The sequence below is a fragment of the Rhinichthys klamathensis genome, unplaced genomic scaffold (genome assembly GCF_029890125.1).
Source record: "Rhinichthys klamathensis goyatoka isolate OS25496 unplaced genomic scaffold, OSU_Roscu_1.1 h1tg000065l_1, whole genome shotgun sequence".
Taxonomy (NCBI): domain Eukaryota; kingdom Metazoa; phylum Chordata; class Actinopteri; order Cypriniformes; family Leuciscidae; genus Rhinichthys; species Rhinichthys klamathensis.
The window spans coordinates 1575462-1647550 of NW_026606608.1; the positions used below are offsets into that span (position 1 = coordinate 1575462).

The window sequence follows — 72089 nt, forward strand, 5'->3', positions numbered from 1 at the left end:
TGTCTTTATTCACCCGCATGAGCATAAGCACTTAAGTTTCACTATCTTCTCAATTTGACAATTTTTTTGAAGTCTGAGTGACAGGCATAAGGGATGATCAAACAGAATGCACTTTTGCTCTTATAAACAGGAGACGCGTATAATAGTATCCAACGGCAGAGCCACAGCGCTGATGAATAGAAAAGAAGGCTGGGTCTCGAGTGCGACACGTTGAAAAAGCTGCGAGACGTGGCTCAAGATGTTCACCTAGCGCACATTTACATAGAAAAAACTATAAAAGCTTACGGTCAACAGTGCTGAGTCATCAAGTCATCTCCATAAGAACTTTATGATTGGCCCAAAGCAGACTTCTTACGTCAGCGCGTTCTGACTCCGTACATGATCATACCAGTAATCTTCATTCTGCATTCACACAGAGCACAATACCGGTAATATACTGCTAATGTTACAACTTCCATTACTGGTAAGTCACCAGAACCAATTGACTGGTATTTTTGAAAAGGTCTTGTTCACACATGATCTCTAACCGGTAATTTACCAGTAAAGACTGTATGTGTGAAAGGGGCTAATGACACATCAAAAGTTTGGTGTCTAATTTGGCAAAGCGTTGCAGAGTTACAGCATCAGAATCGCGTCTGTTATAGAAGATGTAGACAGCGCATTCATTTTAAAAGAGGAACAGAGAACCGCGATCAAGGCATTTGCCGATCGGAAAGATGTTTTTGCCGTCCTTCCTACGGGATTCGACCTATCCAATTGAGTGCAGAGGCATTTTTTCCTGGTTGGGTTGAAACACCCCATAATCACAGCCCAATAAAGCAGAATAAGACTCACATTCTGACTAGACTGAGTATGACGACGTCAGGCTAATTTTGTTCATCTTCTGAACACAAATGAATATCTTTTTTGACGCTTCAAAAAGTCATTAAAGAGATTGTAAAACTAATCCATATGAATTGAGCGGTTTAGTCCAAATTTTCTGAAAAAACTCGATCGATTTTTTATGATGAACAGATTGAATTTAAGAATTATTTAAGCATTCTCAGATTTCATTAAAAATATCTTAATTTGCGTTTCGAAGATGAATGAAGGTCTTACGGGTTTGGAACAACATGAGGGTGAGTAATTGATGACATTTTTTGAGTTACTACTCCCAAAACTATATTAACACAACTATATTAACATGTCCTCACTTCCTCGCTCTGTCATCTCAACTTAGTTATTCCCGCTGGTATCTGTCCAGCAGTAGTAGGTATCTGAAGGTTAATCGTATAACTGTGTAAAACAGAGCAGAAATCAAAACATTTGAAATAGTACGCAACTCCAATGGCAAATGCAAGAACCTTGATAATTAAAAATACAGCCCATTTACAAGGTGTTGCTAAGATTTCATATAGAATTGAGTGAGATTTGATCTCATTAGTTCACAGAAGAAAGCTTTAGATTTGTCACAGCATGTTGCTTCAGTGCTTCCACTCATTCATACACAGACAACTCGCATTAGAAAATAACAACTTTGACCAGAGAGACCAAAGCACTGTATCCTGTTATCATAGAATAAGATGTCCAACTTTTACTGCAGTAGAGACAGACCTGTAACATACAGAGCCTGATATAACTTCAGGGTGAATCTGAAGCCAAAGCAAAATACATAATCATTTGAGATAATGCTGCTTTTAAAATACTGTTGGAATTAAAAGCTGTTAATGCTTTTAATAGAGAAACTGCATGAATATTTTTCCCAGTACACCAACTCAAAATAACCACAACTATTGATAATGCAAAGAGTTGTCCTGTTTTAACATCCGCGATTATTGACGTTGTCCCTAACTGTAGTCTGTATTCACTTCAGAGATTTTTCTTACAGTTCAGGAGCTTGCACCACTTTTCCATTCACCCTTTTCCCAGTCTCCTCCTTTACCAAAGCTGTCTTCCTGTGTATGTGGGAGGGGCGGATGGAACCTGTGAAAAAAAAAAAAAAAAAACCATTAAGAAGCAGGCATATTTACAGTCAAGACATTTACATTAGATGAGTGGTGTTCCATAAGTGGGAAAAACACCTCTCAATTAGTCAAGTCAAGTCACCTTCATTTATATAGCGCTTTTAACAATATAGATTGTTTCAAAGCAGCTTTACAGTGATAATAGGAAATTAAAGTAACGTAGATTGTTTGGCTTTACAGCAGCTCTAGAATAAAGTTATTGTCCAGCTAAAGTTAGTTTTGACCGATTCACTTCCGTTGCAAAGATCATTAGTTATTAACTTAGGGCCGCTAACATGACAACGTTCCAACAGAAAACCCTTAACGCGCTCCGGCTCATTTGCACAAAACAGTGCCTGGTGGCTCGAGAACGCAAACCTTGAAATAGGTTCCAAGGTGCAAGCCTCGGATTTATTTGAAAAAAAAGGTAATCTCGTGCAAACTTCAAAAACGCTGACAGCGTGCACATGTGTATTACGTTTTTAGTCTATAGGTATGCATGTTTGAATTTATATGTGCGCAGGCATTAGACAGAACACACAATCTGTCAGCACATGAAATGACTCCAATCCCTCTTGTGTGGATTTTCTCCCTTTGGAACGCCTTTTATGAAATTGTTTTCACAAGATAATAAATCTTGTTTAGATGGAGTGGTAAGATGTTTTGCTATAGGGACTTCTGTCTTTCTATGTTTTTGGAAAATGGTGGCTGCAGTGGTGGATGCTGCTGGTGGAGGCTCGGCTTGCCCCCGTACAAAACCTGCAATCTACAAAACGGATAATGGGAAGGTGATAGTGGAGGATGAACTGTTAAACTTTATTATGGTTAAAATGAAGACACTAAGCCATGATGAAATTGTTTTGTTGGCAACTAATAACTTTTCATCTGAGTGGATTGAGGAGTCCAAGCGGCTTTTGTTTGATGTGTGCCCGAATACCACGCTACGCTGTATCGGACACAAAGGCCCACAAAAGGACGTGAATAATATCAAGGCCTGTCTGAAGGTTCTAAATGAGTGTGGTGAGAATATTCCGCGTTTGTTTCACATCACTTGGATGAACTGCCACCTGTCGGGTTTAGCAATATGGATGCCTCGCCGTTGCTTAGCCGAGTGGAGCAGCTGAGCCAAGAAGTCTCTGGCCTGAGGAGGGCATTGGAAATACAGGCAGAAGTAAGTGGGAATTTGGGGGCAATTGTTGCGACCAGGTATCACCGAGTGACAGCGGTGGAGACGCAACGCACATCGGACTTCGACCCTGGGACTGCTGGCATCGCACGAGAGGGGGTGCTGGGGCTAGCAGGCCCTGATCGACAGGAGGCGGCAACAATGTCTCCCGCTGGGAAGTTTCGTCTCCTGGGTCTGGACACCGAAATCGCCAGCACCTCACGTGAGGGGATTAAGGGGCTGGTGGGCTCCGCTCAACAACAGGAGCTCCTGGTTGTAGCAGTAACATCGCCAAGATCACAACTAAAGTCCTCACAGTGGAGCGTTGTTGTGAAAGGAGGTCGCAAAAAGTCGGGGTCCCTTAAAAGTATTTGTGCCACGGAAACCCCACAACAAGCAAGGTCACTTTAAACATGAGCAGAGGAATGTGGGAATAATCGGTACAAAAGAGCAACATTGGAGTGGTGAAAACAAAGCTGGTGAATGTGTTTGCCACTAGGTTTTCTCCCACTCTGGATGCAGACACGGTACGTGGATACTTATCTGAATCGAGACGGCCTGCAGCAGGTACGGCTTATTTCACATCACCGCTGAATGTAACAATGTTGCTGATATGTATGATCCAAAACTTTGGCCTGACGGGACTTATGTTCGCCACTATTATGAGGCCCGTGGCCCCAAGGTCTTTGGTAATGAGCGGGGGGGTGAACTGGATTGCCATGGTACACCTGCAGCTCCACACAGGAGCCAGTCTGCATAGTAGCTGCTATGTAATGAATTAATCTATATGAACATCTGTGTCGTGTCTTATAATGCACGTGGACTGCGTGTTGGCCACAGTGAAACTGATAAATCACGCCTGTGTTATTGTGGACAAATTGATGGAGAGATGTGACATTTTGTGTGTCCAGGAGACGTTTCTGGCTAAACAAGACCAGGAAGGACTAAATACTATGCATAAAGGCTTTCAGGGGGCGGGTGAATTAACAACTGACCTAAGTGCTAAAGTTGTCAGAGGGAGAATTCCAGGGGGGGTAGCCACGATGTGAAATAAAAAATATGACCAGTTGGTTAATGTTATAAGATTGGAAGTTGACTGGGCTATTGGGATTGAGCTGTGTTGTAATGATAAGAAGATAATTTTGAATGTCTATACGCCATATGAGTGCATACAAAATGAGGAGGAGTACATCAGTAGATTGGCATTTATCATGTCTTTTTTCAGGACAATTCTTCTACCTGTATCTATGTTTTAGGTGACGTGAATGCTGATGTAACTGATGCCAACTCTTCATTCGGTAATCATTTAATGCAGTTTTGTACAGACAGTGGATTGATTTTATCTAGTAAGGTACTATTGCCAAATGATAGTTATACTTATATCAGCGAGGCCTGGCACTCTACTTCCAGGCTAGACCACTGTCTCTGTACAGTGGATGCCCATGACTCCATCGATATGATGAAGATTGATTATGATCTGGCAACTACGGACCATATACCCTTTCTCATGGTGTTGAACACGGACAATTTACCGGTGTTGTTGCCTGTGGATAATGGCAATGATGTAGGGAAAATAAATTGGTCAAAATGTTCTAAGAAAAATATCAATAATTATGTCTATCATTCTGATGCTTTTCTGGGTAATATAAAGGTCCCAAAAGATGCCTTATTTTGTCGGGATATGAACTGTAAGAATGTACAGCACTGTAAGGATTTATGTTCCCTGTATGAAGCTATTGTGGAGTCTCTCTGTATTTCGAGCTGGCCTCTATATAAACCTAGGACAAAAGTGTGCAATGCTAAGCCAGGTTGGAAGGATCATGTAGAAGAGCTTGTGATTAAGTGATATTTATGATCTACATACAGTAGTAAAGTGATAAGTCCGAGGATGGCAACTGTTGCGCTGGGCCGCACTGCAGTGGGAGAAAAAAGTTGGAGTCCATTTTAACAGCATTGAACATGAAGTGCAGGGGAATGCAGGAGCACCAGGGGTTCCAGACTAGATGAGTTCCAGACTAGATGAGTTCCAGACTAGATGAGTTCCAGACAAGGTGAGTTCCAGACTAGATGAGATCCAGAATAGATGAGTTCCAGACTAGATGAGTTCCAGAATAGATGGGTTCCAGAATAGATGAGTTCCAGACTAGATGAGTTCCAGAATAGATGGGTTCCAGAATAGATGAGTTCCAGACTAGATGAGTTCCAGAATAGATGGGTTTCAGAATAGATGAGTTCCAGACTAGATGAGCTCCAGACAAGATGAGTTCCAGACAAGGTGAGTTCCAGACTAGATGAGTTCCAGTCCAAACTAGATAATTTCCAGACAAGATTTCCACACAGATGAAGGTTTCTTGGAAGTGGAAGTTCTGAAGTCTGTGCAGAAGGTCCTGACAATCTGAATTTCGTAGATGGAGGACCCTTGAAGAGAAGGTTTGCTTGCGGGTGCAACATACGTTTGTCGTTGTTGCTGTTTCCAAACTCCAAACTAGTTTCAGGACTTGGAACTCTTGCCAGTTCTTTATTTTTGTTTCAGTTAGCTTCTTTTTTTTCAGAATTCTCCTTTTGTCCCAGAGAAAACCTTTTAATCCTTCTGAGCAGGAGGTTAATTAAACCTCATAATTAAATACGAGAGAGAGCAAAGCAGTTCCTTTGTCTGGAGGTCTCTGTATCTGAAGTTTCCCAGTTTCTCACCATTTTTCTTCTTTGTTGAGTTTGTGTGTGCCGAAACAAGAGTGTGTAAAGTCTCAAGCTTCAACTTTTCTTCTCCATAATCCCTGGTAGAAAAAAGAGGTGTAAAGACAGCTACATCTATGTTCGCAGTCCTGTCTCAGTCTATAAAAAGAATGTGACGCACTCCTTTAACCCTTACCATGCAACTAGTCTCCAGAGAGCCACCACCGAGACTGATAAGCAGTGCCCAATACATTGTAACCCTCATAATCTCAAGCGGGTCCAGTGTAGCCATCGAGAGAGTTGGGAGAATTCCCAGGGGGGCGCTCATAAATTGGGCCGGTAGTAACACTTCAATATAAAGGCAGTTTCATACGGGATACGGGAAGTGCAAGTCTCTAGTTCATTTTCAATAAGAGAAATCAAATCGCAGGCAGGTTAAACGTTAAACACATGCACAGCTCTTCTTAGCAGTTACACATATTATTATATGGCATATGTAAATATTACTAGGGATGGCCCGATACCATTTTTTTTCAAACCGATACGAGTACGAGTATTTACATTTGTGTACTTGCCGATACCGAGTACCGATACCGATATTTCTACCGCAAAAGTAATAGGCTCCCAGAAAAGAAGACGACTATTTTAGAACACAGGTCAGAAGACTGTTTTTATTTTCTTCTCTGCTTGTTTTAACAAGTCTAAAAAAAAAAAAAAAAATTGTAAAATAATAAATGTATTAACACACAAACCACTGTTAATTTAACATAAAAGCAAGCAGGCTACTGCGTGCATGGGCATGACTGAATGCACGCAAAGTGCACACCCTTAATAAATCCTAAAAGCTGACAGTTCATCGCGATCTCACACATCTCTGTTATTATCAATGAAGCTGACTGCACAATCAATCTTTCATAATATCCACACTTTGTTTGTTATAATTAGAGGATTTGCCAGCATACAGAATTCAGCACTGAACAAAAAAGTCCGTTTTGAGCAGTGAGGGGAGTCTATCTTAAATGCTTCTGATTGGCCATTGCGTTCAAGAAATCAACACATATGTCTGTGATTGGCTACATCGCTCAACGCTGTAACCATGTTATGAATAGAAACTCTGGCCTGTAAATCGTTTCTATTTTGTTGTAGTTGTTCTTGTTGCTTTTCTGCAAGAGATGAATAAAAATCTATTAGTTTTTATGTTTTATTCATAGATATTTCTAGTTTGCGGGAGTCCCGCGAATCGTTTTATTCTCCCGCACCCGCACACACAGAGTGAGTGCATTATCGCCCGCGCGCACGCTCGGCCATCAGATCTATGATGCGTCTTCAGATGTTTAATTAGATTGCTGGTGTTAAACGATGTACTTTCTTTCCCTCCTCTCGACACCTTAGCTGAACATAACTCACAGTCTGCCTTGCTGTTGTCATCATCCCTTATCTTGAAATGAGCCCTAACCGCCGACATTATAGGCTACTTTCCTATGCCTCAGTTCACCTCGACAAAGCTCTCGCGGCGGCCAGTTTCGTTTTGCAAAATGTACGTGGTATCGGTGCGTGGTATCGGCGAATTTTTATGAGTACGAGTACGAGTATATGAGGACAGTATCGTCCCGATCCCCGATGCCAGTATCGGTATCGGGCCATCCCTAAATATTACGCAAGCAGTAAGGCGAGATTCATGACTTCTTCCACCCCCTCCCTTTTCTCTCTATACACATGGAAAATGCATGGAAAATATTTTAAACTATCTGTCCATGTTTGTTTTTTTTATTAAAAAAGTAAATGTGAATTTTTTTTGCGAGGCATTCAGTCCTCCCTTCCAAATAGTTAAAAGCCATCAAGACAATATCAAGGTTTTAATACAGTGGTGTAAATTTTATAGATGAGCATAGTAGAATACAGGAATACAGGTGATGCCTGGAACTCATCTAGTCTGGAACTCCTGGTGCTCCTGGATTCCCCAACACTACATGTTCAATGCTGTTGAAATTGAATCCATCTCTTTTTTTCCCACTCCAAACACGGTGAGTAATGTCATCTACTCCTGATAGTTTTCACTTGCACTTCGTGTCACATGTATAGTATAATCTTCTCTATGAAGGTAAATCGGTAGCTAAACTCGAGAGCACGTAGATGTGAATTTGAGAACTTGTACAATAAATATTCGTACGTGTACGCGAACATTTACACTCACAGCTCCGATGTGAAAACCTGTAAAATAAAAATCTGAACTTGAACGCTGAGATTTGCACTCGCAGACTATAGTCACAAACCTGTATTCTGAATCTGAAGCTGCAGACAAGCAGTCACAAATGTGTAAAATGCCATTCACAGAAATACAACGACAGACACAAACTTGTAAAATATATTTGCACTTCTTCTAACATTCAAATTCGCAGTACAACCTCAAATTGGCACTTGCAACTTCTCAAATCTGTCACTGCAAGTTCAAATTTCGCGCCTTGACTTTTGCTACTCTTTTCGCGATATATGAGGTGCAAAACTGATTTGTGCACTTGCAACTCAGTGGCGGTGAGAGCAGAAGGGGGGCGGGAGCGGGGGTGTTCAAAGGAGCCGTTTTATTGGTTGGCGCCTAGCCAATGAAATGGGACTTCTATTGTACGCGATGATGTCACGAAACCCGGCTCCTCGTGGATGTTCTGAAACGCTAACATGGCTTAATGCATTACACTAATTTAAAAGACATAAATGATATTATCAAACTTAGCAAACACAATAATGCATACTACAAAAAAGCAGATGAGCACAGAATATGAACGCAACACGTTAACTTAAGACAGTGGTATTAAAAGACCAAACTCAGGAAACACCATAAATAAAGCATACAGAAAAGCAATTGAGCAGAATATGAACACAACTCGTTTAATTGTACGTTAAGCATTTTCCTCTCATAGAAAACCAAGAAAACGCTTAATGAGGCTTAATGGACCAACAGTTATAAAAATAAAAAATAAAACACAATTTGTTATTATTAATAAAACACAGGCAGCTGGTTTATTTCCACTGAACACAAATTTGCTTTCTTTCGTCATATTCTGTGCTCATCTGCTTTTCTGTAGTATGCATTATTAGTATGGTGTTAATATCACTAAGTTTGATAATATCATTTATGTCTTTTAAATTAGTGTAATGCATTAAGCCATGTTAGCGTTTCAGAACATCCACGAGGAGCCGGGTTTCGTGACATCATCGCGTACAATAGAAGTTCCATTTCATTGGCTAGGCGCCAACCAATAAAACGGCTCCTTCGAACACCCCCGCTCCCGCCCCCCTTCCGCTCTCACCGCCACTGAGTTGCAAGTGCACAAATCAGTTTTGCACCTCATATATCGCGAAAAGTGTAGCAAAAGTCAAGGCGCGAAATTTGAACTTGCAGTGACAGATTTGAGAAGTTGCAAGTGCCAATTTGAGGTTGTACTGCGAATTTGAATGTTAGAAGAAGTGCAAATATATTTTACAAGTTTGTGTCTGTCGTTGTATTTCTGTGAATGGCATTTTACACATTTGTGACTGCTTGTCTGCAGCTTCAGATTCAGAATACAGGTTTGTGACTATAGTCTGCGAGTGCAAATCTCAGCGTTCAAGTTCAGATTTTTATTTTACAGGTTTTCACATCGGAGCTGTGAGTGTAAATGTTCGCGTACACGTACGAATATTTATTGTACAAGTTCTCAAATTCACATCTACGTGCTCTCGAGTTTAGCTACTGATTTACCTTCATACTTCTCTGTCAGCGACAAATGCTGACAATGCAGGGAATTAGTCAGGCTGACTGCAGGAGAAGATTTTAGAACTAGAGACAATCATCCAAACTTTAATCGAGGATAGTAAGAGTGCAAGGCTTTAGATACTGCTTTGGATGCGACTAGCTTAGTGAACTCTGTACATTGTTCGGTTCCGGCTGTAGAACCCGTGCAGCAGGGCAATTGGGTGACCGTGAGACGCTGTAGTCACGGGACAAAACACCGCTCTTCCGTTCCGATTACAACATTAAACCGGTTCTCCCCACTCAGTGAAACACCCACTGAGAATCCTGCTGAATATGCCCTAGTTATTGATATGCCCTAGACTCGAAAGATACTAGAATCACTAATGTTGGCATTAGTGAAATTGCATTAGCATGGTTTAAATCATACTTATCTGACTGTTATCAGTTTGTAGTAGTAAACGAAGAGATGCGATATCGATCACAAGTTCAGTATGCTGTACCACAAGGCTCAGGTCTAGGACCGTTGCTGTTCACTCTGTACACGCTACCCTTGGGAGATATCATTATTCCTAATGATATCTCCCAAGGGAGATATCATATCATGGCATTAGTTTTCACTGTTATGCTGATGATACGCAGCTCTATATTTCTTCACGCCCTGACGAAACCTACCAATTCCAAAAATTTACGGAATGCATAGCTGATATAAAAAATTGGACTACTACTAATTTCCTACAAATTCATTCTGAATTTTTTTTATTTATTATTGAACCAAAAACCTTATTTGGGAATTGTTTAGTGACATTCTTTAAAAATAATGGCTCCTGTTTATTAAAAATTAAATTACAAAAAGGGATCAATCTTGATTCTTAGATATGGAGTAAAGATAAACTCAAAGTTAGATTGTTCCAGAGTCAAGGATGGAAAGCATGTTGTGATTGTATACAGACGTTGGTTTTTCTCTGCCAACATTTAAAATCCACTTCTTCATGTGCAAAGTATAGCCACGTATCAGCAAAACAAAATGCCGTTTCTGACAGGGCCTGTCTCAAGCTCGAGTCAGTCAGTAGCTTGTCTCACACTTGTCAGATGTAGTAAGGAATTTGGGAGTAAGGGTTCTCCAGGCCTATTTATAAAACATATAAAGTGAAATACTCACTGCTCCTCCGTTCAGTATCATGGTCATCTCAGTCGGTTGGTAGACGTTACTTCTGAAAGGCGCACTGGGTCTGGCCCCTGTGTTGCCATTATGATGACTGCCACTCCTCAAACCTACAAAAGTAAAGGATGGATGTTTGGATCTATATAATGCATATTAAGTGTTCTATTCATCTCTGGGCCTAGTTGTACCTGCAGTATTTTCATCAAACGCATATCCCTGGTTCTCCACAAACTGCCTGTGTGAAAGTGGGATGTCCTCATCAAGGCTGGCCTCTCTCATGCGTGAGGAATTCTGGGACGTGTCGAAATAGTCTGGAGCAGAAGGCTGAGCTGGTCCTCGAAGACATGCATGGGCTTCAGGAGCAGCGTGACACAGCAACAACAGCCAACCCTGAGCTACCAGCGCTACAGCTAACGCCGGATCATCCCAGTCTGGAGACTTCCCAAGCACTGTGTTTCCATACACGTAGAAACCAACCCAAGCCACCCACAAGAGAATGGACAGCAAGCAGGAGACCAGAAGCCACACAACATTACAGTGCCACGGTCGTGCCTTCCCACACAGCGCTAATGTTGTGGTTAACAGGGCTGCTAGCAGGAGCGCTAGCACATATGCACACGCAAGCGCAAAGTCCAGAGGCTGATACTGGCAAGCCGGGTTACCCTCCCGAATCACGGTTAGCAGGAGCCACTCTGCAGCAATAATACCCTGCACCGCCGCCAACCCTAATGCTAGTCCGACGAGGGCACAGCCGCCTGGGCTACGAGACTCGCGAGCTAGCCTGCGCAGCCTGACGCCCTGTGCCAACATGCAAGCAAAGCACAGAGAGAAGAACACCCCCCAGAGGGCACGGCGCACCAAACAAATGCTCTCGTTGTGCTCAATAAGGTACGCGAAGCTAAGCCCAAACAGCCCGATGATGCCGATCAGCAGGAGGAGAACAGGGCCAATGCCACTCCGCTTCGGGGCCTCGGTCACTGAGTGCAGGCGACACAGTAACACCAGCAGCAGTAAAACAGCAGCGAACACACCGGCCGCCGCCACCACCTCCACCACTACGCCCCACACGGCATCCAGGTCACACAGGAGAGTGTAGGGGCGCTGGAGACCAAACCCACAGCCAAACGGGACCGTCGGCTTCTCGTCCTGAGACCAACTCACATCCAGCCCGGTGAGCAGCAGGAACAGCACAGGGGAAAATGGCATCTGAGGAAGAAGAGAGAGAAAATGAGAATGACAGAGCAATTCTTAGTCCAATTTGTGTTTTTAAAACATGGCCTGACACATCCAGTGATAGCCCAAAAAATTTCTTGGACACCTAAATCCCACTTCCAGTGTGGATGTCACTGCATTCGATCGAATATTATCTGTAAACAAATGATGCTGCCTTCAAGTGGACCTGGAAACCTCTAACTTCATAAGCATTTGTTCTTATGAAGATGAGCATTAAATTCATGTTCTTATGACATAAAAGAAAAGCTTTCTATCATTGTTATTTTTATAAAATGACATTTTAAATCTTGTTTATATATTTTTATAATTATAAAATTGCTCTGATGCTTGAAATCAGAAAAAGAAAGGCATAAACAGATTACCCAACAAAGTATATTGATAACACAGCAATCAAATCAAGAAAAATAACACTTATCCCAAAGTCCTTGATCAAATAGTCCATGTGTGAGGAGTATTGTCCGGATTTATGAATTCTTAGTCCTTGCGCCCCAGAAATGAACCACAAATATCCAGCAAAAACGATAATAATCCTCCAAATGTGATGCACAGGCAAAAATACCAAAAACAACCCAAGTCTTCTCTTTAACCTCGATGGGTCATCAATCCATAAATGTCCCCCAAGGAGAAGGCTAAAAAAGCACCCATATCTTTGGTTCAAAACAGGTATATTTTCTTTCCTCTCCCCAAATGGCTTCCTCTTATAAGGTGCCCTCCTATCCATTTTGCCAAATACAGGATGTTTCTACACCAAACATAAAACTCCCACATACAAAAGACAAAACTTCAACTAGGGCCTGAAATCACTTAAATCATACCTTTACTTATTTTACAATGCTTTATCCACCTTCACATTTGTAAAACAAAGTATTACTAAAATAGTGTATTTTTCTTAGCCCTAATATAGAAGTGTCACATCATTATTAACTCATCCTTCCCTCGGGTCAGTTTGCGCCAACCCTGGGTTTTAGGCAACATGAACGTGGTTTGGCTTTTAGCAGTGTTCATCGCTGTGGCGAGCAGGACGAGGTCGAGGGACGTGAGAGTGGCGTGAGGCCGGTGGCGTGAGTGATAATGAGCGACACCTGTGAGACGCACCGTAACTCACGCTCCACAGCTAGCCTGGTCCGGGGCAGGGGATGCTCCAGGTAAGAGATCTCAAGCCGAACTTGGACCAATCAGCTGTGAGCAAAGGATGACGTCACTCTGCCTGTTTCTACTCCACATTAAAAGGTCACTACATAGCAAATGATTTCTAAAGACAAAATCATCTGGCTTTTAGTAACACTTATTTAGAATAATAATTTTGTATGATTTAGATATTTATGTAATTATTAATCGATCACACATACAATTTTAATTTATCAATTATTTGTACGGTCGGTTTAAAGGAATAAATATATAAAAGGTAATATAAATATGCTTTAGAATTAATAGATTTAGCTCAAAAGTTAAATTCTCTCTATACCTTTATCAACTGTATAAATGAACTTCACAACTTTTACTTGCACTGATATAGCAAGACTTTTTGTTGTCCTCTTTCATAGACAGCTATTTTGTTCTTGCTGTGTAAATCTGTTTAAATTCCTAATATTTGTTTAAATCTCGTAATTTTCTGCAGAAGAGAGATGTGAATCTCAGTTTCACTCGTTCTCAGCATGTGATAGGCTGTTCGCTGCTGATGTCACACCTAATCTCCTAAACTCAGTATAAAGCCTGAGTTGACAGAGAAAGGTGATGATCAGCATCATGGTACCAACAATGCCGGGTTGGATAGATTTGGTTTTGTCAGCTCTAAACTAATCCTGTAACCCGGAGTTTGTTCAACTACCATCATGGTACAGGCCCCAGGACTATAGTTGCACTTGAACCACGAATACACACACACAAAAAACCCGCAATTTGACCCCATAGGAATGAGTGAAAGCGAGGAATGCTTCAGTACACATAGAAAAACCTAAAAATGCTAAAACTTTACTAAAAAAAGATTTTATGTCTAGATGTGTATCTGAATGCATACTGAAGAAAAACGGACTTTAGGACCCACAGGAACAGCTCATATAGAGCTATAAGGCCATCTAGAGTCATGAAATATCATGTTTAATTATTTATTTTCCACAAGAGGTCGCCAAAGACTCCCAATGTAAGATATTTTGAGCTGAATTAAAAGGGTTATGCATTAAATTGTGAGTTATTTTGAATTTAAGTTGAAAGAATGTGAGGAATGTGCTTAAATGACTATTTATTTATTGGTCAAATCTAGTAATTTAAAGGTACAATATGTAGGATTTTTGCAGTAAAATATCCAAAAACCTCTAGGCCAATGTTATATATTTTGTTTAGTTGATTACTTACAATATCCCCAATGTTTCCAACTATTTGTAAATTGTGAGAAAATTGCGATTTTAACCAAGGAAACGGGACGTGTCAGCAGGGGTGGGGAGTCGCCAGTCAATGGCGGCATATCAGCGTTACCCTTGGTTACCGCTCGTACTGCCATAGTAACGATGGCGACAGACGTGGACAACTGGGTTATACTTAGCAGGACGCTCACGCTGTTGTTGTTTTGTTCAAACATTTTGGACCATGGCAAGCAGACTTTGAGACAAAAAGTGGACTAAAACGAAGATCAACATCTTTCGAGATGCCGAGAGCTCCACGTCCGCGACTAACTTCGACTTGACAGAGACGTGAGTGTTGCATGTACTTTATTAGACAGGTGAGCAAATGTACATAAAGCTAATCAATGTTATTTAGTTCAATATGATGAAATGTTAGAATATGATCTGTATGTTATTCTAATGTTGATCTAGCTTACTACCTAGCTTTAGTGTGATATTGTAACTATTAGAGCGAGTAAAACAGCGCTGTGTTACCTCAAGTTTCATTCGTCTAATAAACTGACCTGTGGGTAACTTATTAATTCAGCACTTGCGTGTAGTTCGGTAGAATGAAATGTCCTTATTCCTTTATATCCGCGGGACTCGCGTTGCGTGTGGCGCTGATATCTGTCTCTCATTAGCAATCACGCCCTGCTTCACACCACAGTCATGTTAAAAACATCACTGTATTCACTCATCCATAAAAGATCCATCAGCTTGACGACAAGATCCATAATTCCACTTGATGCTTTGCGTCATCGATATACGCCTTTGTTATTGTAAGAGATTAGCGAGCCCTGGTGGCCAAAAATTACATACTGTACGTTTAAAGGTAAATGAAAATAAAAAATAAAAAAATAAAAATCTCCAAAAAACATTTGCATTAAAAATATAAAAAATATTATCAAAATGAAATAAAATAAGCTTTGTGGACAAAAAAAAAAACAGGCCTCTCTGTGAGGGCCTGTTTGGCATCCAGCTTGACTGTAGTTATTTGTATAAATGAAAGCTCTAAACAAATGTAATATTTATTTTTCCTCACAGTTTTTGCTGATGCATTGTATCCAATTTGTCATAATTCACAATGTAATGTTTTTTGGGTTTTTTTACAACTGAAAATGATTCTGAAATGTTTTTCATAATAGTTCTGGATTATATGGACTCATTATTTGGTTATTGTTTAGTATTTTGTATATTTCCTTCACACAGAGATCATCATGTATAAATCGCTTTGACGTTGTGAATAAAAAAGGCTTTCTCTACAGGGACCCTCGTGTGCTCATGCCTTCACCTGATATCGTAATGCGGTGACATTCAAACGGGTGTGACACAATTGTCCAAGCACTTTTTGTGGCCACTGTATGTGCAAGTAGTTTAACCCTCTGGGGACCAAGGTGTTTTGGGGTCCTTGAGATGTTTTGACATGCCCTGACATTTGTGCTTTTTCAGTTGCTTATAAACATATTAATGGCACAGGTGTAATTACACTCTATTTAGCACAAACAGGGCTACCATAATATGTGAGCAACATGTATGTACATGTTTGTATTTTTGAGAGAATATTGTTTATGCATGGTTATTGAAAAAACTAAAAATGAAAGTTTCTGAAATAAAGCCACAAAACACATACTAAATATGTGTCCACAAGACTATTGACTAATGGAAGTTGTGGCCTAGAGTTTTTGCTTCAAAATGATCTGAAAATCATCCTTTCTAATCATTCACATAACACAATAGATTCTTTTAAATTGTGAAACACATTATTTTGTTAGCCAAGGCAATATGGGAAAGGGCGTGAACGGCCCAACCACATTGTGAATAATTAGGTGGTTGAGAAGACAAAGACCCGCATATTAATGAGCCTTTCATTCAGGTGTGTCACACAAGAAAGAATGCAAGGACAATACACACACACATACATATATATATATATATATATATATATATATATATATATATATATATATATATATATATATATATATATATATATATAAAATCAAAATATAAATGAAAGTCAAAAGCATATTTTTAGTCATACCTGGAAACAAATCCTGTTCAAATAGGTTATATGGGCCATTCTACAGAATTGGTTCAAAGTTAGAGTTGGAAACATCTAGAAAAGAAAATAGTATTTTTCCATAAATGTCTTAGTAGGCCAATACATTTTATCATACATATTTCAAAGTTAAGGATTCATTATTTTGATATAGCTTGCATTGGAACAAACACTATTCTTAATTGATTAGTTTATTGACAAAACATACTATATATTTAACATATGAGCAGAAACTGCTAACAAAAGCTTATTTGAAGTCTATTTTAGAGTTAAAACTTTATAATCTATCCGAAACTAGTCACACACACACACACACACACACACAGAAACATGATTCAAATTTAAACAGTAGGCTATTTTTGCGTTTACAGACACTAAACATTATTATATATCGCGATTAGAACAAAGCACAAAAATAAAAACACTGAGCCCAGCTCGCTCCTCGAAGTGAAAATAAACCAGCACTTGTTCTGAGGTAGGTAAATGTCCCAGGATTATTCCTCACAGCCGCGCAAGACGACAGTACATTAATCTGACTAAATATAGTGTGATTACCGAGTTGATATGTGGGCGTTTACACGTCTCAATGTGTTGCTTCAGATCATTAGCGTTTGAATAGCGCACGCTCTCCGTGGGCGTGTCACATTAGCAGAATAATGAGATGCGAGAACGATAATGAGAACGGCTGACACCTCTCTCTTTTTATATAGATTACATAAACAGAGAATATTTATTTTAGTTTTAAATTAGATAATTTAAAAGTACAAACTTAAATGATCATAAACATATATTGCTCATGTCTGGGTGAATAGTATTAGCTGAGTTTTGTTTAAGTTTAGTGACGTGCTCCAGAAAAAAAGTTCACGGACAAGGAGAGGCAGAACGCACACCCTGTTTATTTTCTTTATTTTACAAAAGCACAATATTTTATTTCGATTGTAGGTGGGCACATAAAAAAGTAGACATTTAACAGTTTTTTTTAAATATGTTTCATAACTCTGTATGACCAGAAATGATGGAGTAGTTTAAGTCTATTTTTCTGCTATGTGAAAAAAATCTGCCAAAACGCACGGGTGCGTTCTTGGTCCCCAGAGGGTTAAGCAAATCGATCTCCATAAACAGCGTAGCATAAAGGGTTAATATTAAATAAAGCCAACAGCTTACCTTAGTATAAGATATATTCAGCGGCAGAACAGTTACCTTGAAAATGATGATCTATGGACCCTGTGGACAACAAAAGAAACCGTTTTAGTTCACACACTTCATATTACATACACACACACACACACAAAAACAAGCATCTCTAAACTAAATGTCTCTTAACACTTTGATAGGATTCAAACTTACAGGTAGAGCATTTATATGAGAAATGGAGTATAGTATTGACGTATTAATGCTATGGTTGTGTGAGACCGCTCAAACACTGATGAATTATAGTGCACTCATGATCAGTGCTTCATAACTCTTAATATACACGTGTAGCAGTGGGCAAAAGCAAAAAGCCTCATTTGAATAACTGATTTAAAAAAGCAGTCCTCTACAACTTAATATTACACTGTAAACAAACACCAACAGTGTCTTGAAGGTCGTCTGCATGCTTTCCAATGTTAATCAGCTCAGCCAGAGACTGTACGAGACGGATACGGTTATAGATACTCGAAGAGTATTAAATCAAATATGAATCTCTCATCTAAACACCATGTTGTGTATTGAGTCAAATAATGTAAAGTGGGCTTGTAAGAAACGTGTGAAACCTAACTGAGCCAAATAAGCCCATGATTGTTTCAATGTAAAAGCTTCAGATTTCTTAAACAGCTTTGATTCATTTTTAGCTGCTGATCAAACAGGCCAGATATGATTTACAGTTTTAAAATAACATTTTTCAGCACCCATTGAACAATAACTTAACATAACAGTCTAAACATTTGACCAGTCTGTGTCTTTATGGTGTCACAGTCCCTGAAGCTCTCTAGTTTCTGCTACTCCGCTCATCATCTGCCACTCCTCCTTCACTCTCTGGCTCAGTTTCTTCTTATCAAATACATATTTCTCTGTCAATGCATCGGGTTGGTACCCTTAAACCCTTAACTAACGGCCTTTACTTTCAGCAGACGTGCCTGACTGTGACTGGCATCAATACGTGGTTCACGATGGAGCTCTTGACATGACAGAGAATACAGAGAGTTATAAGAATATGAGGTAACACTTTACTTGAAGGGGTGTGCATAAGACTGACATGACACCTTCATAATCATGACATGATGACACATGTTTTATGCATGTTTATGACAACTGTCATTATTAAGTGTCATTCGCTCAATTATGAAATTTTTAATGCAAATATGATATTGTTTGAGATGTCTTTGTTATGTCAACTTGACATTACAAGACAACATAAATTGTCATAAACATGACATAGCAGATTAATTATCAGACTTAAGAAACCACTTAGCTTTATGGGTTAACATTACATAAAACCGTCAGGTGGTTGGTTTTGACATTGGCTGTCATGAGGCCATTATAACATTTTAATGACATTTTCAATGTGTACCACTGTAGTCGAGGTCAAGAAACATATTCATGACAGTTATAATGGCCTAATGACAGCCAATGTCAAAACCAGCCGCCTGACAGTTTAATGTAATGTTAATCCATAAAGCTAAGTGCTTTCCTAAATCTGATAATTAATCTGCTATGTCATGTTTATGACAATTTATGTTGTCTTGATAATGTCAAGTTGTCAAAGACACTGACAGGTTATGATGTATTGTTTTATGTCAAGTTGTCATGAGCGAATGACACTTAATGACAGTTGTCATAAACATGCATAAAACATGTGTCATCATGTCATGATTATGAAGGTGTCATGTCAGTCTTATGCACACCCCTTCAAGTAAAGTGTAACCTAATATTTTTTTATATAGCGCTTTATACACTACAGATCGTTTCAAAGCAGCTTTACAGAGATAACAGAAAATAATCCATCTCAGCTGTTGTTCATTCAGTTCTGTTGTAAAGATCATTCATTATTAAAATACTGAATCTACGCACATCTTTAATTTCATTACTGAAGCTTGAATTTGTTATCATACTTTATTGTATAGAATATTTTTTCTGTGGTCAGCTGATTACTTTTTTCAAAATTGTTTGTAATTGCAATGATGTCACTGAATGTTTTGTATTTATTGCCACGTTTGCTTGCCGGCTGGAGAGAGAGTTCGATCACATGCTTTGATTCAATGACACGTTTGAGGTTTTAAGGATCCAACAATTAATTTTTAATTTTGTCTTAATAATGCAAATTATCCAAATATGTGGAGCTAATGTTGTACTAGAGGCACTTTAAACGGTCCCTGTCATCTTAACCTACCAAATACACCGGTGGGCTTTTGCCAATATTAGCCTACCAGCCATTTATTACTGAGATGTCCAACTAATTTATTACAAAACAAAAATTACATTTACTTATACATTTATTTATTTATTTTATTATTGTATGCTCTACATTGTGTGTGGCAAAAAGGTGCATTATAGAGATCAACATGTTATAGTTTAAAGAAAGCATTGTAAGCTATACTGTACCATATAAGCTTGTTTGTCCACAGTTCAGATCATAAAGTTTGATTGACATATGATTAAATACATATATTTGACATTAAATGCCTATCCTCTGTCTGTATTTGCAACAACAAGAAGGAAATAATATTCACATAATAAAGTCAAATGGGAAATACTTTACAATATCGTCACGCATTAGTACATTTTTTAAATTAAAAAGTTCTATATGTTCAGATTAGTTGCAATATGAACTAACAACACACTATTGTGTTTGTATTTATTAGCATGAAACATGTTTTCTGGGAGTGAATCTGATGCTCTGCTGCCCAGAGACATTAAACACAGCAAAGCCTTGGTCAAAAGTCAAGGATTCAGTAATTAATAGTGCTTTTATATGTTTGTCAATGACCAGAAATCATTTTTTTTAATGATTTAATGATGATTTTAATCACACTCTCATCTTATGCACAATTTACTACTAAAACAATGACATTGCAATCAAAGTAGAATATATATATATATGTATATATATATATATATATATATATTTGTAGCAATTGTTGAGCTTTTTATTTTCTCCCCTAGAACCCTTGTACAGTAAAGCGTTCTTTGGCACCGGCCTCGTCTCAGACACTTCTATTGCTCTGCGTTTGTAATGAACTTTAAAACATTTATCTCTCTGATAACTAAAAGAGTTCAACCGCATTACAGAAATGTAATTATCAATTATGATCGTATGACTGTTATAATACCCAATGTATCACAGAGGCCGTCTCAGATTATACATTAGCTGCAAATAAATGAATAAATGTAATTAATCTTGCGTGCTTCCAATTTATTTAATTTTTTTAAGAAACAAATGCACCGTAAATCCTCCAGCAAAGTTCAAATGTTCACACTTGAGCTGTGTCTGAAATCGCACACTCACTGGAGGAGGCACTTGTGTCGAATAAGTTATTGCTTGACGGCCTGTAAAAGAGTCTGCTCTATATAGTATCAGTGTAATCCGGGTGTAGTTCATACATCATCTTGTCATGATCATGTGACCTACAGTTGCGTCGCTTCCCTGTCGTTCACAAACCCTCTCCCGCGGCCTCATGGGACAGTCAAGTGTCCATCACACACACACACACACTGCTCCAGGCTCACTCGTGAACACACACACACACACACACACTGCTCCAGGCTCACTCGTGAACACACACACACACTGCTCCAGGCTCACTCGTGAACACACACACACACACACTGCTCCAGGCTCACTCGTGAACACACACACACACACTGCTCCAGGCTCACTCGTGAACACACACACTGCTCCAGGCTCACTCGTGAACACACACACACACACACTGCTCCAGGCTCACTCGTGAACACACACACAAACACTGCTCCAGGCTCACTCGTGAACACACACACACACACACACACACACAGACACACGGTTCCAGGCTCACTCGTGAACACACACACACACACACACACACACACAGCGCTCCAGGCTCACTCGTGAACACACACACAAACACTGCTCCAGGCTCACTCGTGAACACACACACACACACACACACACTGTTCCAGGCTCACTCGTGAACACACACACACACACACACACACACACTGCTCCAGGCTCACTCGTGAACACACACACACACACACACACACACACACACTGCTCCAGGCTCACTCGTGAACACACACACACACTGCTCCAGGCTCACTCGTGAACACACACACACTGCTCCAGGCTCACTCGTGAACACACACACACTGCTCCAGGCTCACTCGTGAACACACACACACTGCTCCAGGCTCACTCGTGAACACACACACACACACACTGCTCCAGGCTCACTTGATTTTTCCATATGCAAAATCCACTTCAGTTCCTCATATGCCTCCGTACAGATCAGCTATCCAATCAGGTCAGCAAAACTGCAGAAATTATAAATAAAAGGGGGTACACCCTTTATTCGATCACATACTGACAGTGACTACACACACACTCTGACTTTGAAGACTGTTACACCCCGTCTAGGGGAAAAGGGGCAACATGAAAGAGTCAACAAAAGGCGAGGAATTGGAACAAAAGTTATATATTTTTTCATTTGGGACTTACGATTCAGGAGCTGACAAAGCCAAAATAACAAACAAAACAACCTTAAATTTAAACCTCTTTCCTAAACCCTAACCCAAAAGAAAAGAAAATGAAGATACAATCAATAAACCTATCTCCCTAACCAAAAACAGAGAAAACAGTTTACAATAAAGAAAATAATGGCGTCGAGCTCCCTACTTTCCCAAAAATCAATCAGTTGTCATGATTCTGCCCTCTTGTCATTTCATTTCTCTAGTCTTGAGGCAGGATCATGACAGACCCATGTTTTGTGTGCAAGCACATGGTCTTGTGTTTTGTGCCATGTGCTTGTGTTGTCTCGTTACGTTACCCCGCCCCCTTGTTATCCTTGTCTCGTCATTATTGTCTAGTCAGTTTCACCTGTCCTTGTCTAGTCAGCTTCACCTGTCTTTGTCTTTAGTGTCTCCCTATTTAATCCCCTTGTGTTTGCTGTCCTGTGTCGGTAGATTGTCAAACATTGTGAGTTATTCTCTGTGAGTATTTTGTCTGAAACCTGTTTATTGAGAATTGTGAGTTTGTTTCCTGTCAAGTCAGAGTCTTCGTTTGTCATCGTGTCTTAGTCTACCTCCAGTCCTGTTTTGCCCCATCGTGGGTTTTGTTTTCTGTTTTGTCATCATTAAACCCCTTTTGAGTTATTTGCTGTCTGCGCATGGGTTCGTTCCTCCATCCACATGACAGAATGTACCGACCAAAGAAGAACCCAGCAGACCGTTTGTCCTTCTCTGCCAAGCATCGTCCGGACCCCCTTGAAGAAGTCTGGTTGTCTTCCCCCCTCAACAAGAGAATGTCAGGACGTTCGTTTGAGGGAACCCGTCTGGTCAGGTTTCGTGGGACCCGTGGAGGCCGCAGTAGAGGCGGTGGTCGTGAGGAGTCATCGTCTTCACCTTCTGCTCAACTGCCGGTTATCCCTGAGGGTCTCCGGATAGGGGTCGCGATGTTTGGAAGCCCGGTTGACTCTTCCATGACTCCTAGAGCTCCGTCCACCCCTTTTGATCTTCGTGGAAAACGAGGAAGACGGCTGTCGTGGGAGTCGGTGTCAGAGTCCTCCTCCGCAGAGCCTGCTGTACCTGCGGTGGTTTCCGCTGAACTTCCCCAACCCATCTCAGCTTCTCGACCTAGGAGAAAGAGGAGGAAGAGGGGAGCCTCCCGTTCTTCGCCCGCTGCAGTCACAGAGCCCGCTGCAGTCACAGAGCCCGCTGCAGTCACAGAGCCCGCTGCAGTCACAGAGCCCGCTGCAGTCACAGAGCCCGCTGCAGTCACAGAGCCCGCTGCAGACACAGAGCCCGCTGCAGTCACAGAGCCCGCTGCAGTCACAGAGCCCGCTGCAGTCACAGAGCCCGCTGCAGTCACAGAGCCCGCTGCAGACACAGAGCCCGCTGCAGTCACAGAGCCCGCTGCAGTCACAGAGCCCGCTGCAGACACAGAGCCCGCTGCAGACACAGAGCCCGCTGCAGTCACAGAGCCCGCTGCAGTCACAGAGCCCGCTGCAGACACAGAGCCCGCTGCAGTCACAGAGCCCGCTGCAGTCACAGAGCCCGCTGCAGTCACAGAGCCCGCTGCAGTCACAGAGCCCGCTGCAGTCACAGAGCCCGCTGCAGACACAGAGCCCGCTGCAGTCACAGAGCCCGCTGCAGTCACAGAGCCCGCTGCAGACACAGAGCCCGCTGCAGTCACAGAGCCCGCTGCAGACACAGAGCCCGCTGCAGTCACAGAGCCCGCTGCAGTCACAGAGCCCGCTGCAGTCACAGAGCCCGCTGCAGTCACAGAGCCCGCTGCAGACACAGAGCCCGCTGCAGTCACAGAGCCCGCTGCAGTCACAGAGCCCGCTGCAGTCACAGAGCCCGCTGCAGTCACAGAGCCCGCTGCAGACACAGAGCCCGCTGCAGTCACAGAGCCCGCTGCAGTCACAGAGCCCGCTGCAGTCACAGAGCCCGCTGCAGTCACAGAGCCCGCTGCAGACACAGAGCCCGCTGCAGTCACAGAGCCCGCTGCAGTCACAGAGCCCGCTGCAGTCACAGAGCCCGCTGCAGTCACAGAGCCCGCTGCAGACACAGAGCCCGCTGCAGTCACAGAGCCCGCTGCAGTCACAGAGCCCGCTGCAGTCACAGAGCCCGCTGCAGTCACAGAGCCCGCTGCAGTCACAGAGCCCGCTGCAGTCACAGAGCCCGCTGCAGTCACAGAGCCCGCTGCAGTCACAGAGCCCGCTGCAGTCACAGAGCCCGCTGCAGTCACAGAGCCCGCTGCAGACACAGAGCCCGCTGCAGTCACAGAGCCCGCTGCAGTCACAGAGCCCGCTGCAGTCACAGAGCCCGCTGCAGACACAGAGCCCGCTGCAGTCACAGAGCCCGCTGCAGTCACAGAGCCCGCTGCAGTCACAGAGCCCGCTGCAGTCACAGAGCCCGCTGCAGTCACAGAGCCCGCTGCAGTCACAGAGCCCGCTGCAGACACAGAGCCCGCTGCAGACACAGAGCCCGCTGCAGTCACAGAGCCCGCTGCAGTCACAGAGCCCGCTGCAGTCACAGAGCCCGCTGCAGACACAGAGCCCGCTGCAGTCACAGAGCCCGCTGCAGTCACAGAGCCCGCTGCAGACACAGAGCCCGCTGCAGACACAGAGCCCGCTGCAGACACAGAGCCCGCTGCAGTCACAGAGCCCGCTGCAGTCACAGAGCCCGCTGCAGTCACAGAGCCCGCTGCAGTCACAGAGCCCGCTGCAGTCACAGAGCCCGCTGCAGTCACAGAGCCCGCTGCAGTCACAGAGCCCGCTGCAGACACAGAGCCCGCTGCAGACACAGAGCCCGCTGCAGACACAGAGCCCGCTGCAGTCACAGAGCCCGCTGCAGTCACAGAGCCCGCTGCAGTCACAGAGCCCGCTGCAGTCACAGAGCCCGCTGCAGTCACAGAGCCCGCTGCAGACACAGAGCCCGCTGCAGACACAGAGCCCGCTGCAGACACAGAGCCCGCTGCAGACACAGAGCCCGCTGCAGTCACAGAGCCCGCTGCAGTCACAGAGCCCGCTGCAGACACAGAGCCCGCTGCAGACACAGAGCCCGCTGCAGTCACAGAGCCCGCTGCAGTCACAGAGCCCGCTGCAGTCACAGAGCCCGCTGCAGACACAGAGCCCGCTGCAGTCACAGAGCCCGCTGCAGACACAGAGCCCGCTGCAGACACAGAGCCCGCTGCAGTCACAGAGCCCGCTGCAGTCACAGAGCCCGCTGCAGTCACAGAGCCCGCTGCAGTCACAGAGCCCGCTGCAGTCACAGAGCCCGCTGCAGTCACAGAGCCCGCTGCAGACAGCGCCTCTTCCGAGTCAGATTTGAGCGCTTCATCCGAGTCAGATTTCATGTGTGCCGAGTCTGATTCGGTGAGTTCAGTTCCCGCTCCACAGCCGTCTGCTACGTCCCCTGTTATGTGTCCTGTTCCTTTTCCCGCTGTTTCCCCAGTCAGAAGTCTTGTCTCGCCACCCTCAGCTTCCCCTGTCGTGATTCCCTCTCCGTCGTCCACTGTTCCTCCTGTCCCCGATCAACCCCGGACTGTCTCCTCCAAGACTCCTCATGTGTCCCGATCCAAACCTGCCCGGATTCCTCGACCTAAACCCTCGAACCGTAAACCTAAGACCCCCAGCCCTCCCACCCTCCCTGGTCTACCACCTATGAACTTTCTTGTTCCCCCGCCCCCCCCTCCCTTGTTTGTTATTTTTATTGATGCATCCCAACCCTATTATTGTATATTCTTGTATGCCGTTGCTTTTATTTGTCATGTTTTGTTGGTTTGTGTCTGTTTCCCAGTCTGTCATGTCTCATGTTTGATGTCCTATTTTGGAGCGTCTGGTAGCCGCTCCTTAAGGTGGGGGTTCTGTCATGATTCTGCCCTCTTGTCATTTCATTTCTCTAGTCTTGAGGCAGGATCATGACAGACCCATGTTTTGTGTGCAAGCACATGGTTTTGTGCCATGTGCTTGTGTTGTCTCGTTACGTTACCCCGCCCCCCTTGTTATCCTTGTCTCGTCATTATTGTCTAGTCAGCTTCACCTGTCTTTGTCTTTAGTGTCTCCCTATTTAATCCCCTTGTGTTTGCTGTCCTGTGTCGGTACATTGTCAAACATTGTGAGTTATTCTCTGTGAGTATTTTGTCTGAAACCTGTTTATTGAGAATTGTGAGTTTGTTTCCTGTCAAGTCAGAGTCTTCGTTTGTCATCGTGTCTTAGTCTACCTCCAGTCCTGTTTTGCCCCATCGTGGGTTTTGTTTTCTGTTTTGTCATCATTAAACCCCTTTTGAGTTATTTGCTGTCTGCGCATGGGTTCGTTCCTCCATCCACATGACATCAGTATTTACAATATATACAGCCAGGCAAACAAACTGAAAAGGGCAGTCCAAATCAGTGTCGGTAAACAGGCAAAGGGTCAAATATACCAATGAGGATATTCAGATACAAACAGCTTTCAAAACAAATAAACAAACAGTACTCACAGTCTCAATACTCTTAACAGTCTCAAATCACAAACTTTCTCTTTCAAATCAAACAAACAAAAAGGGTACTCAGTCTCAAAAACTCTTAACATTCAAATCACAAACTCTCTCTCTCTGCTCAAAACACAATATCTCCCGACTTCCTGTAAAGGAAGTGATGTCTCTTTTTAACACAAGCTGCACCAATCAGGATCGAGCAGCAATCATCGTGCAGGAACCAATCAGATGGGCGTTCCAATCATCCTGCAGGAACCAATCAGACGACGTTCCTAAACAGACATACTGAGAGACTGACAAAACAACAGAGATAGCAAAATACAAACCATAGGGTCGTAACAAAGACACTGTTGAAAATTGCCACTTGTTTTTTTTATTTGTGCACAGTTGAACTGCATTTTATATCTTCCATGCCACTGCGCTGTCTGGGAAAAGGGAAAGCTGATGTCATGTGTAATTGTGCAGTGATCGCCATGGTAACAGAATGAGCCAGAAAGCGGTGCGGGGGGGTGGGGGGGTTGCCCATCCGCTGCAAATCAACAGCACGTCCCAACCTCAACACACACTCGCAACACACACTCCATGTCTTTCTGTGACATCCGTGATGCTTCACTGTGAAACTTGTCATATTGTATTGTACAGCTCCACAATCCTTGTCCATGTGTGATATTCAACATCAAGAGGAACGCGCTTCAGTCCAATGAGATTTCAGTGTGCCTGTGAGGGTGTGTGTGTGTGTGTGTGTGTGTGCAATGTTGCAGAAATAGAAACAAAGTGACCAACAAATGTTCTGTCTTGTTATAACAAACTCAAGCCAATAACAAGTGTTTATAAATCAATATTAGCATCCCTTCCATGTTAATGCGTTATACAACATCACATTTGGCCAAGTGCTTGGTTAATATTTTTACAATGGTGCAACTGGGCACACACACACACACACACACACAACCTCATTAACCAAACTGAAGTATAATGGATGTCATGAGTACAGAAACAGAGAACACTGATTGGCTGTTCAGTGATTGACTGTTTCGACACGCCTCATGTTCACATTCACTGATCGGACACGTGTAACAACATCTGAACACTCGTCTCTCATGTGTGTGTGTGTGTGAAAGACATGCTTTTCTCTAGTTTGGAGACGGGGTGCGTGTGTGTGTGTGTGTGTGTGTGTGTGTGTGTGTGTGTGAAAGACATGCTTTTCTCTGGTTTGGAGACGGTGTGTGTGTGTGTGCAGTGAAAGACATGCTTTTTTCCTGGTTTAAGATGGTGTGTGTGTGTGTGTGTGTGTGTGTGCGCGCAGTGAAAGACATGCTTTCCCCTGGTTTGGAGACGGTATGTGTGTGTGTGTGCGTGCAGTGAAAGACATGCTTTTCTCTAGTTGGGAGACGGTGTGCGTGTGTGTGTGCAGTGAAAGACATGCTTTCCCCTGATTTGGAGACGGTGTGTGTGTGTGTGTGTGTGTGTGTGTGTGTGTGTGTGTGTGTGTGTGTGAAGTGAAAGACATGCTTACCCCTGGTTTGGAGACGGTGTGTGTGTGTGTGTGTGTGAAGTGAAAGACATGCTTACCCCTGGTTTGGAGACGGTGTGTGTGTGTGTGTGTGTGTGAAGTGAAAGACATGCTTTCCCCTGGTTTGGAGACTGTGTGTGTGTGTGTGTGTGTGTGTGAATGCAGTGAAAGACATGCTTTTCTCTTGTTTGGAGACTGTGTGTGTGTGTGTGTGAATGCAGTGAAAGACATGCTTTTCTCTAGTTTGGAGACGGTGTGTGTGTGTGTGTGTGTGTGTGCAGTGAAAGACATGCTTTCCCCTGGAGATCTGCTCCCACTCTTTTGTGCTCGCTCGCGACTCCTCTTACATAAGCAGATCCAGTCCGCACCAGTTCTGCTGATGAGCTGTGCTTCTGAACACAGCCAGGACTGGCATCTCAAACACAGGCTGAGCAGATCACACACACACTTTATCACATGAAGACATGCATGGGCAATCTGGAGGAGTTAAAGTCCCACTGTAGTCAACTGTATCCCTTAAAACTAGGGGTGTAACGATGCCCTTATGTCACGATTCAATACATATCACGATACCGAACTCATGATACCATATTATTGCGATACTCCAAGACATATGATAAAAGGCTAAAAATATTTACTTTTAAAAAATTACTTTTGATTAAAATGCTAAATTGTAAATGAACAGGCTTGATCTTGGTGCTGAAACCCAAAGCACAGGACAATAGAGACACCAGAATAACAATATTCATGATTCTGAAGCTGAAAAAATAATTATTTTAGATGAATATGCTTGCACTGTCACTAACTAGATATATTTAAAATATTGTCGGCCACTTTTTACTGGTAACATCAGACATTTGGCATTATCAGGACACAAATATTCCCCATTGCAGTATTATACATTATATTCAACATCATATAAAGTAGGTTTAATATACCGGTAGTGACACTTAAACTCTAAAAATTAAATTTTTTCTCACAGTAATTTTTATTTTGGGTGAATTATACACAATATTGTCACTATCCAGTATCCACGATACATATGGTTCCATTTTTGTATTGCGATATATTGTGACAAGATTGTTTTGTTACACCCCAACTTAAACTCATCTTTGATCACCAAAATGACATTTAAAAGTTTTTACCTGTGAACAAAATGTCTTCATGCCTTAAAAAAGCTTGAGTGTAACTCGACACCCTCGCCTCATTTATTATTCGCGGTTTATGAATATGCAAATGAGCCCCGCCTCCACTCACTCACAGCAGCTCAGAGACCCACTCGCTCAACTTTACTATAGTAAACGCTGCACAATGGCAAGTGCAAATGCTGGATTAATTCTGCCATATGTGATAATTTCGAGCTACAGGCAAAACAAGTGAAAAATTAAGATTTTGAAGTTTTCACAAAATCGTCTAGCGATCCCAATGCTCCAAATAGCAATTAAACATCTAAAATGATCTTTATTTGTACGTTTTCTGAGAGTTCATGAAAAATGATCTAAGTCGCGCTGACTGACAAGGCCGAAGCGTGCGCACAGAGACTTTCAGACACGCGTGATCCCGATTCACACACGTAGGCCTACACAGAAATACAGTATTTAAAAATATCTGTCTTGGCGATTATTCACGCAAACATTATCTGTTATTTCATATGTGAACGTTGCTGTTGCGGGGAAACATCTGATGTGTAACAGATCCGTGCGGTACAGTAGGTCTGAATATAGCCTTGGCTGTCTAATGGTAAACAAACAATTGTGGTGTCATGAAAAAAAAAAAAAAAGGTGAATATATATTTTTTCTATAAATATTTGTTTTTGGTTTGGTGTGTACCATATTTGGTGTTGTTACCAGGGATTTTAAGGGATGGTTGCTAGGTGATTTTGCTCAAAGTTGACGTTGCTGACTCATTCGACTTCAAACAGGTGAGGCTCAGTAATTTTTAGCGCGATTCAAACAAATCATACATCATGAAGTTTTTTTAATAGAGAATGTAAATATATCAATAATTTGCTCATTGCGACTCACTTTGCTAGTAATAATGTTTCGATCCAATCTGACTTGTAATGCTGCCCGAATCATACACTGTTCCTTCGTTGGCCAGAGGAAAACTGGCCCCCGACTGAGTCTGGTTTCTCCCAAGGTTTTTTTCTCCATTCTGTCACCTGATAGAGTTTTGGTTCCTTGCCACTGTTGCCTTGGCTTTTAGCTTGCTTAGTTGGGGACATTTAATATTCAACAATATTATTGATCTGCATTACTTAAGGTGGACGTTGATGCAATTTTCTTCTAGAAACAAACTTTGTTGTATTATTTTCATGTTATCACTGTGAAGCTGCTTTGATACAATCTGTATTGTGAAAAGCGCTATAAATAAAGGTGACTTGACTTGACTAGTACGGGTCACATATGTTTGAACCAGAAACTGATTCAGAAGAAGAGGAAAAGTTAATTATACAGGCTCGTATACAAGTCGATGTATCAGAATGATAATGCGTTTTTGTATCACTCTCTACAACGTCGGACACATAACGATAATTAATATGATCAGCCTTTTGCTTGACTGTTATCAAACCGCTAATAATGTGTTGCTCGTAATTTCCTACTACTTAATTCTGAAAAAACTGAGTTTCTGAGTTTCTAATGATTGGACGAAAAAACGTCCTCACGTAATAACCTAGAATACTGTCTAACACTTGATGGCTGCTCTGTCAAGTCTTCGTCGTCGGTTAGGAACCTGCGTGTGCTCTTTGATACCAATCTAGTGTTGTCACGGTACCAAAATTTCAGTATTCGGTACCAATACCAGTGAAAATCCACGGTTCTCGGTACCAATTTCGGTACCAAAGCTTAATTTAGATAAAATGTACATATTAAAGTGTATATCACGGTTACAAGATGGAAACTGTAGTATTAAAAACACTTTACAATAAGATTCTATTTGTTAGATAACATTAGATAAAATGACCTAACAATAAACCATAGTTATACTGTAGAAATTAATCTCCTTGGGGTTAATTTAAAAATGTACTAATACATTTTTAAAATCAAAAGTTTTATCTGTTAACATTATTTAATGCACAATGAATGAAGTGAACAAACATGAACAATCAAAGTGTTTGTATTAAATAACATTCACAAACATTAATTAATTTTGTAAAAACATATTGTTCACTCAATGTGTTGATGTTAGATAACACATTAAGTAATGTTAATGAATGGTATCTTATTGTAGTGTTACCAAACAGGAGATAAAACGTTTTATTTGACTTAACTGTTGCCTACTTTTATTTAATCCAAAACTGCCAAAAATGTCACTCTTGCCTGTCTTCAAAACTTGAGAACCCTGTAGCTGATTTCTAATGCAAGGGCTAGAAATCAATACATTCTTTGCTGATACTTCCTCATCATCACGGAGAGCGCAGTTTGCACCGCTTTCTCCTTCTTTCCACAAGCGCTCGCTCTCGCGTCTCCGCTATGGAACATTAAACAGTGACGCGCCTGGAAAAACAAGCTCGCACGTCGCTTCTATTATAAGCGCGCTTCCCGCGCGCCTACATTTGAAATTTGCACGCGCAAAAAACGTGCTATGTGAACGTGTGAACGGCCCTTTATGGCAACGTGACATTAGCCTAATTCAACATATTTCCATATGTGGCTCTTTCCTCCTTTCGTGTCAACAAGTGGATTCAGAGCCAACGCATTAGCAGCGCCGCCGGTCGCCATGTCTCAGTGTTTTTATGAAGAGGACGTAACTCTGCACCTTTCGGACAGCACATCAAGAACCGGATTAACTATGACTTGTATTTTTTTGAACACTGAACTCGGTACCTAGAAAAGCTGGTACCGTAACCGTAAATTTTTTTTAGTACCGACTTGGTACCGAAGTACCGAGTTTTTTGACAACACTATACCAATCAATCTTTCATTTGAAAGCCACGTGTCTAATATCTGTAAAACTGCATTCTTCCATCTTAAAAATATATCTAAATGACAAATGCTTAAATGATCATATGCTCTCAATGGCAAATGCGGATCAGTTAGTTAATGCGTTCATGACATCAAGGCTGCACGCTTAAACAAACTACAGCTAGTTCAAAACGCAGCAGCTCGAGTTCTTACCAGAACCAGGAAATATGACCATATTAGCCCGGTTCTGTCAACACTGCATTGGCTCCCTATTAAACATCGTATACATTTTAAAATATTGCTGATTACTTAAAGCACTAAATGGTTTAGCTCCCCAGTACTTGAGCGAGCTCTTAACGCATTATAATCCTTCACATCTATTGCGATCTCAAAACTCCAGCCAGTTGATAATACCTAGAATATCAAAATCGACTGCTGGCAGTAGATCCTTTTCCTATTTAGCACCTAAACTTTGGAACAGTCTTCCTACCATTATCCGGGAAGCAGGAAGTCAGTTTAAAGCTAGACTGAAACACATCTCTTCAACCTGGCATTCACATTATACATTATACATTCCTATTATTCAAATCACTTAAATGATTATTAGGCTGCATAGATTAGATCAGCCAGAACCGGGAACAATTTCTAAAACACCAGATGTACTCGTTACATCATAAGAAGAATAGCATCTACGCTAATGTTAGTCTTTCTGCTTATTCCGAGGTTTACTGTAATCAGCCGGATCCGGGCTGGATCCAGATCAGATGGAGGACCTGCGCCTGGACACGGCCACAACACATCCCTGAAGTGTCAGCAGAGTTTGTGTCTACTAGACTCTCCCCTGTGAAGGCCTCATTGACACGACTGCCATCGGCACTGATCCTCAACAAACCCGTCTCCATACCGGCGTGATGACTCTGATCTTAAACCAGATGAACTGGATAAATATTGTGAATGTTCTGATCCAATCTGACTTCAGACCTGTAATGCTGCCTGGATCATAATCATACACTGTTCGTTCGTTGGCCAGAGGAGAACTGAACGACTGAGCCTCTGGGTTCTCCCAAGGTTTTTTTTCTCCATTCTGTCACTGATGGAGTTTTGGTTCCTGCCACTGTCGCTTGTTCCACCTTTATTGCCATTGGCTTGGCTTGCTTAGTTGGGGACATTAAATTTAACATTTAATATTCAACAATAATATTGATCTGCCTGCATTGACACTATTATACAAGAACTGAACTGAGCTGGACGATGACATCACGGTTTACTCCAGAGCGGCTATTTATATATATATTTATATATATATATATTATATATATATACACACTCACCTAAAGGATCATTAGGAACACCTGTTCAATTTCTCATTAATGCAATTATCTAATCAACCAATCACATGGCAGTTGCTTCAATGCATTTAGGGGTGTGGTCCTGGTCAAGACAATCTCCTGAACTCCAAACTGAATGTCAGAATGGGAAAGAAAGGTGATTTGAGCAATTTTGAGCGTGGCATGGTTGTTGGTGCCAGACGGGACGGTCTGAGTATTTCACAATCTGCTCAGTTACTGGGATTTTCACGCACAACCATTTCTAGGGTTTACAAAAAATGGTGTGAAAAAAGAAAAACATCCAGTATGCGGCAGTCCTGTGGGAGAAAATGCCTTGTTGATGCTAGAGGTCAGAGGAGAATGGGCCGACTGATTTAAGCTGATAGAACAGCAACTTTGACTGAAATAACCACTCGTTACAACCGAGGTATGCAGAAAAGCATTTGTGAAGCCACAACACGCACAACCTTGAGGCGGATAGGCTACAACAGCAGAAGACCCCACCGGGTACCACTCATCTCCACTACAAATAGGAAAAAGAGGCTACAATTTGCAAGAGCTCACCAAAATTGGACAGTTGAAGACTGGAAAAATGTTGCCTGGTCTGATGAGTCTCGATTTCTGTTGAGACATTCAGATGGTAGAGTCAGAATTTGGCGTAAACAGACTGAGAACATGGATCCATCATGCCTTGTTACCACTGTGCAGGCTGGTGGTGGTGGTGTAATGGTGTGGGGGATGTTTTCTTGGCACACTTTAGGCCCCTTAGTGCCAATTGGGCATCGTTTAAATGCCACGGCCTACCTGAGCATTGTTTCTGACCATGTCCATCCCTTTATGGCCACCATGTACCCATCCTCTGATGGCTACTTCCAGCAGGATAATGCACCATGTCACAAAGCTCGAATCATTTCAAATTGGTTTCTTGAACATGACAATGAGTTCAATGTACTAAAATGGCCCCCACAGTCACCAGATCTCAACCCAATAGAGCATCTTTGGGATGTGGTGGAACGAGAGCTTCGTGCCCTGGATGTGCATCCCACAAATCTCCATCAACTGCAAGATGCTATCCTATCAATATGGGCCAACATTTCTATTTCAGCACCTTGTTGAATCAATGCCATGTAGAATTAAGGCAGTTCTGAAGGCGAAAGGGGGTCAAACACAGTATTAGTATGGTGTTCCTAATAATCCTTTAGGTGAGTGTATATATACAGGTCCTTCTCAAAAAATTAGCATATTGTGATAAAGTTCATTATTTTCCATAATGTAATGATAAAAATTAAACTTTCATATATTTTAGATTCATTGCACACCAACTGAAATATTTCAGGTCTTTTATTGTTTTAATACTGATGATTTTGGCATACAGCTCATGACAACCCAAAATTCCTGTCTAAAAAAATTAGCATATTTCATCCGACCAATTAAAGAAGTGTTTTTAATACAAAAAAAAAAAGTCAACCTTCAAATGATTATGTTCAGTTATGCACTCAATAGTCAATACTTGGTCAGGAATCCTTTTGCAGAAATGACTGCTTCAATGCGGCGTGGCATGGAGGCAATCAGCCTGTGGCACTGCTGAGGTGTTATGGAGGCCCAGGATGCTTCGATAGCGGCCTTAAGCTCATCCAGAGTGTTGGGTCTTGCATCTCTCAACTTTCTCTTCACAATATCCCACAGATTCTCTATGGGGTTCAGGTCAGGAGAGCTGGCAGGCCAATTGAGCACAGTAATACCATGGTCAGTAAACCATTTACCAGTGGTTTTGGCACTGTGAGCAGGTGCCAGGTTGTGCTGAAAAATGAAATCTTCATCTCCATAAAGCTTTTCAGCAGATGGAAGCATGAAGTGCTCCAAAATCTCCTGATAGCTAGCTGCATTTAGCCTGCCCTTGATAAAACACAGTGCACCAACACCAGCAGCTGACATGGCACCCCAGACCATCACTGACTGTGGGTACTTGACACTGGACTTCAGGCATTTTGGCATTTCCTTCTCCTCAGTCTTCCTCCAGACTCTGGCACCTTGATTTCCGAATGACATGCAAAACTGAGCAACAGTCCAGTGCTGCTTCTCTGTAGCCCAGGTCAGGCGCTTCTGCCGCTGTTTCTGGTTCAAAAGTGGCTTGACCTGGGGAATGCGGCACCTGTAGCCCATTTCCTGCACACGTCTGTGCACGGTGGCTCTGGATGTTTCTACTCCAGACTCAGTCCACTGCTTCCGCAGGTCCCCCAAGGTCTGGAATCGGTCCTTCTCCACAATCTTCCTCAGGGTCCAGTCACCTCTTCTCGTTGTGCAGCGTTTTTTGCCACACTTTTTCCTTCCCACAGACTTCCCACTGAGGTGCCTTGATACAGCACTCTGGGAACAGCCTATTTGTTCAGAAATTTCTTTCTGTCTTACCCTCTTGCTTGAGGGTGTCAATGATGGCCTTCTGGACAGCAGTCAGGTCGGCAGTCTTACCCATGATTGGGGTTTTGAGTAATTAAACAGGCTGGGAGTTTTTAAAAGCCTCAGGAATCTTTTGCAGGTGTTTATAGTTAATTAGTTGATTCAGATGATTAGGTTAATAGCTCGTTTAGAGACCCTTTTCATGATATGCTAATTTTTTGAGACAGGAATTTAGGGTTTTCATGAGCTGTATGCCAAAATCATCAGTATTAAAACAATAAAAGACCTGAAATATTTCAGTTGGTGTGAATCTAAAATATATGAAAGTTTACTTTTTATCATTACATTATGGAAAATAATGACCTTTATCACAATATGCAAATTTTTTGAGAAGGACCTGTATATAATTGAACTAAATTAATAACTTTTTTTAAAACAAAAATGAACCATCACTGAACTTACTTAAGTTGGACTGTGACACCATTTTCTTCTGGAAACAAACTTTGTTGCATTATTTTCCTGTTATCACTGTAAAGCTGCTTTGAAACACTCTGTATTGTAAAAAGCGTTATATAAATGTGTCTTGTCTTGCTAATGTTACACAAACGATGTTCCCGTTCACAGTCTCAGAACAGCTCAGAACAGCTCGGAACGTCAGTGGAGAAAGGAAAGGCATATAGTTCATCAAAAAATTGCAATATACACCATACACTCGCTATATTGCTAATGTACCCGATTTGTCATATCAACAGAAAAATATACCAGGAAACACCAGCGATTTCAAACCATGGTTTTGAGACAGACTTTTTACAGCAGTTTTAAGGAGAAAACACTCATTATTGGTGTTGGCTTATGAATTCGCTCATGGTTTGTCTTAAAGCGTATTAAAAACACCACATAGACATATAACATTAACAGCTGGATTTTCAACACAGGGGGACTAAGATATTCACTTACAATTAAATTGAATGTTCACATTACTTTCAGGCACAGTATTTCTCCATTATTAGCAAGAAAATGTCTTTGAACAAGAATGGCTCGCTTACCAAATCACTATTCATATTAAGTCTACAATTACAGCTATTGTTTATTTCTTTATTAAAACTGTTTGACCTAAGCCTTAACCCAGCGAAACATTACCCTGTCCAGTGGCTAAAAAGGGCTTCTTACATGTCTGGTGATGCACAAACTTTCCTGCATGCTCATAATGTGCTATTGCTCAACCCTGATTCTGGGTCAAATATTGTATGATTATTTTGCCCAGTCACAGCCTCGTTTCATCCAGACCAGTGGCAGATTTGCGTGTGGGAATGATGGGCTGCCTCCTGTGACCTGATTGGGTTTCTATCGCTCATTTGCATATCTAGTCAATGAGGTCACGTCACTCTGTGGCTCGATTAACCAACAGTAAGCATGTTCCCTTCCCTTATTCTAGGGCCCGTTCACACCACCAGCCACAAAGCAACATGATCCCGCTGATTGATTTCCAGCAAAAGTGGCCGCAGGTCGGCGACGTGACACTGTCGATAAAAGCGACTATTAATGGGCTGAAGTCAGTGCAAGTGCACATCACACTCAGAGAAGTGAACCCTATCAGTCAGTATCTGTTCAAACAAAGCTTTTCATATTAAATCAAGGATACTCAATACAAACAAACTGGGACTGGTTCAGGGAACCATGGGAAACAGCTGAGCACTGTTAACTTCATAACCCAAGTTTCCTCACACACCCGTCTGAACGGTCCCGTGAACACTTATTAGAGATCGCTGTCATGTTTCCACTGATCTAAATATACATGTATGACTGGTTTGCTCACTGCGATGTGAAGTGCCAACCGAAGGAGAAGCACTGGGAGAGTCCCAGCACCATAATGATGTTCCCAAAGCACAGACAGCGTTACCCAAGACTCAACTTGATCAGCTGCACAGAACTCGCTTCTTTAGGATATTTATGTAAATGAATTGCTACTTCAGGCGTCGTCTGTAATGTTTATGGTCTTTTCAAGCGATATAGAGATCATTAAAGGGATAGTTCACCCAAAATGTTAAATTCTCATAATTTACTCAGAGTCCATCCTAGGTGTATGTATATGACATTCTTACAGACGAATTCAATCGGAGTTATATTAAGTCGTGATTCAGTGATTATAGTTTATAAAGTTATGGCTTCACTTTAGAAGGCCTTTATTAGCTTTTATGATGGATGGATGTGCTCTTTTGGTACCATTTACTGCCATTATAAAGCTTGGAAGAGCCACGACATGTATTAAAGGGGTCATGAACTGGCTTTTTAAATTGTTTTATATTGTTGTCTGAGGTCAACTTATGACATTCGCTTGGTTTTTACATTCAAAAACATCAAAATGAATAAGTAATAGGCTATTTTCTACCCTAGTTTTGAGCCTAGCTCAAAAACGCTCGGTTTTTATGGGCGTCTCGCATTGAAGACTTGGAAGTAAACGCCCACTGCTGTGAGTGGATAACAGTTTTGCATATTATAATGAGTTTCGTGTAATGCGCGAATCGGTGGGCGGGGCTAAACCGGCCGTGTTGAAGTAGGCGTTGATCTTCTTCTGCGGGGGTGGTGTTTTATCCTCTTTGTCATCATAGTTCCCCACTTTGAAAAACGAGTCGTTTGCTGAGCCTGGTGTCAATAAAATCTTTTATTGGACTAACAAGGACGTTTTCAGTTCTGAAACTTACAGGATATTCTTATAATTTGATGACCTCTTAGATGTCAAAAGCTCAAGGAAAATTTGATTTCTCAGTTCATCACCCCTTTAATATAACTCCGATTGTATTCGTCTGAAAGAAGAAAGTCATACCTAGGACGACTTGAGCAAATCATGGGCTTAATTTTCATTTTTGGGTGAATATCCTTTAAGGTGGTTGTATCTACTGCAAACAGACGACACACGTAATCAATAAATGAATGCTCGTAATTATGCAAGGAAATATTAAACATGAACATACAACTGGGATTATTAGCAGAAACTGATTCAAATATTCAATTAATATTACAATACAAGCCTTTGTTGCTACATTGCACTGTTGTATTAAATTTATTTATTTATTTATAAATTAATTTAACCAACATAAAGTCGTTTTATTTTAACAGCTTCAAAATACAGTAAATGCTGTTAATGAAATGATAGTTGAATCATTTACAGTTACTGTACAACACAACGCAATCACTCCAGCACAGTGCTTCTGTTGTTCTGTATGCCATACAAAGCTCATATCTGCTTTCATTCACTCCAGAATGAGCATTATGAGATTTGTAATACATGTTATGGTCTCGTCCTTCCTCCAATCTGATGTTCGAATATAAACGTAACTTTTTAATAAGCAGGGGTAATGCATGAAAAAAAAGTTATTTGAATTTTGTATTTTATCATGTCATCACATTGTCCAGAAGATAATTTTTTTTTTTTTTTGGAAAAATTATATTTTATTCATATGTTCTGCTGTGTGTAGTGACACCAGGACTCAGTTGTTTAAAACATAAAAGACACAAACTTACATGTATAGGGTGTTTTTTTCCATTCATTTTTTAGGTTTCAGGAGGATTATTGGAACCAAACTTTGTATAAAGATGATTCTCAACTATGTTATGAAAGATATAATGGAATAAATTGATACACCATTTTACTTTCTGCAATATGTATATACACAGTACCTAATTTGCATAGTAATGTGTTCATGGGGAAACATGTCATGAAAAAAGAAGTGCAAAAATGGGAGTAATAATTGGCAACATTTTAATAATAATAATTTCTAATATTTCATAGGAATATTGATGTATAATTTCCCCTTGTGTCTCCAGAACGCCTGATGAACGCATGCAAGTGCTGGTGTCTCTACAGTGGATGACGTGTGTGAAATCAATACCCCGTTCTGTAACAGAAAGTCATATTTTAATTTGAAACCCCATAACGTTTTCCTGAGATGTTGATTTATAAAATACAATTTGAAAAGTATTCCGATTTAAATGATAATTACAATATATTATCATATTTTCATAAGACTGCTAAATTTGATCACTAAATTAATGTCAGTCATTTGCAAGCAGAAGTTGTTTAAACCTGTGGCGTCTGAACGAGCTCTTAAAGCGGTGACGTGTGTACGGTGTTGGAGAAACTCCCTCGACGTCCACTACAGAGGACACACGTCTATTCCTGGCTGCCAGGAGGTCACACAACCATTCACATGCTCAGGATGCTTGCATAGTACGAATATACAGGGAGACTTCAGACATACACACACAGACTCATAATGTAATGTTTCTCATCAAAACCAGACGATTTCACATTGATTAATATAATGTGTGGGAATACCAGTATGGCGGCGTCATATAGATCATTTTATATCATGCATTTTATCATGTTTATTTTTACTTTTTTAGATGTCAGCGACATGAAACGTCAGTGAACGTCATTCATAAACACTACAAGGCAAGTAAGTAATATGCACCTGTAAGTTTCTACAGTGAGAGTTAGTGCTGGGCGTTAAGACCAAAAACCTCTAAAAGGATTTTTTAAATTATGCTTTTATATACGTCTATAATTGTTTGTAATGTCATATCAGGTTTGCTTGGCTCACAAAAGTGAAAACATGGAGGCCTTTTCTAAAGTTACTGGATGGATGATCATGAAACATGAAATAATGCATATTTCAAACGAGATGTTTAGTGTGAGTTTAGAGTTAATTTGTTGTTGTTTTTGTGTAGACATGTTTATTTGTCATGTTTTTTTTTTACCCAGCGATGTATGGTATAGTGGTGTATGTGTATCTTATGGTCATGCATATGCATATTGTTTAACTTGTTCATATTTTGTGTACTGTATATAGAATGAATAAAAAAAAAAATGAAAAAAAAAAAGACAATATATGAAGCATGCAGAATGTAAACCATTTTTAAAATGCAGTAAAGACAGAAAATAGATATGCCAACAGCGTTAACATTGCTTCCTTTTATAAACAAAACATTTTCTTAGGACCTTACATGAAATCCATCCACCAAAATACATATATAGAAGCACTTGGGTAACAGCTGCATCATAGTGACATTTAGCATCACGAGTGTAGATGCTTTTAGCAATTATTATAGCTACAGCATGGAGATTTAAAACACATACAGTGTGCAGATGAAGAGCGATTCACTGCCCAGCACTAGCAGATTAGCAGATCAGTAACACTACGACACGCAACCAAATAAACCACAATTCATTCATAATAGTTTCAAAGACATAGCCTATTATGTTTTCTGGATTGCGCAAATAAGTTAAGAATAATAAACCAGTCTGCAAAAGATATTCCAGGCTTATTTTTGTATACATTTCTAAATGTTAAGATGTATTTTTAGATGTGCATGTCCGCTATAAATAAGTGTGAGTGTAGAGATGTTGTGTGTTGTAGTTGAAGGGGAATCAGTCAGAGCTGAACCACAGATGCATGTTTAATGTGATCGACTTCAGCTTTTAGAAAAGGCTCCATCGCCTGCGGAGGGAAGTTTCTAAGCTCAGGATGATGACAAATCTTCAGATGCACACTAGAAACATGGATGCTCAAATGAAATGCAGAGAGAGAGAGAGAGAGAGAGAGAGAGAGAGAGAGAGAGAGAGAGAGAGAGAGAGAGAGAGAGAGAGAGAGAGAGAGAGAGAGAGAGAGAGAGAGAGAGAGAGAGAGAGAGAGAGAGAGAAACACCCCAAAATCACACAAGCTCTTTCAGTGGTTAGGTATGAATGCTTTCCAGCTTCTGCTATTAGCTACAACATTAATATGTGACTAGTTTTTAATGCATGGACACATGCTAATTAATTTGGGTAATAATATTTAAAATGTTCAATCCTCTTCTCCTCCTGTATTTGCTTTAGATTTCAGATCCCATTTTCCTCATGTCACATAATCATGCATCAGCGCATTAAGCAATATGATAATACTGCCGTATAACTGCATAGCCTACACTAATTATTAATGCAGAGGAATAAAAAATAATCATTCTTACATTGATGTTATATGCCTGTCAGGGCAAATCATCTTCAATGTGATGATTATTTGTTCATATTTATTTATACAACCCTATTCCACAGAGGCATCTTATGAATCGTTATGTAATTTTTGCATAAATAAATCACATTAAAACGACCAATGAAACGTTAATGTTTGAACGATTTGATTTCATAAATAGATAAATAAATAAACACACACACACACACACACACACACACACACACACGATATAAGAAACAAAATAAGCAACGACATTTGATGACACCTGCCCGAAAACAGCTCTCGTGTATTTCAATAGCCTATATCTGATGTATATGATTACTATTATAGTATATTTGATCTGTACACGTACCTTCCTCGATAAAAGCGTCCGCTATGAGAGATGTTTGAATACGCGTGTGGGAAATGTCACATCTCGGCTCCTGCAGCTGATTCACACAGCGAAGGGTCGCACAATAACTCCTCTTCGAGCTCTTTAAAATGGCTATATCCCCTTTAGTCTTCAGTGTAGTCGGGCGATTAATAAACGAGGTCAAACATCAACATATAAAAGGCGCTGGAAATAAACACCGTGAGAAAACAAACGCGTATTCCCTTTCAGCCTCAAGCACTGAATTCATCAGTTGACACAGACAAACGAAAATGTCAGGCGTCCTCGTTCTTCATCACACCATCATCGCCTTCAACACACACACACAGATTCGTCGTGTTTCATCTGTTAGCCGCAAAAGCTTTCTTCTTCATCGGTTAATGTTTTAATGTGCTGCTGTTTCTTTCACTGCATCTGCTGCTTTCCCTCTGTCTTCACAATCACACGCGCGTTCTCAGCTGTTTGATTCAGTCAATCAGCGCAGGACAGGCCACGCCCCTCGCTGTCAGTCACGGAGAAGCCCCGCCCCTCACGGGCAGTCACGAACACAAGCCCCGCCCCGCGCTGTCATTCACGAACACAAGCCGCCATCCCTCACAAATATATTTACAAAGCTTTTATTTTTTTGGATTTTATGTTGTCTTTAAAAAGGTAGATACTTAGTGAATGCAGAGAGTATGTGGAGGTTTATGATTAATATGGAAGTAAAATAATAATAAAATAACAAAATAAAAAAAGCTTGTTGAAATGGACTTCTATTGGGGGGGGTGGGGATTATTGAATTTAATTTATTAATTAAATTCAATAATCCATATTGAGCTTTCTCTGTCACAAAGGAGATACAATTTGACACTGATTGGCATTTAGAGACATTCTGTACTCTATTGGAGTTAGACAACACATGTCAGGACCTACTCATTGTCGTAATCATACTCTAGATCTACAATTGTCACATGGAATCAATGTTGATGCCGTGGAAATTCTGCAGCAGAGCGATGACATCTCTCAAGGCTGCAAAGTCAACTCTGTGTTACAAATATGTTAGACCTATCACTTCTGCCACTAAAGATTGCTTTATTAATAATCTTCCTGATCAGTTTCATCATCTCAGCATCCCAGATAGCTTAGAAGAACTCAATATTGCGACAGAAACTTTTAACTCTCTCTTTTCCAGCACTTTAGACACAGTTGCTCCGTTGCGCTTAAAGAAGATTAAAGAAAATAGTCCAACGCCGTAGTACAACGAGCACACCCAGGCCCTTAAGAGAGCAGCCAGAAAAATGGAGCGCAACTGGAAGAAAACTAAACTAGAGGTTTTTCGCATTTCGTGGAGAGAGAGCACGATTGCGTACAGAAAAGCCTTAAAAGCTGCTAGATCTGCTTATTTTTTCGACTCTCTTAGAAGAAAACAAACACAACCCTTGGCATTTATTTGATACAGTGGCTAAATTGACAAGAAATAAAGCTTTTACTTCTGAAGTTTCCAAAGAGCAAAGCAGTAATGACTTTATGAACTTCTTTACTTACAAGATTGATAATATAGACTATGCAAGTACAAGAAATTATAACTATGCGAGCGTCTACTACAGTATCGCATCAGGCAGAGGTATTTTAGTGTTCCTGAGGAAAAATTCTATTCATTCATTGCTATAGGAGAGGAAGAATTGTCTAAACTCGTTAAATCATCTAAATCAACAATATGTATGTTAGACCCTATACCGACTAAGCTACTGAAAGAGATGCTTCCAGAGGTCATATATCCTCTTCTTAATATCATTAATTCATCTTTGTCATTAGGATACGTACAAAAACTTTTAAGCTGGCTATGATTAAACCACTTGTAAAAAAAACAACGCAACTTGATCGTACAGAATTAGTCAATTACAGGCCGATCTCGAATCTGCCTTTTTTGACATAGATATTAGAAAAAGCAGTATCCTCACAACTGCGTTCCTTTTTTAGAAAGAAATGATATCTGCGAGGATTTTCAGTCTGGATTTAGACCGTACCATAGTACCGAGACAGCTCTCATCAGAGTCACAAATGATTTGCTCTTATCATCCGATCGTGGTTGTATCTCGCTATTAGTGTTACTCGATCTTAGTGTTGCATTTGACACAATTGACCACAATATTCTTTTAAATAGACTCGAAAATTATGTTGGCATTAGTGGAATTGCATTAGCATGGTTTAAATCATACTTAACTGACCGTTATTAGTTTGTAGCAGTAAATGAAGAGATGTCTTATAGATCACAAGTTCAGTATGGCGTACCACAAGGCTCAGTACTAGGACCGCTGCTGTTCACTCTGCACATGCTACCATTAGGAGATATCATTAGGAAGCATGCCATTAGTTTTCACTGTTATGCTGATGATACGCAACTCTATATCTCTTCGCGCCCCGACAAAACTTGCCAATTCAAGAAATAACGGAATGTATAGTTGATATAACAGTTTGGATGACTAGTAATTTCCTATTTCTTAATAAAAAAAAAAGAAAGAAACAGAGTTCCTAATGATTGGACCAAAAACCTCTGCACGTACTGCTCAGCCTTCGTTGTCGGTTAGTCATCTTCATTTACATAGCTCTTTTAACAATGTAGATTGTTCCAAAGCTGCTTTACAGTGATAATAGGAAATTAGGAAGGTTTAATTAGGAAGGTTTAGTAACCTGGGTGTGCTCTTTGATACCAATCTTTGATTTGTGAAAGGGGCTAATGACACATCAAAAGTTTGATGTCAAATTTGGCAAAGCGTTGCAGAATTACAGGATCAGAATCAGCTTAGCACCATGCCATCAAATTCATTGATGTGTTCAAAATCAAATGCGAATCAAAAACCAATTTTATGATTTTTGGGCAAACCGTTCACATCGTTGAGGAGATATACCCTCGCATCCAGTTTGGCTATATATCTTCGTCGAATTCGTCCGTGCGTTATTCGAAAACGGTTGGGTTTATCAAAAAGCTTTTTGCCAGCATGGTCTGAAGATGATCTGAGCAAATTTTAGTGAAAATCGGATGTCAATATGCCAATCGAATCGACTTGAGCCACGGAATCAGAGGAAAAGGGAATCTTGTTTTTAGCCATTACAATTCAAAAGTTAAAGGAGAACTCCAGCGCAAAATGAACCTTTGGTCTAATAAAACATTGGTACCTATAGTCAACCGTTCTCTGAGATTTGTTTTCATGATAATCGAATGTAAAGAGTTTTATCTCTAAAAACTGTTTAGCGTATAACGCTAGTAATGGGGGCATTTAATAAGTAAAAAGAAATCGCCTAATCAAGCCACGAACGACGTGCTAAGTGAGCTGAACTGTATGAAGTTCAGTGAACTTCTGAACTGTATGAATGGCGTTCGTGGTTTGATTAGTCGAGACTGTTTTCCAAAGATGGCTCCTGTCTGTATACACGAAGTGGACTGTCTTTATCTTTATCTTCTTATTAAACGGTCTGTACACTTACAAAGTTCTCAATGCTTCGTTTTGCATGTAGGGACCCTCATTATGTTACTGTGTTCATGTGGGGCTATTTTGAGCCTTGTTAGTGGTATAAACTAGCGATTTCTTTTTACTTATTATATGCCCCCATTACTAGCGGTATACGCTAAACAGTTTTTAGAGATAAAACTCTTTACATTCGATTATCATGAAAACAAATCTCAGAGAACGGTTGACTAGGTACCAATGTTTTATTAGACCAAAGGTTCATTTTGCGCCGGAGTTCTCCTTTAAGGTTCAAAAGTGAAATTTTGGACAGTTGGTGGCGCTAGATAGACAAAGTTAGCAAACCCAAAAGTCCTGTGGTTAATGTTCAGACTCTCCTCTATCAGTGTGCCAAATTTCACAACTTTTTACCAAAAGGTTCAATGGGGAGCCATTGACTCAAGAGTGAAAGAAGTGTGAATCTGAAGCCAAAGCAAAATACATAATCATTTGAGATAATGCTGCTTTTAAAATACTGTTGGAATTAAAAGCTGTTAATGCTTTTAATAGAGAAACTGCACGAATATATTTCCCAGTACACCAACTCAAAATAACCACAACTATTGATAATGCAAAGAGTTGTCCTGTTTTAACATCCGCGATTATTGACGTTGTCCCTAACTGTAGTCTGTATTCACTTCAGAGATTTTTCTTACAGTTCAGGAGCTTGCACCACTTTTCCATTCACCCTTTTCCCAGTCTCCTCCTTTACCAAAGCTGTCTTCCTGTGTATGTGGGAGGGGCAGATGGAACCTGTGGAAAAATAAAAAAATAGCCATAAAGAAGCAGGCATATTTACAGTCAAGACATTTACATTAATAATAATAATAATAATTCATTACATTTATATAGCGCTTTTCTAGGCACTCAAAGCGCTTCACATGGAAGGGGGAATCTCCTCAACCACCACCAATGTGCAGCATCCACTTGGATGATGCGACGGCAGCCATAGTGCGCCAGAACGCCCACCACACACCAGCTTACTGGTGGAGAGGAGACAGAGTGATGAAGCCAATCAGTGTATATATATATGGGGATGATTAGGAGGCCATGATGGACAGAGGCCACTGGGCAAATTTGGCCAGGATGCCGGGGTTACACCCCTACTCTTTCGAAAGACATCCTGGGATTTTTAATGACCACAGAGAGTCAGGACCTCGGTTTAACGTCTCATCCGAAGGACGGAACATTAGATGAGTGGTGTTTCATAAGTGGGAAAAACACCTCTCGCGCATTAGACAGAACACACAATCTGTCAGCACCTGACATGACTCCGATCCCTCTGGTGTTGATTTTCTCCTCTTGGAACGCCTTTTATGAAATTGTTTTCACAAGATAATAAATCTTGTTTAGATGGAGTGGTAAGATGTTTTGTTTTCTAGGTTGTTCTAGCCTTTTTGAGTCAACACACTAAACACTGTGTTGTTCTGGGATTTACATACTTCCCTGTATTTCCACAGAGGATCTCATTGTGATCTCAGCAAGAGCGTGTCGACTCTTCTGACAGATCCTACACACTGGCCATCTGGTCTCTGCTTTGTCATTTCTCTGCTTATTCAGGTGCTGAGAATCAGAGAGTTCACCTCAAAAGTGTCTGTGAACGACTTCAAGTTTCGCCCCAGATCATGCTTTCTTCAGATCTCCTACATCAGAGAATGGTGAAGTAGCCAAGTCATTGTGATAATGCCAAGTAAAATCTATTCTTTGATAAAAAATAAAAATAAATTCAGAGAAATTATAGGTTGATATGAATAGTGTACACGCCCCTAACCCAGGGCCAGATCTACCATACGGGCAATCTGGGCACGTGATTTAAATGTGGGTACTTTTACTTAGTTTAACTTGAATAACTTTCAAATGAAAAAACTGTACTTTTACTTCGTTACGTCGGGCGACGTTACTCTCGTTATTTTATTTTAATGTAATTTGTTGTTGTTAAATGCGTAGTTTATACCAGGGGCGTCACTAGGATTCTCATTTTAGGGGGGCTAAGCCCCCAATATGATTTTTAAAAATATATATAAAAAAATTTAACACTTTAGTTTAGGATCTAAAGATCACTATTAACCATTTTCATTATGATGCAAAGGCACGGTTTTATAATAACTGTGGTCCCAAATGTGAGGTAGGGCAAATAGGGGGGTTCGGGGCCTCCCCGAGAAAATTTTGATTTCTCTGATCTACATGTGCATTTTAAGATGTTCTGAAGGCCAAAAAACTTGGATAGTGGACAGCTGATAATTTTTCTCTCCTCATCAGCATCACACTCTTTTTCTCTTTGTTTTTATCTTGCCCAGCTGAGCTTTGACTGATATAGGCTTTTCATTTTTGTCTGTCAATGAAGAAAGTAAACGTAGGGTCAACTGATAGGTTGATTTTGCCTATGAATCATTTTCTCAGACGCGTTTATTTCCTGAAAGCTACTAAAGGTAATTAAGTTTATTAAATGCATTCACAATATGTAGGCTACACATTTATTATTGATCTTATGCCTAATACAGGGCCGTAGACAGGGCTTTATAATCACAGAGGTCCTAAATTTGAGGTTGGTAGGGGGTTAAATGTTTTTATTTCTCTGATATGTGCATTTCAAGACGTTTGAAGACCAAAAAAAAAAGGATAAGAAATAGCTTTAAAACCATGTCAGTGGGCAGATTATTTGTCAATACCTGCTCTCTTCTCATCTCCATCACTCTTTCTTTTTTTCTCAGTCTCTTCCTCCCTTTCTCTTCCCCTCCTAAGCTGAGCTTTTTTAATTTACTATAGGCTACAATTTGTATTACATTCTCAGTATGTACACATTCATTATTAATCTTGTGCCTAACATGATGAAAACGGCTTTGTTAATGTTTCTTGTAAACTAACGTTAATTATTACATTACATGAGTCACGTTACATAGGCCTAATTTCAGTTCAGAATATCGACATTAGACAAAACTATATTAGTTTGCCTGATTATTTTTTTGTCATTCGTTTAACATTTATGACCTAAAAAAAGTAAAATATGAAATGTTAAGTTTAGCTACTTACATCTTATCTCGTACGCGTCGAGTCGGACTGTTAGGGCCCTTACATAGTCAACGCATCGGTACGCATACGCGTGCGCAAGGCTACACATCGCTACGCTTCGGCCGCCATTATGCGTCGATGCGTAGCCAAATGTGTCATCCTAGTTTTTGATACGCGACGCGCCGATGCACGCAATACTATGCGTTGTCGGTGGGGGCGACATTGCAAGTAATGTACATACAAAGGTATATTATTATGTTTACAGAAGAAGAAGATTTGAATACAATGGCGGGCGAAGAGGAAAAGTTATGCGAGCTTGTTCGTATTTGTTGCCGCCGATGTAAAATCAGCAATATGCACTCCTCTTCAGTTGCCATTTTGATCTGAATATTACGTGACTCGACTCTAGACTCTACTACCCCCTGCTGCGCGATCGGTGTATTGCATTTCACGCATTGCCGGTGACGCTTGTGTACTATGAAAAGGAGCGCGTAGCTCGCGTCGCTCGCGTTGCTCGCGTTGACTATGTAACGGCCCTTAAAATTCGCGCTCAGCAGCGTCTGTGAACATAAAGCCCGCCTACTTTGATTTGATTGGTCATCTCAAATATTCTGACATTGACGAGCTGTGACAGACCAATGAGGCTCAGATGAACACACAAATGAACACACACACACACACACACACCCTGTCCTCTGTTTCTGACGTGCTCTCTGCTCGCGCGCCGCTGCGGATTGAAGATGAAGAACGCGCTGAATCTGATTATAACAAGACTGAAGCGAACACGAATTTGTGTAGCCTACACTTAATCACACATTTTTAGGGGGGCTAGGCAGAAGTTTAGGGGGGCTGAAGCCCCCCTAAAAAGGGCCTAGCGACGCCCCTGGTTTATACCAAGCGCGCTGTATCTTTTTTTTTCTGGGCATGAACGATGCTCAATTCACAAATGAATCACTCTTTTGAGTCGATTCTGTTCAAAGACATAATCAAACAAGTTGGCAGATCTGTCTAAATCGGTTCGCGAATCAGTTTGAATGATTTGTTCAGTTTCCTGCATGCACTGAATCGTCTGAAGCGGTTTCACACTCATATCAGTCGTAACAGGAAGATTTAAAGGGTTAGTTCACCTAAAAATGAAAATTAAGTCATTAATTACTCACCCCCATGCTGTACCAACCCCGTAAGACCTTCGTTCAGCTTCGGAAACCAAATGATATTTATATAAGATATTTTTTATTAAATCTGAGAGGTGGATCACTGCTACATAGGCTGCCTAAGGGAATGACACTTGACGGCCCAGAAAGTCATTAAAGAAAATGTTTAAACAGGGTTCTCAAGTTTTATCAAAAGCTTGGAGTGAGATCACATGCGGTTAGGGGAGGAGCCTTAGGGGAGGAGCCCCAGTGGAGCCCCCCCCCCCCCCCATCCCCGCCCCCCAATTTTACCCATTGTTCATAATAAACCAGCACAAATTGAAATTATAACAATTGGTAAATCTGAAAAATGACAGTGCAATTCATCACATCAAATATACTCTTTAATGTTATATTTCAAAATTACACAAATATAACAAATTGCTCCAAACAGTTTGGAAAAACAAATCTTTTTGCATTTTTCCCTGACATCTTTGAAAAATACAAATGCAATGGCAATGATTAATGTATGTTTTGACAGGATATAAAATATTACCCAGAGCACTCTGCTTTAATACATGTAGCCTTAATGTAACTAGAAAGACTATTACAGTATAATATATAATTTAAAATAAAATGTAGAAATACATCTTCATTCCTTCCCATAGCCACTAACATTTCCCTTAGCCAAAGCTTCTGGCCTGGTTGCAAAGTAGTTGTAGAGTTTTTGACTGCATCAATAATAATGTATACGATGGGCTATATATTAAATGTTCTAGCCTAAAAATGTTAGACGAGCTTTCTTCCAACTTACCTTCTCCATCACGACCTATGATCACGACGTGTGTTCGCGCGATATTGTTGGTTACCTAGTAACGAACGTAGGCTACTGTGGCCGAGAATGTGTGTGCGTGTGTTCGCGCGATGTCGCGGTGGCCGAGAATGTTCCGTCAACTTCCGTGTGTTCGCGCATCTATGTTGCCTAGTAACGAACGCTATCTGGCCGAGATACGGACGCGCTGGCGGCAGGAAACTTCACTTTGTGTGCCTGCGCCTCGTATACGACGTTATATAAAACTTGCAGGACAACTTGGTTGCCATTGCCTTTTCAGCGTGAGAAATACATGGTGTGGCGTGTGAGCGTGTGAACTGGTTGAATTGCGTGTGTCTCACGGCCAATGCGTGAGACTTGAGAACCCTGGTTTGAATATTTCATGTGCCTACAGTGGCTCCACTATAAGTTTATCAAGTGACGAGACTACTTTTTGTGCGGAAAAACAAACAAAAATAACGCCTTTATTCGACTATTCCATTGCTTCCTTGTGGGCCTGAGACGAGAGTTCAAGAGATTTCCAGGACGCATGCGCGAGAACTGACGTTCTTCTTCTACTACACAGCGCGCGTCTTACAAGCAGAGGAAGACGCGCGCTGTACATAGTAGTAGAAGAAGAATGTCAGTTCTACTCAAGGAAATTCTACTCAAAGGGATTTCAGCCTTTCAGAATCGGGCGGCTAAATATCCAGCATCTCGGAGGAGTAATGAGGCTGGTGGCGGAAAGACACGCTCTCTCACCAATGAGGCACTGACCCGACACCTTTACAATGGTGAAACTGTTCCACGAGAGTGGATTATATATTCACCGTCCACCGGAGACATTTTTTGCTTTGTCTGTAAAGTGTTATCAACACACAGCAGCGCATTTGTGTTTGGGTTTAGCAACTGGAAACATCCAGAGAATAACGGAACATGAAATGAATGGTGAACACAGAAAATGCATGCTTTCACTTACACGTCGCAGTAAACATCTGAGAACTGTGGATGCTTCTCTTGGGAGACAAATTGAAGCAGAAGGACAGTACTGGAAGGATGTATTGAAGCGTATAGTTGCCGTCATTAAATTTCTGGGTAAAAGGGGGCTTCCTTTCCATGGAGATGATGAACAATTGGGATCCCCACATAATGGTAATTACCTGGGAATCCTCGAGCTGCTCGCACAATTTTATCCATTTTTAATGGAGCATTTACAGAAGTATGGTCAGAAAGGTCGTGGTAAGACTTCATATTTGTCATCAACTATCTGTGATGAATTTAAATCTTGTAAATCGATTTAAGCTTACAAGCAACGGCTTCCAAAAGGAGGGATATGGATTTAATGACCGCTGTGCACCTTTTGGAATCGCTGTACAATGTTGCATCACTAAGAGGGCAATTTACTGACTTTGAGACACCCGGAGGTGTTTGAGACTCACCGCGTGAGTAAAAGAAGAGCCTTTGATGATGAGACAGTGGACAATGAAGTGCTTCTCACGGGAAGTAAAAAGTTCCAAGTTGAGACGTTCAATCGATTATTGACAGTTTGCTGTCAGGACTGAACAAACGGCTGGATGCATACAGAGACATAAATAGTCGTTTTGGTGTCTTGTTTGACATGGACTGTGATGACACTGATCTCCGCAAACGGGCCAATGCTCTCTCATCTTCATATCCAACTGACATGGATTCTGCTTTAGCTGATGAGCTGATCCAGTTTAGGTCTTTTGTCAGCAGTGAGCAATATAAGACACCTGCAAACCTATTGCAGGTTGTGCTGAGGAATCAGACGCTATCAATATAGCGGAACTTCCGGGAGACTTGGGATGTCTGTGAAAGTTGCCCGACTCACTTAGTGACTGTTCTTTTTGCACCCTGGACTTAGCTGCGTTGTGTGACGGCATTTGTTGTATCTTCAGTCAATCACATTTCGTAATTACTGTTGTGTTTTCTGCTTTGGTGAGTTTAAGTGAACACTATATTGCCATATAAATATTCTCTTGAGCCATACACTGCCTTGGGATAATTTTATGCATTGTATGATTTTTGTGAACTAGTCATTCAGCTTTTGACCAATAGTGATTTGGCATGTCAAATCCCACACCTTGTGTGTGTATGTGTGTGTGGAGTGGGTCTGGTGGTGCGAAGGTCAGCTGCCTTTGCTGGTTGTCACTATATTTTTTATCGTGGTGTGGTTGACAGGTAAGGGAGGGGGCCCCTTGAGCTTCAGTGCCCAGGGGTCCCTGGGGGTACTAATCCGGCTCTGGCTACCTGCTGTGCACTGCATAACTTTTGCCAAGCCGAGAAGGACAATGCCAACAGCAGGTGGTTGGAAGAGGCTTGTGACCTCAATGCCATCTATCCTCAACCTAACCACTCAGTAAATATGGAGTGCAATGCTACTGGTAGCAATGCAAGAAAAGCTCTGACCAATTACATGTCCACCCACTTTCCCCTTCGAACAGGACACTTCCACTAAATGCAGCCTTTAAAAAGGTTTCAACAAAAACGTTAACAAGTGCAATAAAGTGAAGTTGCAGATACAATTTTGTTAAACTTAAACACTTCACTGAAGTGACATACAAATAAAAAGAAAGTGTCAAACTCTAAAACACATTACTTTGTTTACAACTAGCTTAAACAACTGTCTCTACACAACTAGACCGTCTTTGTTTTATTTAGCGCTGTCAAATAAATTAATCACATCTAACATAAGTTTGTTTATGTGATATATAAATATACATACGTGTGTATATATGCGTGTTTATCTAGACATATATACATAGAGTGGGGGAAATAAGTATTTGACCCCTTGCTGATTTTGCAGGTTTGCCCACTTACAAAGAATGCAACGATCTATAATTTTAATCATATGTACATTCTAACAGTGAAAGACAGAATCCCAAAGAAAATTCCAGAAAATCACATCATATGAATTTATTTAAATTGATAACCATCTGATGAGGAAAAACAAGTATTTGACCCCCTGGACAAACAGCATGTTAATATTTTGTAGAAAAGCCCTTATTGGCCAGCACAGATGTCAAACGCTTTTTATAGTTGGTGACAAGGTTTGTGCACATTTCGGCAGGGATGTTGGCCCACTCCTCCCTGCAGTCAGCCTCCAAATCTTTCAGGTTCCGAGGTTGTCGCCTGGCAACTCGAATTTTAAGCTCCCTCCAAAGATTTTCAATTGGATTCAGGTCTGGAGACTGGCTAGGCCACTCCAGAACCTTGATGTGCTTCTTCTTCAGCCACTCTTTTGTTGCTTTGGCGGTGTGCTTAGGGTCGTTGTCGTGCTGAAATACCCATCCTCGACCCATCTTCAGCTCTCTCACTGAGGGAAGGAGATGTTGGTCCAGAATTCCACGATTACATGGCCCCGTCCATCCTCCCCTCAATACGATGGATTTGTCCCGTCCCCTTGGCTGAAAAGCACCCCCAAAGCATGATGTTGCCACCACCATGCTTGACGGTGGGGATGGTGTTCTTTGGGTTGTACTCGGTGTTCTTTGCCCTCCAAACACGACGAGTTGAGTTGAGGCCAAAAAGTTCTATTTTGGTCTCATCTGACCACATCACCTTCTTCCAGGCCTCTTCTGAGTCGTCCAGGTGGTGAATGGCGAACTTCATGCGGGCCTGTACATGTTTCTTCTTGAGCAGGGGGACCTTGCATGCGCTGCAGGATTTCAATCCATGACGGCGTAGTGTGTTACCAACCGTTTCTTTTGTAACTGTGGTCCCAGCTGCCTTCAGTTGATTCATCAGTTCCCCCCTTGTGGTTTTGGGATGATTCCTCACCGTTCGCATGATCAGGGACACCCCACGAGGCGAGATCTTGTGTGGAGGCCCAGACCGAGGGAGGTTGGCGGTGGTGTGGTGCTTCTTCCATTTCCTGATAACTGCACCGACAGTTGATCTTTTCTCTCCAAGTTGCTTTCCGATTCTCTTGTAGCCCATCCCAGCCTTATGCAGATCAACAATCTTGTCCCTGATGTCCGTAGAAAGCTCTTTGGTCTTGCCCATGGTGGTGATGTTGGATGCTGGTTGTTTGGGTGTTGACAGGTGTCTTTTATACAGGTAACGAGGTGAGGCAGGTGTATTTGATGTAGATAATTGGTTGGGATTGGGGCTGTGTCTTAAAGAAAGACTAACTGGCTTGTAGGAGCCAGAATACTTGCTGTTTGGTAGGGGGTCATATACTTGTTTTTCCTCATCAGATGGTTATCAATTTTTATAAATTCATATGATGTGATTTTCTGGAATTTTCTTTGGGATTCTGTCTTTAACGACCGAAATGAACGAATTGACTCGGAAAAAGATTTGTTCATTTTGATGAACGAGTTCAAACAGGAGAGTTACACAGAACAGAGAAAGGCGAGCATGTGAGCTTATAAAACGTAAACGTTGTTATTTTTTTTTTTAAATGAGCGATCGTTTCGCTTGATAAGACCCTTATTCATCGTCTGGTGTCATTTAAAACCATTTGAACAGTTTCCACTGAAACTGTCTTTTGGACCTTGAACCGTTTGGCTACCATTGAAGTCCATTATATGGAGAAAAATCCTGGAATGTTTTCATCAAAAACCTTAATTTCTTTTCGACTGAAGAAAGAAAGACATGGACATCTTGGATGACATGGGGGTGAGTAAATTATCAGCAAAAGTTTTTTTTAAAGTGAACTAATCCTTTAAAAACAAAACAAGGATGTTCCCATATTTCAAAATGTGTTACTAAAATGTGCCTGTTGTTCGGTTACTAAATGCCATGGTTCTAGCAATGCCAAAGGTTATGGGTTTGATTGCTGGCAAACACCGGAATTAATAATGCAATAATAAAAGCATTAGTCGAGGCATAAACTCAAATCCATATAATGAAAGTCAGTTAAATGCACTGCAGTCAAGTTATTTTTTATCATAATGAAGGATTTGGCATGAAACTTAATTTTTTTTGCAGTGCTTGGTAGAGCATGGGCGCGATTGCCTTCAGCTGTCTCCTCTTCTCGGTGTACAGAGCTGCTCATTCCCGCTTCTTCAAAGTTGCTCATTTATAAAAATCATTATGAATAAAAGCTAACTCTATGACCAATTAGTGTACATGAAATGTTAGTGTGTACATCTCTGCATGTGTTACGCTGCGGTGAAATCAAAACTTACCAGACTCGTCTTTCGGGACGGTAGAAGCACTCGCATCAAAGGAATCTTCTTCTGGGAAGCCGACATCCACACCATGTGCTGTGAAGTTCACCAGTGGTCTTTCTCCAAGTAGTTCATCCATAATGGTATAGAATGGAAAATTAGCCGGGGATTCGCCACTTTTGTTGTTTTGGGATTTCGCCTTATAGTACACACTTTTAAGCCCTTTCCAGCTGGTTTTTATTTGCTCGACTGACCTGTTAAATCCGGCTTCTTTCATTTTTTCAAAAACCTGCTTGAACAAGTCATTATTGCGTGACTTACGACCGTCTAGTCTTTCAACAATTTTTTCTTCATTCAAAATATTCAGCAACAACGTGGTTTCTGCTACAGACCAATTTTGCTTACCGCACGCCATATTCCCGTCAACAACAACCGCGCGTCAGGCGTCTGTCATGAATTATGTGGCTGTTGTTCCTTTTTTGGCCATGTGAGGTCCTCAGTGTTTTTCTTTTGTTGTTTTATGCCTGCCACATGTTCTCATTATTGATTTATTAGTTTCACCTGAACCTTGTTAAGCTGCCTATTTAAAACCCTGTTGTCTTGAGTTCTTTGCTCAGTCTTGAGTTGACACCGTGCAGTCTTGTTTTGACTAAAACTGTCCGTGAGTTATTATTCAGAGTATTTTTCCCCTGTGATTGCTGTTTGTTACCAACCTGTGCATGCCTTTTTGGATTACAAATTTGCCTCCTGCTTCTGGATTATTCACTGATTCTGACTGAGATAGTGGACTTTGACCTTTGCCTGGATTGTACTTTTTGTTTTTGCCTGTTCCTAGTGATGGCCAAATGAAGCGTTTCGAAGCATTATTGCTTTCCGATACAATTGTGTCGAAAATGGTTCATTACTCGAAGCTTCATTCAGATAGAAATTGCAGCACCATCTCCTGGTGAAGTAAATGTAATGCAACAAAGCTGACAACCATAAAATGCCAGAAGGCTTATGTTAACGCCCCGTTTATGACGTGTTTACCGAGGCGATCAAAGCTGAAACAGTGTAGTGCTGTGAAACTCATTTATGTAGGTGAAGTTTCCAGACACTGATGAATTTCATGTGCTCACCTTGATAAAAAAACATTAAGCATGATGTGTGTGTGTGTGTGTGTAATTATTTCTTTGCCACTCTCCTCAACAATAAACTCAATCCACTCTCCTCAACAATAAACTCAATCCAATCTCCTCAACAATAACACCAATCCAAACACCGACTACTACAACCCACGGTGTTGCCATGGTTTGGCTTCACTTTTATAAGAAATACAGCCGCCAGGTTTCAAACCTGTCAACACTGGATTGGGCTGTCAAAGCAGTCAGGTGGTTCACTACAGGAGTGAAGCAGTGTGTTTGCTTCAGACGTCATTTTTACGTGACTAATGACGTAATGATACAAGCTCCGAAGCAGTGGTTCATTGCAAGGACCGTTCGAGTTTGAAGCAAGCTTCGGAGCGTCGGTGTCAGACGTAACATCACTACCTGTTCCTTGTTGGATACTTTTGCCCTGCTTTTCAAGTAAAGCCCTTGAACTGAGTTACTGTCTTTGCCTCTGCATTCTGAGTCGAATACACCACATTGTGGCACCGAGGTAGTGCTTCTCCCTGGTACGCAGGAGACCCCAGTCGAACATAACAGCGTCATTACGTCATTTCTGCGTCATTGCACATGCGCATTTCTATCAAATTTGGTTTTCAGTCCGATTAAGTGTTTACATGTTCTCTCGATCGGATTAGAATGAATAGAATCTCAAGAATGGCCTGTGATGGGGAGCTATCTGGATATGAAAGTGAGAAGGACGTGAGCCACGTTGCTCCTTATCGATGTCTCAACCACGGCATGGAAGCACAGAGGTCTGCGAGCGAATTGGGGCGAGTAACCTCATTTTATTGTATTCAGTACCCATTTTGACACACCGGGGATGGTTTCCCAGGCCTTGGCCCGAGTGACTAGGGGTTGAATAAAGTCTGGAGGCGGGCCGCCGGCCACCCATCTGTTTTGGTGAGAAAAATGCTCTTTTTGTGTTTTATTTGGGTCGCTGTTAAAACAGCATTTGTTTGCAGGGGTGCGTGAACTGTGACGAGCCCATTGTTTGCAACTTGAACATCTCTAACCGCCTGAACTAAAAAGGGGACTGGGAGAAGCATGTGAGCTTTCTTCGGGGTTGGTCCGCAGCGGGACTTAACCCCTTCCTTTTCCCTCCTGTCCTTGGACAAGGAAGGCTTCCGAGGCTGGCTCAGGGTCCAACACAACTTTGGTTCGGGGCCCCTGACGTTCCGGGAACGGGAGCGCTTAGCTGGCTGTGGGCGTCGATGGGTTTCAGCCGCTGGATGGGGCTGAGAAACTGGTGGCGCTGGCTTAGCTGGCTGAGGGGCCTTCTTGTGTCACTGCGCAGGTCCCTGAAGGCTTCGGGGAGCGATCCAGACTCGTCCATGGAGGAGTTTCGCCTGGAACACTTGGAGGACCGCCATAGTGTGTAAGGCAGATGCAGCCTGACCAGCGGAGGTATAGGCTCGGCCGGCGAGAGCTGAGGTAGTCCAACATGGTTTGGATAGGTGAGCCTCCAAGGGGGGCAGTTTCTCGTACCCCTTTTCCTCAGCGCCGTCAAGGGTTGAGAGCGTTGCGGAAGTTGAGGGTCGCAGACGGGCCGAGAAGGGGGCTTTAGTGAGTTGGTGAGTTCTTCGTGGACCTCTGGGAAAAACGGCGCTGGCCACTGGCGAGGGACCTGTTGGCGCCCCGGCAGAAAACACTCGTCGAGGCGGCTTCTGGTGGGCTCCTCGGGAGAGGACCAATCGAGGCCGAGCTCTTTGACTGCCCTGGTGAGGACGCGGAGAAGTTCAGCATCCAAACTCGCCCTGGCGCCACTTCCACTGGACTGGGAAGGGAGGACAATACGACAATACATTTTCTTGCCCGCCAAGGTCTAGCTCTGCGTGGCCATGGTAAATCTAAGGCAACTTCTGCAACGGAGTACAGAGGATGAAAATGTGCTTGAAGTCTGACTAAAGAAGCCCACCAACAATTATACCAGTGCTGAAATTCAAAATGAGATTTGAATTTCATGGCCAACTCCATTGTAAGGGTAATTGCAAATACTGTTCAGGGGTTGCCCAAGCTCCAGTACTCCATTATAATTGATGGAACCTAGGATTTGTCAGGAGTTGAACAAGAGGCCATATGTATCGGTTATGTGGATCATAATCTTGTCCCTCATGAAGACTTTATATGTCTATATGAGGTGTCTTCAACAACAGGAATGGATTTGGCTCAGGTGGCAACTGATATCATTCTGCGGTTAAACTTTCCCCAGTGTCCTGCCTTTAAGGGCAATCTTACGATGGAGCTGCAAACATGTCCGGCCAAAGCAAAGGAGTTCAGGCAGTGCTCCGAGAGAAGCAACCTCTTGCTCTGTATGTCCACTGCGGTCCTCATTGTGTCAATCTTGTGATTCAGACAGCCTGTGGCTCATCCCCTGTTGTGTCTGATGCACTGAATTTGGTCCACAAATTTGGCACTCCCTATCACCAGTCTGGAAAATACAAGACCGTTTTTAAAGAGATTGCCCAGTCTGAAGCAGGAAGTTTCAGAACTCTTAAGCCTCTCTGCCCTACACGATGGCTTCAGAGGATGGGGCCTGTCTAGGCAGTCATAGGACAGTACGAAGAGGTATTGCTTAGTTTGGAAGAAATGGCTGCATCTGGCTCCTCTGTCACCTGTACAACCACAAGAGGACTTCTGGAGCGACTTCAGAAGGGTCAGACTTTGCTTTGCTCTCAAAGAACTAGAGTGCCTCAACTGATCCCTACAGAGCAAGACTGGAAGTGTCACAGGGATGCTTGCAGCAGTTGACTGCGTGAAAAAACAAACAGTTAAGGCGATTTATGCAACGGCCTGTAACATGATCACTGAGCTTGGCACTGAGACCCTCCAGATGCCGCATATCCGGAGACCTCCTCAACGCTACACAGGAAATGCAGCAGTGTTCACACCAGCGTCCACCGAAGAGCACTATAGAGTGGAATACTTCAAAGTGTTAGATGCTGTTGATGTGCAGTTGACCATGCGCTTTGACCAGAGCAGCTTCACTACCCTTAACAAATTGGAAAGTGTGCTAGTCGAAGGAAAGGTGGAAGATGTTGTCAGTCTTATACCAGAAATTAACCACCACTCCCTGGAGGTACAGCTGGTAATGTTTAAACTTCAATATCCATCTAGCACCATCACTGATGCAGTAAACCTCTAATGCTTATGCACGACTGCTCTTTATAGATTTTAGCTCCACTTTGAATACGCTTTAGCCGCAGTTACTCCTGGGTAAGCTTGTAAAAAGTAATGTCAACCCTTTTATTATTAAGTGGCTCTTTTCTTTTTTAACCAATCGTACTCAATATGTAAAAGTAAATAATACACTCTCTAATGTTAAATCTATTAGTATTGGTGCGCCTCAAGATTGCGTATGCTCTCCCATTCTGTTTACTCTATATACAAATGACTGCTTTAGTATAAATAAGAATAACTATTTTATAAAATACTCTGATGACACCATGATATTGAATCTGTTAGGGAAAGATCATGATATATCAGCGTATCAGTCCGAAATTGAGAATTTTGTGTGGTGGTGTAATATAAATCATCTTATTGTAAATGCTTCAAAAACAAAGGGAATGATAGTGAGTCCAAAACGATTTGGTGATTACAGCCCAGTAATCATTCATGATAATATAATTGAGAAGGTGGATACCTATAAGTATCTAGGTGTGGTCATTGATTGTTAATTTACTTGGAAAGCCCACATTGATTGTCTTTGTTCAAAATTCCAGCAACGATTGTATTTTTTAAGAAGACTTAGGGTGTTTGGTGTAAATCAGAGAAGTATGCTATTATTCTATTATGCCGTTTTAGGTAGTCTTTTAAATTATGGGATGCAAGCATGGTATGGCAATCTTTCGGTCCAATTAAAATCACAGCTTGCACGTCTTGTTAAAACTGCAATGAAAGTTATGGGTGTAAGAGAGTACACATCACTTCAATAAATTTTTTAATCGTAGCAATGCATCCTGTATTTATTAATGTTAAATAGCAAGATGTAGTAATTGTTATTATTTTTTTCCCCTTCTTTCTTTCTTGTGTATGTCTGTTGTGTACTACTGCAGCTTTGAGTCCAAGTCAAATTTCCTGAAAAAGGACAATAAAGTATACTAACTTACTCAGAGTCTCAGAGCTATGCTGCCAGAAGTCCAAGTCTCTTTACTCAAGTAGAGCCTTACGAGACTTCTTCTTGAAGTGCCATGCTCTTCAGCTGAAGCCAAATAGTGTTTCAGAGCCTTAAGAAGGCTTAAAACATGGCTCCACCATGAGTCAATGTCATCTGAATATTGTGGCCGTCTGCCACATCCACCAAGACAAACTTGATCAAAGGAGAGATTTGCCAGCTCTTTATCTCTGCAAATGATAGTAGAAGGAATGTCTTTGGGGCCTTCATTTAGTTTTAAACCAATGCAATGACTTGCAAACACTTTTCAACCTAGGCTATATGTATTTGATTACAGTTTAAAGGGTCATGAAACCCCCCTCTTTACGCTCAAGTCTAGTTCACAATCTTTTTGAAAAATGCAACTTAAATGGGCGTGGATGGCTGTGAGAAGGGGTGTGGTAAGGCCATCACTGTCATCGCCAGTATCCCATGCATATCGACTGTCACTAAAAGCAGTGGTAAAACGTGAGGAAATGCTAGATTTTTTTTTATAGCTGGCAAAGTTAAAGTCTTATGAAATACGACACTTTATTATTGTCCTTTCAAAAGTAACTGAATGCCCTGCTATATTAGCCTAGTAAGCCTACAGTAATGCGTCATTGATGGGTCCAGACGCAGGTCCACCATCTGATCTGGATACGGCTGGGATCTGGCTGACTTCAGTAAACAGTTGAACTGACAGACTGTATCTGCTTCCCGGACAATGTTAGGAAGACTGTTCCAGAATTTTGGTGCTAAGTAGGAAAAGGATCTACCGCCAGCAGTCGATTTTGATATTCTAGGTATTATCAACTGGCCGGAGTTTTGAGATTGCAATAGATGTGAAGGACTATAATGCGTTAAGAGCTCGCTCAAGTACTGGGGAGCTAAACCATTTAGTGCTTTGTAGGTAGTCAGCCATATTTTAAAATTGATACGATGTTTAATAGGGAGCCAATGCAGTGTTGACAGAACCGGGCTAATATGGTCATACTTCCTGGTTCTGGTAAGAACTCAAGCTGCAACGTTTTGGACCAGCTGTAGTTTGTTTATTAAGCGTGAAGGGCAACCACCCAGTAGAGCATTACAATAATCTAGCCTTGATGTCATGAAGACATGAACTAACTGTTCTGCATTTGTCATTGAGAGCATTTGACGCAATTTAGATAAATTTTTAAGATGGAAAAATGCAGTTTTACAGATGATAGACATGTGACTTTCAAATGAAAAATTGGTATCAAAGAGCACACGCAGGTTCCTAACAGACGACGAAGACTTAACAGAGCAGCCATCAAGTGTTAGACAGTATTCTAGGTTATTACGTGTGGAAGTTTTTTGTCCAATAATTAGAATCTGTTTTTTTTTTTCAAAATTAAGTAGTAGGAAATGAATAGTCATTATTTTTTTTAAATCAGCTATGCATTCCGTTAATTTTGTGAATTGGTAAGTTTCGTCAGGGCGTGAAGAAATATAGAGCTGAGTATCATCAGCATAACAGTGAAAACTAATGCCATGCTTCCTAATGATATCTCCTAAGGGTAGCATGTACAGAGTGAACAGCAACAGTCCTAGTACTGAGTAACACTCAGTAAGTGTTTTGGAACTGACACTTATTGTTGAATCTAAAGTTTCTTTTTCATTAATAAATTACCTTAAGTACTCAACAGTCTCGGGTCTCTGATATTGTATTTTTTGCTTAATAATGCACCACACATTTTCAATCAGAGACAGACTGCAGACTCTTTTACTATGAAGCCACACTGTTGTAACGTGCAGAATGAATCTTGGCATTGTCTTGCTGAAATAAGCAGTGATGTCTCTTAAAAAGATGTTGCCTTGATAGCAGCATTATGACTCTTGCCAAACTTCTGAGAGATGCACGCATAGACGGATTTGCGCTCGTTTCATTTTTACTCTAACTCATTCACTTCACTCATTATTGCATAGAGATAAGGTATTTGATTAACACCACTAATTTACTACAGCGCCTTTTATTTGTTGATGTTTGACCTAGTTTATTAATCGCCCGACTACACTGAAGACTAAAGGGGTTATAGCCATTTTAAAGAGCTCGAAGTGTGTGAATCAGCTGCAGGAGCCGAGATGTGACATTTCCCACACGCGTATTCAAACATCTCTCATAGCGGACACTTTTATCGAGGAAGGTAAGTGTACAGATCAAATATACTATAATAATCATATACGTGTATGTCAGATATAGGCTATTGAAATACACGAGAGCTGTTTTCGGGCAGGTGTCATCAAATGTCGTTGCTTATTCAAACATTAAAGGGGCACTTGGCAACTATTTCAACTTAATAAAACCGTTTAGAAATCATTTGAATTGTTCAATAACCTGTTCTGGAGAGAATGGGGACTTTCCCTGCTCCCCCCAGCATCCCCAGGCGGAAAACCAACTTTGCAACATGGGGACTAACGTCCCGGTAAGTTGGAAATAGAAGTCTCGTGAGAAGCGAGAACGAGCGAGAAACACAAACTGCTTTATGGCAATTCGATATAATTCTATGATACTCTGTATGATGTATTACCCACTCAGTAGACACGATGTATTACCCACTCCACACGATAAAGTTGGCGGCTCCGATAATAACAAATGCACATAAGGTAGAAAGCGGGAGGAGGGTGAAATGCAGAGAGAGAGAGAGAAAAACACCCCCCAAAAAAAATCACACTTGCGTAAGTGTGATTTTTTTGGGGGTGTTTTTCTCTCTCTCTCTCTGCATTTCATTTGAGCATCCATGTTTCTAGTGTGCATCTGAAGATTTATCATCAGAAAAATATCCATATTTATAACTTTATGAACCATAATCACTGACAAGATGATTGACAGGTCAGTTTACTGTGACACAGAGCAACTGTTAAAGACGCAAATGTATGACGTGATAGTACTGTATGTCCCAAAGCTTGTCTACTCTTTTGCTACACACTCAAGGGTATCTATGTCTGGCTGAAAGAAGAAAGTCATATACACCTAGGATGGAGTCTGAGTAAATTATGGGATCATTTTAAATTTTGGGTGAACTAACCCTTTAATGATCTCTATATATTGCTTGAAAAGACCATAAACATTACAGACAACGCCTGAAGTAGCAATTCATTTACAAAAATATCCTGAAAAAACAAGTTCTGTGCAGCTGACCCGGTTGAGTCTTGGGTCCAGGCTTCGTCAGTCAGTCAGTCAGTCAGTCAGTAATGCTGTCTGTGGGTTGGGAACATCATTATGGTGCTGGAACTTCCTACAAACAGATCTACCTGTGGGGTCCTGAAGCGCCTCTAAATCAGCTGGACGACCTGGGGATGGAGTCGCCATTCTCCCGGTAGCACCCGCTGCCGTGAGAGCTCGTCGGCTGTCATAATGAAGTCTCAAGTCTTTGAGCTAGAGTCCAAGTCAAGTCTCAAGTCTTTGAGCTAGAGTCCAAGTCAAGTCTCAAGTCTCTGTATATTGGCGGACCACTCTTAGCTGGGACGTATTGGTTAACTTCTTTGACAAGCTATCCAACGCAGAGAAACTTGAATTGTACCTTTTTTAAATGGTGGATGAGACGGAATTCCAGCAGGTAGGTAAATAGGTTGGTAAGCAGAGCAAGGCAGGCAGCAGGCAGGTAAGTAGGTTGGTAGTAGCAGACAAAGCAATGGACTCCAGTAATCCAACAAACGATTGGTAGGTGATTGAGGAATGGTGGTTAAAAGGCACAACTTAATGTCAAAACTAATGTCCAAGTAGTGTTCAATAGTGATTTAATAGCGTTTCGATAGCGAAGTAAAGAACTGTATGCCTAAACGTTCCAACAGCTTCCTTGTTCTTTTTCTTGTGTTTGAAAAGGTGAGAGGCGGCCATCTTTATATTCAAACATTCTCACCAACTGTCAAAATAAAAGTCCCTAAAAAATAAAGGATCCTAAATCTAACAAAACATACCAGTGCTCCAATAGCACAACAATTTAGATTAAACTAAACTCAAAATAGCTCCTACATAGCCGGCCCCTTATAGCTATTGCAGAAGGCATGCTATAACTAACTAAATGTCATTTTTCAAGGAGCTATATATTATTTCCTTAAACTCATTATGCATTATTTACAAGAATAAATGGGTGCAAAGATTCAGTGTATGCATCTGTATGATAGTGTGTGCACGTGCGCAAGTTCGTTCAAGTCTCACTCAGCTTTAGAATGTTGGCCTTCTACTAGCAAGCAGATTTTACTGATAGGTCTTTCAAGCTGGCTTGTTTTAGTTTGAAGCCGTACGCTGCGGACCAAGCCTTTGGAATCAGGGAAGGCTTCAGTGACTCTAGCCAGCATCCATGATCCTCTTGGCGCTGTGCTATCGGCTACTAGCACAACGTCTCCTGGACAGAAGTTGCGTCTGACACGAGACCATTTTTGCCGAGTTTGCAGGAGAGGGAGGTACTCTCGGACCCAGCGTTTCCAAAATAAGTCGGCAATGTACTGGACCTGTCTCCAACGATGCCTGGTGTAAAGATCTTCTTTCACAAACAAACCTGGAGGTAAAACAGGCTGCACCTTAAGTTGCAATATATGATTAGGCGTTAATGGCTCCCTTTAATGATCGGCTGTCATAATGAAGTCTCAAGTCTTTGAGCTAGAGTCCAAGTCAAGTCTTAAGTCTTTGAGCTAGAGTCCAAGTCAAGTCTCAAGTCTCTGTATATTGTCGGCAATGTACACACTGTACACTGTACACACACATTCATTTGGGTTATCAGAAACAGTCGTGAGTGGACGGCTATTGAGAATCGCCTCAACCTCACACATTGCGTGTACCTCTGGCAATTCTTCATCCCATCCAAAGTTCTTGCATAACTCTTGCAAGATGTGTTTTGCCGAAAAGGTGAGAGGTGCGAGGAATCCAAGTGGGTCATATATAGAACTGACCATGGACAGAATCCCACGTCTGCTGCATGGACGCTCCTTTATGGTCACCTGGAATGTGAAAGTGTCTTCCTTGACATCCCATTGCACCCCGAGCGCTCTTTCAACTGGCAAATCTTCTATGTCAAGGTCGAGATTCTTTATGTCCTTGGCCTTCTCAGGCTCTGGAATGGAGACCAAGACAGCTCTGTTGTTACTAATCCAATTTAAAGCCTCCAGTTGCACAGAGTAATTTCAGCTCTTTACAAAGTCTATTGGCATGGCCCTCTGTGTCCACCGCTTTCAACAAATCATCCACATAGAAGTTGTTCTTGACTGTGCTAGTTGCATCAGCTGAGAAGCACCCCTTGTTATCCTCAGCTGTCCTCCTTAAAGCGTAACTTGCACAGCTAGCTGATGATGTCGCGCCAAAAAGATGTACGATCATCCTGTACTCTTTCAGTGGCTGACTAACGTCCCCATTCGGCCACCAAATAGGCCATAAGCTGAACTAGGAAAAAGTGGCTAGAAAATGATTTTCGTTCCCACACCTGGGCACTACTTTTTAAATAAATTTTTGCATAGACAATACCATTATCGACTTTATGTTAAAAGTTCTCCGCAAAATACCCTGCAGTTTTTTTTTTTTAATCCATAAATGTATATAATTGTCAATTTGAAAAAACGAAAATCTTATGCTTCTGATTTTGTTTGTAACTTTATTTATATACATTTTAGCAACACAAAATATCTCTCAAACTGACATTTATACATGTACCTAAACACTTGAGACAGATTTTGGTGCATTATATACTCAAGTGTGAATGTAGACCATGAAATATGGCACATTTGTAGAAAATATCCTTCAACTTCACGGATTGGAATTAAACATAAACATTATAAATTTAGCAAAACTGTGATGTTTTATACATCAACATTTTCAATAGGTACTGTGCAATTACAGAAAGATACAAATATAAGCACACTTTGGCCCAAGTTGGCTGAAATGACTCGAAATGCTACACTGTCCCCTTATTTTTGAATGCTGCCAAAAACAAAATACAATTCTACAACAGATTTTTTACAGCTCAAAATCACCTTAAATTATAACACAGCGGATATTTACTCATCGGTATCATCCCTATCACTATCAGAGGCGTCATCCCATGTCGGTCTTTCTTCTTTTTCCTGTGAAACATTTGCACAATTTTGGCACCGACATAAATCAGTACAAGACAGTCTTGCAGACATACAGGAACATCTTCCAGTCTCACATTTGCTATGCTTGCAACTGCAGTGGACCGCCTGCAACACACTTTCAGGGGCAGGATTTCTAGTCATCCAGGTCACTGTTAACTCACCATCCTCGAGGTGCCATCCATTGCCAACGGGTGAAGGGGCACACATTATACCTTTCAGAGAATGTCTCATTATGGCTGCTTGGTAGTTTGCCCTTTTGCAGTGTTGGTACAGTGCGTCACTTGTTGGGTTGACCCGGTTGAGTCTTGGGTCCAGGCTTCGTCAGTCAGTCAGTCAGTCAGTCAGTAATGCTGTCTGTGGGTTGGGAACATCATTATGGTGCTGGAACTTCCTACAAACAGATCTACCTGTGGGGTCCTGAAGCGCCTCTAAATCAGCTGGACGACCTGGGGATGGAGTCGCCATTCTCCCGGTAGCACCCGCTGCCGTGAGAGCTCGTCGGCTGTCATAATGAAGTCTCAAGTCTTTGAGCTAGAGTCCAAGTCAAGTCTCAAGTCTTTGAGCTAGAGTCCAAGTCAAGTCTCAAGTCTCTGTATATTGGCGGACCACTCTTAGCTGGGACGTATTGGTTAACTTCTTTGACAAGCTATCCAACGCAGAGAAACTTGAATTGTACCTTTTTTAAATGGTGGATGAGACGGAATTCCAGCAGGTAGGTAAATAGGTTGGTAAGCAGAGCAAGGCAGGCAGCAGGCAGGTAAGTAGGTTGGTAGTAGCAGACAAAGCAATGGACTCCAGTAATCCAACAAACGATTGGTAGGTGATTGAGGAATGGTGGTTAAAAGGCACAACTTAATGTCAAAACTAATGTCCAAGTAGTGTTCAATAGTGATTTAATAGCGTTTCGATAGCGAAGTAAAGAACTGTATGCCTAAACGTTCCAACAGCTTCCTTGTTCTTTTTCTTGTGTTTGAAAAGGTGAGAGGCGGCCATCTTTATATTCAAACATTCTCACCAACTGTCAAAATAAAAGTCCCTAAAAAATAAAGGATCCTAAATCTAACAAAACATACCAGTGCTCCAATAGCACAACAATTTAGATTAAACTAAACTCAAAATAGCTCCTACATAGCCGGCCCCTTATAGCTATTGCAGAAGGCATGCTATAACTAACTAAATGTCATTTTTCAAGGAGCTATATATTATTTCCTTAAACTCATTATGCATTATTTACAAGAATAAATGGGTGCAAAGATTCAGTGTATGCATCTGTATGATAGTGTGTGCACGTGCGCAAGTTCGTTCAAGTCTCACTCAGCTTTAGAATGTTGGCCTTCTACTAGCAAGCAGATTTTACTGATAGGTCTTTCAAGCTGGCTTGTTTTAGTTTGAAGCCGTACGCTGCGGACCAAGCCTTTGGAATCAGGGAAGGCTTCAGTGACTCTAGCCAGCATCCATGATCCTCTTGGCGCTGTGCTATCGGCTACTAGCACAACGTCTCCTGGACAGAAGTTGCGTCTGACACGAGACCATTTTTGCCGAGTTTGCAGGAGAGGGAGGTACTCTCGGACCCAGCGTTTCCAAAATAAGTCGGCAATGTACTGGACCTGTCTCCAACGATGCCTGGTGTAAAGATCTTCTTTCACAAACAAACCTGGAGGTAAAACAGGCTGCACCTTAAGTTGCAATATATGATTAGGCGTTAATGGCTCCCTTTAATGATCGGCTGTCATAATGAAGTCTCAAGTCTTTGAGCTAGAGTCCAAGTCAAGTCTTAAGTCTTTGAGCTAGAGTCCAAGTCAAGTCTCAAGTCTCTGTATATTGTCGGCAATGTACACACTGTACACTGTACACACACATTCATTTGGGTTATCAGAAACAGTCGTGAGTGGACGGCTATTGAGAATCGCCTCAACCTCACACATTGCGTGTACCTCTGGCAATTCTTCATCCCATCCAAAGTTCTTGCATAACTCTTGCAAGATGTGTTTTGCCGAAAAGGTGAGAGGTGCGAGGAATCCAAGTGGGTCATATATAGAACTGACCATGGACAGAATCCCACGTCTGCTGCATGGACGCTCCTTTATGGTCACCTGGAATGTGAAAGTGTCTTCCTTGACATCCCATTGCACCCCGAGCGCTCTTTCAACTGGCAAATCTTCTATGTCAAGGTCGAGATTCTTTATGTCCTTGGCCTTCTCAGGCTCTGGAATGGAGACCAAGACAGCTCTGTTGTTACTAATCCAATTTAAAGCCTCCAGTTGCACAGAGTAATTTCAGCTCTTTACAAAGTCTATTGGCATGGCCCTCTGTGTCCACCGCTTTCAACAAATCATCCACATAGAAGTTGTTCTTGACTGTGCTAGTTGCATCAGCTGAGAAGCACCCCTTGTTATCCTCAGCTGTCCTCCTTAAAGCGTAACTTGCACAGCTAGCTGATGATGTCGCGCCAAAAAGATGTACGATCATCCTGTACTCTTTCAGTGGCTGACTAACGTCCCCATTCGGCCACCAAATAGGCCATAAGCTGAACTAGGAAAAAGTGGCTAGAAAATGATTTTCGTTCCCACACCTGGGCACTACTTTTTAAATAAATTTTTGCATAGACAATACCATTATCGACTTTATGTTAAAAGTTCTCCGCAAAATACCCTGCAGTTTTTTTTTTTTAATCCATAAATGTATATAATTGTCAATTTGAAAAAACGAAAATCTTATGCTTCTGATTTTGTTTGTAACTTTATTTATATACATTTTAGCAACACAAAATATCTCTCAAACTGACATTTATACATGTACCTAAACACTTGAGACAGATTTTGGTGCATTATATACTCAAGTGTGAATGTAGACCATGAAATATGGCACATTTGTAGAAAATATCCTTCAACTTCACGGATTGGAATTAAACATAAACATTATAAATTTAGCAAAACTGTGATGTTTTATACATCAACATTTTCAATAGGTACTGTGCAATTACAGAAAGATACAAATATAAGCACACTTTGGCCCAAGTTGGCTGAAATGACTCGAAATGCTACACTGTCCCCTTATTTTTGAATGCTGCCAAAAACAAAATACAATTCTACAACAGATTTTTTACAGCTCAAAATCACCTTAAATTATAACACAGCGGATATTTACTCATCGGTATCATCCCTATCACTATCAGAGGCGTCATCCCATGTCGGTCTTTCTTCTTTTTCCTGTGAAACATTTGCACAATTTTGGCACCGACATAAATCAGTACAAGACAGTCTTGCAGACATACAGGAACATCTTCCAGTCTCACATTTGCTATGCTTGCAACTGCAGTGGACCGCCTGCAACACACTTTCAGGGGCAGGATTTCTAGTCATCCAGGTCACTGTTAACTCACCATCCTCGAGGTGCCATCCATTGCCAACGGGTGAAGGGGCACACATTATACCTTTCAGAGAATGTCTCATTATGGCTGCTTGGTAGTTTGCCCTTTTGCAGTGTTGGTACAGTGCGTCACTTGTTGGGGGCATGGATAGTTCTGGCAAAGCTGACGACGCCATGCAGAATGCTTTGTACCTTGCATCGTTCACATTTTCGGCAGATGACTGGCCATACAGGTGGCACACATATGTGCAAAGTAGCTCAAAGGTAGACTGGTCTAGGTTAAAACTGCTACCCAGATTTGTAAATGCAGTCAGATATTCCTCTTTCTCACAAGCAACAGAAAATGCCTTTCTTTTGCCTTTGCCATAAAAGGCACTTGTAGAGTCACAACCTGAGAAGGTATGGATCCCAATAAGTGCCAAACAGACACTTGTGCCAAGAGCTGACGACACCTTAGCTAAGTCAATGAGCCTTGTTTTGTTGCCAACCCCCGTGAAAAAATACAACCTACATGGTAAATCTGGCTGCAGACTTAAAGCAATCACTGCGACATCAGTATCAGGGCTCTTGATGACTACAGTTTGATGTTCCTGTGCTGCATGTTGTGCATGTAAAAACACCCTGGTGTCACATTCCTCATGATCACATGTCAGATCGTCAACAGCACTGAGAGTTTGTAAACCCTCCATTACAGTCACGCAGTGACACAGGTCTCCATGTGCTATGTACAAGCTTAAGTCCTTGCCCACAGTGGTAAGATCAGCCTCTCGCCACACAACATAGAGGAATTCTGCCAGTGCTTCTTTGTTTGTTCCATCTGATAGAAACTTTTTCCATTGTGTTGGTGTCTTCTGATCCCGTCCATAAATTTTCACCAGTTGTGTACCACCACCAGCTCTACGTGACCGTTCTAGGTTTTTAATACTCATTTTCGGATACTGGTCAATCACAAAGTCTATCCGTGTACAGTTGTGTTTCAGAGCAAGCTTGACTATGTACTGCAGTATGGTGTCTGCAAGCTCTCCAAAGGTACTTGGTATGGACCGAATGGCTTGAATGACTGCCATGCCATCGAAGAGAATAGCTCCATCTGTCGGAACTTCGTCAACTAAACAGTCTCCACCTTTGGTTTCCAATAAATCCATAAGAGCTGATTTGTTTGTTTTAGCAAGTGAACCATCAGCACTGGCTAAAGGATATGACACAGTTCCCAAGGAGTAAGACAGAATTTCCCGCAGGTCTATTTTTCTACTTTGACCTATGACAAGTAATCTGGAGAATAGTTTCTTGTCGGCACGCAGAATCACTTCCTTGCCTGCTGCAGATTTCTTCTTTGTCTTGGCTTGGTCACTAAAGGTCTTCAGTTTTTGTGTTTTGATGGGAGCAAATATGTCAACTGATGGTGAAAACAGTCTTTGGTCCATAAACTCTTTGACAGCCTTTTCCCCCTTTTCCGGAGCTGCAAGCAAATCCCTCATGATTTCTTCAGCTGCTACTGTCCCAGAGCTAAGACATACAATGCCATCTTGGTGCGTGTCAAAAGGATTCAGCATGGAATCTAGGGTGGAAATTATTCTGGTCACAGCCTTTTCATCAGCAAGAATTCGTGTGCTGTCAAGGTCTTTTCGTTTCCTTATATCGGGAGATTTACCTGCCATTGCCTCACATTGTCTTGCTATGGCAGCCCTTTCATGTTGCGACAATATCC

At 41.5% G+C, this 72089-nt stretch overlaps 2 protein-coding genes across 2 annotated transcripts in view; both read right to left on the bottom strand.

Annotated features, from left to right (window-relative positions):
* Window positions 1-1547: 1547 nt before the first annotated feature.
* On the bottom strand, window positions 1548-42318 carry gprc5ba (G protein-coupled receptor, class C, group 5, member Ba). The gene is made up of 5 exons (XM_056249970.1): window positions 42049-42318; window positions 17547-17606; window positions 10901-11918; window positions 10710-10822; window positions 1548-1962 (listed from the first exon to the last, which is right to left on the bottom strand). The coding sequence occupies exons 3-5, from the start codon at window positions 11916-11918 to the stop codon at window positions 1918-1920; spliced, it is 1176 nt and encodes a 391-aa protein (XP_056105945.1). The 5' UTR covers window positions 17547-17606; window positions 42049-42318; the 3' UTR covers window positions 1548-1917.
* A 27775-nt stretch (window positions 42319-70093) lies between these two features.
* LOC130084505 (uncharacterized) overlaps window positions 70094-72089 on the bottom strand; it is a 4940-nt gene continuing 2944 nt past the window's right edge. Inside the window, exon 3 of the mRNA XM_056249971.1 lies at window positions 70094-72089. This exon is cut by the window's right edge and continues 2078 nt beyond it. Within this exon, the coding sequence (XP_056105946.1) occupies window positions 70156-72089 (1934 nt within the window). The 3' untranslated portion in view covers window positions 70094-70155.

Excerpts from the sequence above, each read along its gene's own strand:
- gprc5ba (XM_056249970.1), bottom strand. The coding sequence starts at position 11,918 with ATGCCATTTTCCCCTGTGCTGTTCCTGCTGCTCACCGGGCTGGATGTG. Across the intron at positions 10,823-10,900 it reads GTTTGATGAAAATACTGCAG|GTTTGAGGAGTGGCAGTCAT; the intron begins GTACAACTAGGC and ends TTACTTTTGTAG. Across the intron at positions 1,963-10,709 it reads TGATACTGAACGGAGGAGCA|GTTCCATCCGCCCCTCCCAC; the intron begins GTGAGTATTTCA and ends TTTTTTTCACAG.